A 72,089-nucleotide genomic window follows, 5' to 3' on the forward strand; every position below is an offset into this window, starting at 1 on the left:
CTGAAATCTCAACAGCTTAATCACTGAAAATCTTTATTGGAAAGATAGTTTTGTCTTTTCTCTTCAGTTTCTATTATGCAATAGATATAATTGCTATTACTTTGTAGTATGTAGAATGAACAGATTTGGAAATTAATAGGCAAATTGAATTTAAGACATTAAATCAGTCTTAGAACCTATAAAACAACATAAATTGTCCCATAAATACAGAAAGTGCTGTAGTTAGTGAAAGTAGATTACAAAGGTCAGAGTGAACAAAAAAAAAAACCTTCCTGTCCTGTTCATAACACACTAGCTGTAGAATATATATTAGCAGAAATTGTTGCACCCACATTGACATACAGGAAAAATAGGAAAAAAACACATTAAACTCCAAAAGGAAAATAGGTTGGAAAGGTGTTTATTTTTAATTAGTTGCGGAACTTGACGGTGGACAAATGCTGGTGCATGACATTGTATACAGAGAATTCAGAGATATATATGAGTAGGAAACATAACTTTATTATTTTTTTAAGATATTTTATATACTGCAGCTCATTAGGCTTCCATGGGAATGTACATGGACAGGAAGAAATTTTCACCAAATATTTGTTGAAATAATGTAACCTTTTATTCAGACCTAATAATGGCATGCAACACCCTCTAATTTGAAGCTCTGAAAATATTTCTGGAGGAATGTAAATTTTACTGTTATAGAAATTATTGCCCTTGTAATTACAAAGAGATTATCAGAGAAGTGTTGTGGTTTGTAATGTTTTCTTCTTTTGCATTTATTTTGGGTTTTTTTTAATTTTTTTTTTAAATTCCCGTTATTGATACAATACCACCAGTTCTGAGTTCAAAATTCATGTGGCAGATACCAAAACATGTCAAGGCTCTTCCAAATAAATATTACAGAAATTGTATATGATCTATAGCAATACACCACCTTCATTTGCCTTTTGGCTTTTTGAGCCGTTCGGATTAAAAAATTTAAGCCATTCAGGTGACATTTCCAAGTTTCTCCCTATATGTATGAGGGCCAGGAATAACGAACCATGAGAAGCCGCTGAGGATCACTGAATCTAAACCATCCCTTTCCTAAAATTATGACACTGCATCTTCCAAGAAGTAGTTTTATGCCCTTGCCCTCCCACAGGAATGCTGTTTTAAAATGCAATGATTGTCCAATTATTACCCCTGACAATTACCTGACTCTAGGAACTTGGCCTTCAAGCAAGAAATAAAGTATTATGAGCCTCTTACTAGCACTGCTTAGCATTCAGTGAGAGTGTTGTAGCATTCATAAACCATGCAGCATGCAAGTTTAGATCACAGCCGCTTAGCAAAGAACTATGATAAATCACTGCAACAGTTAAGTTAATAAAATTTAAATATATGTAAGTGCATCTATATGCATGAACTGATATATAACATTAAGAAATTTTCAAAGGATATGTATGGGAACTTTCAGGCTTCTGTGACTGGTATGAAGCTAAATTCAGAATTCTGGAAGATAGCAACTGACCTGAGGACCACAAGAGGGATGTTAAGGCAGGCAAACTAAATCTTTGGGCTAATATTGTTCTCTGAGTGTGAATAAAAGACCCAGTGTCAAGAGTTTCAGGAATGTAAGCATCTGCTTCTCTCAGCTTCAAACAAGGTCATGGATACTTGTTGTCTCTCCGCATCAATGACTGATAAACAGAAGTTTATTGTCTGCTGTACCTTTAAAAATAAATATTTCCCTACTAGGGTTTCTCATAAGGTAGTGGCTAAACAGTAACATGTCCAGGAGCAGGCCATATGCTTATTAATTTTATTTATCAATGTCACAGACAGAAGGATAAAGGATTAATGTAAACCTAAGAAATAATCTTACTTTTATTATTGCTGCTTTTTTTCTCTCTTTTTTTCTTTTTTAATATAGTGCTGCTTAGCACAAAGGCATGAATCTGTGAATTATTTTTGTTGCTGGTCTAAATCAGCAAAAAAGGTCAGCTTAGATGTGTTAATAAAATCTTCATCTCAATCTGCTTTATTATAATGCTATCTATAAGATAGATTTGTGAAGTACTCAACTACTTTCCTGGTTCAAGGTCTTAGGCAGCAGAAGACACCGGCATATCCATTCTAAAAACTACTCAGAAAAGAATTTTCTTGTGGAATTCACCTCTTTCTTTTGGCTAGCATCAAATCCTTGCGCCTGACAAAAAGCTAATTCTTTTTCCTTTGGGAATTGCAAAGATCAATATTTGTTGTATGAGTTTCTTGGCATCAAGGTAGCAGCAAGTGTTCTAGTTAACTGTACCCATGCACAATTAGATTTCAGACACACTCTAATATTTTTTTTTTTTCAGGTCAGTGATCAGATGTGGTAGAACAAATTGAAAGGCAGCACATCCAAGTCTTCAAACAATTCTCTCATTCTACAACTAGAGATTGACATCTCTGTCCTTGCCCTACTGCGAACTTCCGTACAACAATTTTTCTTGGTGGCCTTTTATACAGCTACAATTGCTAATTCAATAGTCACAGTAATGGCCTTTCTCTCATGCTACCATTGAGCTAAAAACCTGCTTTTCTGCAAGGAGGGATTCTTCACTTCTGTACATGTGACAGTCACGGCTCCTGTTGCTCTTTCCATTCTAATCACAGTAAGGACCAGTATAATGCCTGTACTCATCTCCCATCATGACAAACATACTTGTTTCCTTCGTAAGAGGTATATATGTGATTAGTTAGGACCTTGCCCAAGGCTTTCATGTTTTGTATCAGTGAAAGGGGAAATGTGTGTGTGAGTGCATATATGTATCCAAGAGGAGAGGTGTCCCCTGCTTTTTTAACCTCAAATACCACAGAATCAACTAATTTGAAACTAAATTCTGAGCTTTGGTGCATCTATATACATGAACCCCTACTGCTATTTTGTGTTGACAGATCCTCATTTTCCCTTAAATATTTATGCACTGTAAATTTAGAACAGCATCTGTAATCATTAGACTTGATGCTAATTTAAATCTCAGTTTCTGTAAAAATCCAAGGTGCTGTAGAAGAAGCAGATAAATGGGCAAAGTCATAAAAACCATGCAAAACCAGAAAATGTGAAATAAAGTACAATACTGAAAATTAATATACATGCTATCAGCTTTTAAGCTGTAAGATGAATGAGGAAACGACTGCAAACCACAATGTACAAGTATAATAAGGGTGGTATTGTTCATGCCTTCAGATATGCAATTAATTTTCTCCACATCTCAGATCTATAAGATATGCCAGTTTTGCCTAGTAGGCTCTCAGCTATGTTTCAGTCGTTTATAAACACAACATGGATTTTTAAAAAAAGGGCATAGTTTTTAAAAATTTGCAAAACTCAACCATTCAAAATAATTCATTTTGGAAAAGGGACTATGCATGAAGAGATATTACAAAAGAAAAATTTCAAGGTAGACATTTCAGAGTGGAAAATACATTATAATCCCAGTTATTATACTAACTGATACATCACTATACTTCTGAAAGTCTAGTCAGTTCTGAGTTTCTGTTGAATTCTTAAGAGTTAGCACTTGAACTATTCTGATTCTGCTTAGGAAGATGCAAACAAACCCACTACAAATAAAGCCTAATTATTTTTCATTAAAACTGTTTTAGAAAAAATAAACCCATTCAAAATTAGAGGTGGATGTATGTAAATCCACCACTTAAATCTGCTGCATTTATTTAAAGAGAAACTCAACCAATTAAATCTCCTTATACACACTAAGGAAAAGACCAGTTAACCAGAAAAGACCCAAACCAAACATAAAGACAGCAACACTTAGCATAAGAAATGAAACTTTCTGAACAGGACCGTACTATCTGGATTACAGATTCCCAGAACAACACTATGGAGTGCGCAAGTGGTGCATAGCCTAGCACAGACACAAGTTCCAACCACCAGGAGTGAAAGTATACAAAAAACCCATGGTTGAGGAACTGAGATCTAAAGTTTAATCACAAGTATATTTACTTAATTCCCTTTCAGCAAAATCAAAGTCTCTCAATTTCTGTGACACATGAAAGGTTTTGCCTTAACTCTGTTATGTTGAAATATCAAAATGCTTTTAGGTTTTTCTTCATTAATTTATCATTAGAGATATCTAATACCTTTCAAGTTAAGGTTCCATCATCTGTAAAGAAAAAAGTATCTTAATACTAATCAAGTAATAGAAATGGTTTAAAACTGTGCTTTTGCATTAATTGAATTCCAATCTTCATACAAATTTAGTTTGACACAGACCATGAATAAAAAGGTAATTATCTAATAAATATGAAATCAATTATTCTCTATTTCTTAACATAATGGGGAAATGTAAAAATTAAGAATCTGAATAAATGTATCTTAAAGCAATACAAAATGCTAGAATAAATATGTTTGAACTGCATATCCCCCTGATTAGGAAGAAGCAATGCCAAAACTACCATAAACACTACATTTAGTGACAAATAATAATCAAGCCATACAGTGGCCATAATAGTTTATGAGAACAGTTATTTTTACAATGGATTCCTCACAGAATGCACAAATGAAAAATAATTAAAAGAATTAATAAAAGATTTTACATCTAGCGCTGTGGCTGACACTGTTACAAAAATACCTGTCTAAAGATGGGAGGCATCAAAGAGTAGCTTAGCATTAAACAAAGGTGGATAAACTACTATTAAGTTTTTTTAATAGAAGCAACTTCAATACTGCCAAACACTTGTTCCAGCAGATGAAGAGCCTGTCTTGTAAGTAGCAACCCTGGGCTGAATTACAGTGCTGCCTTTCTTCAACTACTAATTAAAAAAAAGCAACACGTAAGATGTGCAACAGTACAGCTACTTTACGTAAATAGATGCCCAAATGCTTTACACATTACTTCTCCCCACTGCAGTGCACCCTGTATATCAGGTATGTTGCTAGATTTTTAACTCAATAGACTGACTTATGCCCAAGAAAGTGATGTGTATTCATGCAAAACTTTATTTTACACCAAAACATAGTAGCAAGAAAGCACCAGACTTTAGATAGTTCACACAGCATAGTATTATTCATGGGCAAAGACCATTTTCAAAGACTCCTAGTGGTACAGACACTCCTGCCTATTATTTTTGGAAAAGTGTCTTCTAAATCTTACATAGTCAAAAATGATCACTGAAAGTTCTTCTCAATTCAATACACTTAACAGAGCATGTTGGCAGTTGGGTCTTGGACAGAATTGCTGAGTTTGCAGTCCTTCTCAATCTCTCTCCTAGCTCATCTGCAAAATGCTTTTCTGATTTCAATTGTTCAAGTCTGTTATTATGCCACTCAATGAACAATAAATATTGCTTTTCCTCATACTGAAAAGGATCCATTTTCGGTCTGCATTCTCTTTCAGCATGTTACTCTCCAAAATTCACATCTGGATGGGAATGTCAATGCTCTTAAAACTTTTCTTTACTGTTTCCACGGGGTTATAGACATAGTTAAGAAAGATTAAAGGACATACGACCCAACAGCAGCTGCTACAACAGTGAATAACGTTATCATCCTGAGTTACACAACCACATCACAATGTTTTATGGTAGCCAGTTCCATCATTTCTAAAGGGTATCACTGCATACAATAAGGTCTCCATAAATAGTTGACTGATATAATAGATATAAAAGCATCAGCTGAACTCACTCCAGGTAGCTGAAGACATCTCATGGGTTACAAGCACTTTATTGGCCACTTATTACCAGCACCCACCCACCCACCTCACATGTAATAAAACAGTCAGGTTTTGATTAATGAACAGGACTACGGTTTGTGTAGTCATTGTTTTATGGGAAATCTAGCAAAGCTCCTGCTGCTGCTTTCAAAGAGATCTTACAATAAGAAGCTTAAGGAAGGGAGCAACTTTGCTCCATTAACTGGAACTAACTCCTCCATTTGCTCCGTTTCATGCCAATACTAGCAAGTTTTTTCGAAAAGTAGAAAGTAAAAAAGTTCCAGTTTCCTTTTTCTTTTCAGTCTGAAGTAAGCAAGACTGAAAGACTTGGTTTCTCAGTTGCTAGTTCCCAAAACCCAAATCCTCCTAGTACCAAAGTCAAGAAAATTTGCCACAGACTTATTAGCAATATTACCCTGATGATGACTGAAATGATGATGGTTTATCTAGGAGGTTAGAACTGATGCCGTGAAAAGCCAAAATCAGGACTCAATAGTCTGAACAACTATTAAGCAGGTATTTTTTACTGCAGAGCTGGACGCACAGGGGATCACTTTTCCTAATGTGTGTGCCCACACAAGGTTCATTGAATAACTTAAACAAGCTTTACATACATATTCATTGGTTGTCCGAGAAAAGGTATACATATTAATTAATTTTCTGAGAAGTCATTATCATATGCAAATGTCCTTTGCACATGCCTGTTGGTGTCACCAGGTGGTCGTCAGGGGTCTCTGGATGAAGGATCAACTCTTCCGCACTCTGTCCTCTAGTTAACTTTTGCTTTTGCGCAAACTCAGTTCTGAGATTACGTATATACTGTCCTTGAGGGATGGTCTGTTCTGGTTTAGTGTTTGCTCTGCAGTTCCTTATCTTTATGGTTATGTACATCTGCTTTTCTAAGGTCAAATGTTGTCACTGTGTCGTGGTTTAGCCAGGAAATCAGCCCCACGCAGCCACTTGCTCACTCCCCCACCGGTGGGATGGGGGAGAGAATCCGAAGCATAACATTCGTGGGTTGAGATAAGAACAGTTTAATAATTAAAATAATGTTAATAATTTTTAATAATTAACAGTTTAATAATTAAAATTAAAAAAAAACACAACAACAATGGGCCACAAACTGCCCCCTTTAATATACTGGTCATGGTGTCACATGGTATGGAATGAACATGCCATTGGGCAGTCGGGGTCAGCTGCCCCGGCCATGGCCCTGCCCCTCCCAGCCTTCTGCCAATGTGGATGAAGCTGGAAAGGTCCCTGACCACCACAGGCACCACAGTGAAGAGAATTAACCCCTGCTCAGCCAAAACCAGCACACACTCTAAATTTGTTTAGGAGCGTCTTGTCTTGAAGCCTTTCTGACTCATCTGAAGCAACAAGTTCCAGTCAAAACAGTTCTAACTCTATCAATCTTTCCCTTCCTTTTGAGGACTTGTAGCTTACCTGCTACAGTCATCAATATAATAATTTACTAAGTCTTAAACGGAGACTATTATAGAAGTGTTCTATGTTTGTTTACAAATTTCATAATAATTCATCCTTTAAGGGCCCGAGTGATGTATTTCCCTGTTTCCACTTGGTGTCTAATCTTATTTCTTTTCCAATTACCGTATGTCTCAGCTGAATTTCAACAATGTCCTGGTTTCAGCTAGGACAGAGTTAAATTTCTTCGTCGTAGCTAATATGAGCCTATGTTTTGGATTTTTGCTGGAAGCAGCGGTGATAATGTGGAGATGTTTAGTTGTTGCTAAGTAGCGCTTATACTGGTCAAGGACTTTTTCAGCTCCCCGTGCTCAGCCGGGTGCACAAGAAGCTGGGAGGGGACACAGCCAGGACAGCTGACCCAAACTGACCAAAGGGATATTCCATACCGCATGGCGTCATGCTCAGCATACACAGCTGGGGGAAGAAGAAGGAAGGGGGGGACGTTTGGAGTGGTGGCGTTTGTCTTCCCAAGTAACCGTAACGCGTGATGGAGCCCTGCTTTCCTGGAGACGGCTGAACACCTGCCTGCCCATGGGAAGGAGTGAATGAATTCCTTGCTTTGCTTTGCTTCTGCGCGCAGCTTTTCCTTTACCTATTAAACTGTCTTTATCTCAAACCATGAGTTGCCTCACTTTTACTCTTCCGATTCTCTCCCCCGTCCCACCAGGGGGGAGTGAGCGAGTGGCTGCGTGGTGCTTGGTTGCTGACTGGGGCTAAACCATGACAGACAGCACCCAAAAAAACATCTAAAAGACACATAAACAAACATTCCTAAAATCATTAGAGTAACCAATCCAACTAATAATTGTTTTAACCATCTTAGATGAGGAAGCCAAGAAGTCAATTTATTCCACAAATCTCAAAACCCTAAATAAGTGTAATCTAGAGATACATCATGGAATATTTGTGTTTTATCCCAAAGTGCATTCAGATCTGCCTCTATCTGCTTGTCTTTATTGGTATATGCACAACAGCTCGTACCAATAATCATGCATATGCCCCCTTCTTTGGTAGTAAATAAATCTAATGCCATTCGATTTTGCAACACAGCTTTACTAAGGGATGACACCTCCATCTGCAAATTCTTTATAGTCTTGAATCTTGATTGCAGTGAAGGTGGTCAGCAACGCCTGGTAAGGTCCATTCCACTTCTCTCCCAGTGGATTACCTGAAAAATTCTTAACATAAACCCAATCTCCAGGGCTAAATGGGTGGATTGGATGATCTAACCCTTTGGCCCTGGTTCTCAAAACACTTCTATTAATCTTTTCCAATTGTTTTCCTAAGGATATAACATAATTCCTTAAGTAATGATCTCCCCACTGGTTCAAATCCTCCCCTAGGTACTTAGCCTGATATGATCAACCATATGGTATCTCAAAAGGGCTCAAATTTTCTTTAGCCCAAGGTTTTACACATATGCAAAGTAGTGTCATAGGTAGCGCTTGTTACCATTAGAGGCTTGCTTCCTGGCATATCTTGCTATTTGTTGTTTTATCATGTGATTCATTTTTTTCTACTTGTCCACTGGCTTGTGGTCTGTAAGGTGTATGTAATTGCCAATTGATTGCCAATAGCTTGCTGACTTGCTTCTGTGCAAAAATATGTACCCCTGTCTGATGAAATTATCATAGGTACCCCAAATTGGGGTATTATTTCATTTAATAGTACCTTAGTAACATCCCTTGCTTTATTTGTTCTACAAGAAAGAGCTTCTGGCCATCCGGAAAAGGCGTCTGTGAGTACCAATAGGTATCTATACCCTCCTTTTCTTGGAAGTCCCAATAAATCAGTTTGCTAATGGTCCCCTTGTATATTTCCTTTCCCATTATCGCCCAGTTTTACCCGCTCACCTGTTTTAGGATTATTTTTCAAGCATATTTCACATCACTGAGTCACCTGCCAGAGTGTACTATATAAATTTCTCCCTATTAATTTCTGATATAAAAGGTTATACAGGGAGTCTGCCCCACAATGTGTTCTATTGTGTTGCTCTTTAACAATTCTCTATATCTCTTGGTCAGGAATTATAATTCGGCCATCACTCAAATAGGCCCATCCTCTGGAGGGAACCCGCCCTCCCATTTCTTCTACTAATCCTTTGTCGGCCTTAGAATATTCAATATTGTCTTGGCCACCTAGGCTCTTACTTCTATTATCTGGAATTAAGGCTAAAATCTCTTGCATTCTCTCCGCTGTCTGTTTAGCCTCATAATCAGCCAATCTATTACCTTTTTCCTGTTCAGTGTTACCCTTCAGATGTTCTCAACAGTGCATGATAGTGACTTTAGAAGCAGTCTGATTGCCAACCAATAAGCGCAGAATTTCTTCAGCATGCTTAATCTTTCTTCCTTGTTTAGTTAGTAGCCCTTGTTCTTTCCAAATTGCTCCACGAGCACGGACAACCTCAAAGGCGTATTTGGAATCTGTCCATACATTTATCTTTTTTTCCCTTTTGCCAGCTCCAGGGCCCTCATCAGGGCAATGATTTCAGCCTTTTGAGCTGATGTCCCAGCAGGTAAGGGTTGGGATTCAATCACCTTGTTTGCTGTTGTTACTGCATATCCAGCCTTTCAAGTACCTTGTCAGACAGAGCTGCTTCTGTCTGCGAACCAGGAATCTTGTGCATCTTCTGTCTAATCTGGTTTACTGGAGTACATGGTCTCAATAGTTTCAGTGCAATCATGTGTTAACGGTTCAGAAGTCACTCCACTGATGAAAGAAGCTGGGTTCCTAACATTGGTTACTTCAATAGTAACATTATCTGGTTCAATTAATATGGCCTGGTATTGTAGAAATCGAGATGGGAAAAGCCAGTGATTCCCCTTCTGTCCCAACACAGCTGATACTGTGTGTGAAACCAGTACTGTGATCTTTTGGCCTAAGGTGAATTTCCAGGCCTCCTGAATATTCAAGACCACAGCCGCCACAGCTTGCAGGCACTCTGGCCACCCCTTGCTTACTTTGTCAAGCTGTTTAGAAAAATAGGCCACAGCTCTTTTGTAGGGTCCTAGCTGTTGAGCTAGGACTCCCAGAGATATACCTTCTCTTTTATGGGAAAACAGCTAGAAAGTTTTCATCACATCAGTTAGACCCAGGGCCAGGGCCTTCATTAGTTCATTTTTAAGTGTCTTGAATGCATTTTGAGCTTCTTTGGACCAGACCAATCTAGTAGGGTTGTTTTTCAAAAGTTCATCTAAAAGTTTTACTATTATTCCTTAATTATAAATCCATAACTGGCACCAACCTGTCATTCCCCAAAAGATCCTGAGTTCTTCTACTGCCTGAGGGAGGGGGGTTCTGCAGATGGCTTCTTTTCATTCTGGTCCTAATTCCCATTGTCCGCCAGATAATTCATACCCAATGTAGGTTACTTGTTGCCACATCATCTGAGCTTTCTGTTGAGAGACTCGATACCCATTTTGTCCCCAAAAGTTCAACAAACTGATAGTCCATTGTATACAATCAAGTTTTGTTTCAGTTGCTATTAATAAGTCATCCACATACTGTAAAAGGACTCCTTCCCTGGAGGGAGGATCCCATGTTTCAAGTTCTCATGCTAATTGATTTCCAAAGATTGTTGGACTATTTTTAAAACCTTGGGGTAACACTGTCCAGGTAAGCTGGGTTTTCCTACCAGTGGTAGGGCTTTCCCATTCAAATGCAAATAAATTTTGACTTATTTGGCTAAAGGCAAACAGAGAATGCATCTTTTAAATCTAATACTGTAAATAATACTTGATTATTTTGCAATTTAGTAAGTAAACTATAAGGATTGGCCACCACAGGGTGTAAATCTTTAACAATCTTATTTATTCCTCTTAAATCTCATACTACTCGAATTCTACCTTTTTCTCTTGTCTCCCTAGCTTTATTTTAACCAGTGGATCTCTAGGGTAAATGCCCCAGGTCCCCATCAGTCAACCTCTGTTTCAGCTATCAAGGTCTGCAGGGTCTCCTTGTGCTTTGGGCATTCATTTCTTCAATGTCCTTCCTCCTGACAATGCACACACTGATTCTGTCCCAGTCCCCCTCTATTTCCAAAGGGTCTTGCCCTTCCTTATCCTCTAAATCCTCCTCTGTTTACAATTCCTCTCTGTTGCAAGGCTGCCAACATACCTGTCGCCATCACTTTTGTCAATTTTCCTCTGTCCACAATCTCCTGATTCCTCCAAACTCTCCATGCCTCCTCAAGCAATTTCTCTAAGTTTTTTATTTCCATTTCTTTTAACTTCTGTAGCTTCTTTCTTAAATCTGTAGATGACTGCCCCCAAAATAGAGAAGTTGTTGTTGTCCCACATCTGATGAGGGATCTAGGGTAGTGTATTTTTGCATGGCATTTCTCAATTGATCAAAAAATTCAGTAGGGGTCTCTTTCTGCCCTTTTTGATAGCATATAATGCTAACCAATTTACAGTTTTTGCAATTGCATTTTTTAATCCCAATTTTATCCAATCTAGGTATCTTTTTAATAATCTATAATCATGCCCATCATTGGGGCCCCAATGTGTGTCCATCAGGGGAATGTAATCGTCCCCATTCCCTAGTGTAAGGTTCCTCCAGTAATTTGGGCCTGCACATGAGTTCATGTAATTTTTAATATTAATGGATTCTCTGTTTCCATCATTTCACCCAAAATGAAATCTACATCTGTCCAATCAGGGTCCTGTTTTTTTATTATTAATTCAAACTGTTTTGCCACTCAAGAGATTTCATCCTGGTATCCCCTAGTTAACTCTTTCCAAGCATCTAAATCAGTAATGGAGAAGGGTACTTTTACTCTAGCTGCTCCTCGTGCCCCATTACCTCTCGTAATGGAGCCAGGAGTTGTGGAGCTTGCTTTGTTCTACTTCTGGTCCGCGCTGTAATAGGAGTAAAAGAACTTATTGTTCCTTCCTCCTCACTGTTATGATCTGTTTCAGATAACAATGATGAATGTGGGGGAGACAAATTAAGGGGTGGAGGGTGCAATCACAAATTCTCAGGTTGATCCTCTATTTCCTCTCAGTTCTTTCTGGGGTTTACCGTTTTCAAACACCTCTGCCCAATACTACATGCTGAGCAACAACTCTTCCTTCCCTCCTGACCCTTTTCCTCATTTCTTTGATCTACCTTTAGAGATAAAACTAGAGGGTCTTGCAGTGGTATATTAATACCACACTGCTTCTTCCAGACCAGATGATTTTGCAGAGTGAAAAACATATCTGCATACATAACCTCGTCCCATTTTCCTTCTTTCCTTAAAAACAACATCAGCTGCAATCCAGTGTTATAATCCAATTGCAGGAATGAATGTCACGGACTCCTGACAGATGTTTTGCAGAAGACCTTTATTCTCAGCTTTTCACTGCTTATATATCTTTTCGACATATTCATCACGTGATCACATGCACAAACAATTTCTGTTCCTCATCAGCTAGTTCTAAACACGTGCCTCATGCTACATTCTAATAGGCTGTTCTATTTGCGCTACCTCATTTGTTCTGGCTTACTTAAATTCTTCTTGACATTTCCCACGTTCCTGTCTCTGTCTTTTACTGCTGCATTGTTTCAGTTCAAGGATGTGTCAAACAGTGCTAAGTTACTTGCAAATTCATCCCCCACATCCAATGATCCGTTAAAGGGCCATTTTCACCATCCTCCAGTTTGTACAAGGGCCACCACTGGTTATAATATTTAATTAGTGTTTTTTTATGGTGGTTCCACTATAACTTTCCATTGTGCTAGGATACATCCTAGGGGGCTTTTCTTTGGAATTTTGCTGCTCTGATTCCGCCCCCCCCCCCCCGCCCATTCTGTTTTCTTATTTACGAGTCACGCAGGATGTCAATGTGTACGTAGATAGCACAATATTGGTCCATAATAAATTTAACAATCGCTTTGTTCCGGTCGTACCCCTCGTGGGATAGCGGAACCACGGGTCAGAACTCCGCACCCGCTTTGCAGCTATGATGCATCTCAGTCATTCATTCACCAGTCACACCAGAGTTAACTCAGCTCACTCATACTTAATTATCAGTTTTACAATGCTTGACGGGTATATCCAAATTCCATGTCAACAAGCCAGTATCCAAGTTCAGTACCAATCTGTACCACCAGAAGTACAAAACTTATGTGGCTTACATAAGTGTACCAATACCAGAAAGCACGTTATTGCAGAAGTACAAGGTTTAACCCGTGCCTGTACGAACACGCTAAATACCAGAGTACAACACTGACAAAGAGTGCGCACAATACCAGAAGTACAAATGCTTATAAAAGTTTTGTACCAATACAGAACAACCAAAGTACGCTACCCACGATGAGCATGCACCACCAAATGTATCCTTCAGGCACTAGTAGTCTGGATACGGTGCTCTGCATAGGACATCTCCTACAGCTTACGAGAACCCTCGAAATGACCAGTCCCAGAGATCCCGGGGGTACCCTAGGGAATCCTGTTCTTAGCGGGTCATGCAGCCCGAGCAGAGCGGGTCCAATCTGGGGTGCCAAACTGATGCTGTGAAAAGTCAAAATCAGGACTCAATAGCCTGAATGACTATTAAGCAGGTATTTATTGCGACGCTGGACACACATTAGGAGGAGTGATCCCCTGTGCGTCCAGCGCTGCAATAAAGAATACCTGCTTACTCACAGACGTGTATCCATGTTAGCTGTAAACTGCGTGCATAAAAATAAGGAAACAGAAGGTGGTGTGGCTCACATAAAAGGTTGAGGACTGTTTTTTAGAAGAGGGACATGTGTGGGGGGGGAACATGTGTGTAGGGCCCAGAGGAGGTAGTTCAATCTTATCTTCTACATGCAGTGCAAACACCCTTTTGCACTCTATCAGGTGTTACCACTTAAGTAAAAAATAGTTAACACGGTGTTTTTTTCTACTTTCTGAAATAACCCATTATGCATGTCTGGCAGTAGTCTTAGTTTTGACACAACCTTTTTACTCCAGTGCAATAAAATGAAAAATACATGTTCAGGGCTTCCCAATGTTTAAGTGATGATAAAGACTGTTAAAAATTCATCACATCTCTCACTCACTATGATTGTCAGCGGTTGTAAGTGAATAAATTAATTATTCCATTTCATTCATAATTTAATCTAGCCCTTTCTCTCTTCTTTTTGATTCTACTTGAGGTAGGATTTGGTTTTGCTGTGGGATACTTCAGTTTGTTTGACAATGAGGATGAAGCCACAAGACTCCACATACAGTAGGCTTGCTGATTGCTGATTTCTTTTTTGCTACAACATGATTTATGTTAAAATACCGTTTGGGCATTACTGTCTCAAATGAAATGAAAATACTTCAAAAACCAAGTGTTCTGCAAGGTAATCTAATATTTTGCATATAAATCACTTTCTCTTTTCTTGAGGATTTTTCTATAAATCTCAAAGAAAACATTCTGCTTCTCCCAAAGCAGTTAAAACCTATCAAGATTCCCTTTAAGTTATTTATCTAGCACACTCCCATCTTAATAACTTCCTTTGTCTGAAAGGTTCTGTGAGGTTTTAGGGGGTGATCTATAAATTTTCCAAGAGCGGGTAACTCAAAAACTCCAATTTAAAAGCTGGGGAGAACATGGCTTTTGTTCTATGCAGTCTCTATGTAATAAAATAGAAAATTATTAAATAAAACGGAAGCAGGAGATCCTTCAAAAAGGTTCTAGAGAAATAAGTGGTGCATCTGGATTTAAATTTTAGAGCTGGTTCCTACCAAAAAAAATATACTTATCTGCAACCTTTTTTTATCCATTGACTATGGTGTCTTGTGATAAGAAGACTTGTGAATTGTCTTGTGATAAGGCTATGGTGTCTGTGTAAGAAATACATATGTGCGGATGAGAGTGGAGCTTTGAGGTGTTGGCACAATGACTTAAATTGTAAACTTATCAGTAAAAACATGTACAAAGTGATGTCTGCAGGCTTCTTGGACCTAATAAATCAAGCTTTTTTTCTCCTGTGTTTGTACAGCAACTAACACAGAATGGTGCCTAGCCAAAATAGGACTTTCCCACCTGCTATTGTTATCCTGAAAAGAAGGTTTGTTCATCTAGTGCACAAAACACCAAACTACACGCAGAGCGGAGGTATTTCATTCAAGTCATTTTTGCACAAAGATTGGTGCTAGGTGGTAGCCCACACAGCTAGCACCCCGCTCCGAGAAACTACAAGGCATTTATAGAGTTAAATGTGTCAGTCACAGCTAATATTCACACACCTCAACTAATAATTGGTTAATTTCTTTCTCCCTTCGATGTAAAGGTACAGCTCACTTTTAATTTACCACACATGCTCAGGGAGTAAGGGACTTCCTAGAGGGGAGGAGGTTCCTGGCCTATGGGCCTGATGTTTTAGGATTACAATGAGGATAGCTCCCCTACCGGGCACTTTGTTTTAGTTCTTGTCTACATCCCAGTTAGTTGTTCTCCTTGACTACACACTTTATCACCCCATTGTCAGTGTCTTCTGAGGGGGGATGTTTGCTTTGATCAGTCTCTCAGCTCTCCTCAAGGATATAGTCCTAAAAGAAGTGCTTCCCTACCTCTCAGTTCCCTTCTCTGGCCGCCAAATTCTGTTTTGCCAAGCTCACATGGTTCATTGTTATGGCTTAGTGGAAAATTCCAAAAATTCCATTTTCTTCAGGATATCACTATGACAGTGCTTACAATTAATAACACAAGTTCCAACAGTTGTTCAGATAAGTATCTCTTTCATATGAGTGTGCACTGGGTATGCACAAATTTAACACATAAAACAATAAGTTATCAGGTTTGAGAGGAGGACAGGGGTTGTTTCATAAGTAAGAGTGATATTTTTATAGTAACATGGGTCAAAACAGATAACTGAGAAGAAGACAGGAAATTTTCTAAGAATGGCAATATATTTTATACACTTTAAATTTGTCATTATCTTCTAGTTTCTTATTGCCCTGTCAGAGCAGTTTCAGATGTAATTGAATATGTTTTGGGCAAAGCAACTGCTAAAAATTTATTTCTGGCATATGATGCTCCTTCTTCCAGAACTCCCTGTACCAGTGATTACTCACAGTAAGCTATTCCCTCCATCACCCTACCTTGCCCTTTTGGTATGAAAGGAAATAGTCCGTTGAATTTATGTCAAGATGGAGACATGTCCTTTTCCCCAGCCTGCCAGCCCCACCATACTTGGCTGGGCATGATAAGGAGAAAGAAGCAGACAAGTGCATCCATGCTCCTCTGCCACACTCATGGTAGCTTTTCTCTGACAGCACACTTTGCAGCCCTGCCACATCCACATCTCCTCTGGGATTGCTCATTGCTGCAATATGGGCATTAGCAAAACACTTGTCTGTGCCACATGTTCCATGTGTACATGGTAATGAAGACAAACAGGAGTAATGGAAAAACATGCACTCATTTAAGGCCAGACAGATTCTAATACAGAATCTAATTTCCAAATGTAGACATGAACATTTGAAAACTTCGGTCCAAGAGCATACCACTGAAACATGATATGTAGTTTCCTAAAAACAATAAAGCAAGATCTACGCTATTACCTTGCACTTAAATCTTAAGCTGCAAAAGAAAACCTGCAGTCAACTAAACCCTTTAACAATACTACAGGAATACATACCTGATGAAATCTAATTTTTTGCTTTGCAAAAATTGTATGTGTGTTTTAAAAATAATTTTCATTCTTAACAAGACAGCGGAACTTCTAAAACTGCTTGTTCTTCAATTTCCAGTGATCATAACCATGATTGTTTTATGTTTGTCAGCAACAACTAAGTATTTAAAGCTGTAAGTGCACACAAATTCAAGTCTTTCCTTTTAAATATATGCATTTGTTATAAACTTAAACTCATCTCTACTCTTTGAAATTATGAGCTAAATGTCTTCAGTTCACTTCAACTAAAAATAATTGTCAAAAGCATCAGATATAATCTTTTCCTAAACTTCAACTAGATACTGTCACTGTCTTTCAAAAATGAAAAGGATTAAATCAAGAGAGAACACATGTCCAGGATCAGACATAATTAGTTTTAAAAAATCTGGATTATTTTTACAATAAAATTCTGGCATACCCCAAGTTCCCTAGAAATTCAATTTATAATTAGAGAAGGGCCAATCATGCCTCTAGTGAAGATTGCAACAGACTGTTCTGCACACTACATGAGAGAATGAAATAACAGGCTTAATGAAATATTCCTCATAGGGGGAATGATAGAGTGCCTACGTCACTCACACAATCACGTCAATACAATTTCATGCATTTGACTCCTTGACCTAACAGTAAACAGCTGGAAGATTTCACATAGAAGGCTGAAACTAAAATTACTAATTAGTGAGGTTAATCCAGTGAGGCTCCAGGTGAAAAACCCCCACAACTTCAGATAAAGTCTTTTTTTCTGTAGGTATTTTTCTCATATTATAATAAGGATTTGCAGGCTATCTGGTTCAGTGCCATAAACAAACAAACAAACAAACAAATTTAAAATATTAGAAGATATCTTTGAAAAATATAATCTAATATGCAAAAATATAGCTTTATATTTTAATATTTAAGCATGTTCTATAACAGGCCACTTCAATTTGAGAAAATTTTGTTGCCTAGACAACTGATCAGAAGTTACTGAAAATACTTCTTATCATGCTATAGGTTTTAAATAGTGGAGGCAAAATTCAAAGGTAATCATACTGTGTTAGGCCAGCTGATACAGTGCCAAACCAGATAAAGTTTTGCAATCAGTGTTCTGTTGTAAATTCACATAAAAAGCAGAACAATCCAGCCTAAGTACAGGTTAAGGATTATAGCTCTTAGTGTAACCTAATTATGTAAGTCAATCAGACCACTAGAGAGAGGGTGGTAGTTAACCTCTGTCAATAGAGGAGGAGGAGCTGTTAGCACCTGTGTGAAAGAAGGGAGACAGCACAAAAATTACTATGAGCAATAAAACCATTATCTCTGACTAGTTCACAATTTTAAGTATTTTAGTTATGAATTCAAGTTCTGAGATTGGCTTCTCCAAGTATTTTCTGTGAACTCTCCCCACAAGATTTTCCTGATTTATATCCTTAGATTATCAGACAGAGCGAGACGATAGCACTGCTACTTTAAAAGGGTAGTTCTGCAATAAGAAACTTAACACTTACCTTTAGTACAGACAGATTAATAAAAGACCAAAAACCCTGATGGGCACAAGAATAGATGCTATCAGATGCTGTGAGGCAAACTCGTTTGGTTAGCCAAAAATTGAAACCAGTCTAAATGATAAGAACATCTCGTCAGCTCACAAAATATAAAGGTCCTTACATGAAAAGATCCTATGAACTTCATCACAGAAGGGCAGAAAATCAGAAGTATTGATGTAGTAGAATATCTGCAACAGGGTAAGATTTCATTAGTTATGCCTGCTTGAAGACAAATCAAGCAACTCAATGTAATCACTTTATCGTATTGTATAACAAAAAGACAGAAGAGCCTAGAGGTAGCTAAACTCAAAACACAGCTAAAGCAAAAGCCATAACCTGTAAAATTCATAGCCAAGAAAGCATAAGGCATTTTCCAAGAACAGAAAAATTCTCCAGACCAAATTTTTAAAAAGCCAGAAATGGCATGCTATTTTACAATAAAAGCACAGTTCAAGCCAGTCAGATTAGAAAATTCTTTCACCAGAAGGAGAAGACACTCTCCAGTTAGCCACATTACCTTGGGCAAGAGACAAAGTACTTTGTTCAACAGAAAGTAGAGCTTAATAATATGGTCAATACATTACTACATATAAGAATACAGAAGGCCAGATGTTGCTATTTGGCTTAGTCCTCCTCCCCTCTTTTCCTGTCTTTCATTGATTGTTAAATAACGACATCTTGCCACTAGTGTACTTTTAACTATTTTTTAAGCCCCATCTTCAAATTGCTACAAGATCTGGAAAGAAAATAAATGCCAGAGCTAACACCCTGATTGAATTAATGATCTATTTTGGGAATCTAGCCAAAGCTAGGAGGAACAGATAATCAGAAAAAAATACTTTTTTTCTTATATGTATTGTTTAGTTCAGTAAAGAGTCAATTATGATATTTATTCTTAGATTTTGCACACCTTAATAAAGATCTGCTGAACTACTTATGTGTATATTACTACCAAGTTACTAGTTGCGTAAAGCTTCATTTGAATTAAATTACACTTTAAAATAATTTCATTAATGTTGACATCATTTCTAAAGAAATGAAATCAAAAGATTAATCTGTTTCTTTACAGCAAGTTTGCAGCAGGAGAACAACTAAGGTTTTTCTAGAGAAACTACTTCAGAGTTTGTAATGAAGAGAATTAACAACATCTTTCTAGTGAAAGAAAGCAGCCTTGTAACTTAATATAATCAGGACACTATCTTAACAGATTTTGCTAGTACAGCATCAGATATGTTCTCTCTGATAAAAAAAAAATCCAGAAAACCAGAAACCCATGGAAAGCATCATCTTATTTTTTCTTCTGAATCGAAGACTCTCAGTTTGAGAGGTATTGGGCCAGCTTTGGAAGATCTGAATCTTTCTGTTTTTAAATGGCTTAAACAATCATTAGATATGCTTACATTTCATCTGAATGCGTCTGTCTGCAGGGAGGGTAGGGCAGAGTTGTTGCTGAAAGCAGAATTCAACTTCACACCTGTGCTTCTTGAGAGAGTATGTGTCATTAGTACATAAAGTTTGTGGAAAACTGCTTGTTAACACAAGAATCAACCCTGGGGTATATTATTTAAAGTGAAAGTGTGCAGCTCAGTGTAGATGCCAAACAAACTCCTAAACACAACATAAAAAACATCTTAAATGAGAACACAAACAGAATGAAACAAAAGTTTCTTCATAGCAGCAATGTTTCTATGAAATTGGAACAGAAGTTCAGATTTACAAATAAGGCCCATGTCTCAGGTTGGATGGAGAAGCTAATTGAACAGCTCACAGAACAACATGGTCCAGGGGGTGACTGCTGCAGATGCATTTATTTTACATTGAGAGGGCACAAACATTTAGTTTACCAGAGAAAGAAACATAGTGATATAGACTTGCAGCAAGAATACAAGGAAGAGTGGGGGGAAACAAGGTATTTACTTCAGAAGAGCCATGCCCCAACCTTTGAACCTACCCATAGCTTAAAAAAAACCCAAAACATACCAGTGAGGTGGTATTAATTTATAGCTAATGTGGCTTGGCAACTAAATGCTAGGAAAAACTAAACTGTAAAACCAGAGCAATGGTTCCCAACAAGTTGTCCCAAAACTTGGGTCCGTTACCTGGTGTGTGTCACCCAGTTTACACACAGAGTCAAGCTATTTTCCTTTACTGCGTAAATATGCAGATCCAGGTGCAAGGCACAAACCACCGCACAGTTGATGTAAACCAAGTTATTTGTACACAAGATATTAACATATTTAATAATCTACTTTATTCATTATTAAATGATTGGTTAAAAATCTTCACCTACCATGTGTATAAACACACATACCCACTATGATTTTTGAGACTATTACTTCCTTAACCTTTCGGGTCAGTGGGTTTCTTGAGTAGGTGATATTTGAGTCAGTGGTCATAATCTCCCCCTGTCGGAATTAACTTCCCTCTAGTTTCACTTAAATTTGGCAGTACTAAGCAGTACTTCACTGGCCATTAACAAAGAAGACTATCATTCACTTTGGGGTTTTTCTTCTGAGACAGATACCCTGTTTCACTATGCCACAGTATTGTTAGGTTAAAGTGAGATAAGTTAATCTTTATTGATATCAATCATAACTTGCTTGAAGTTTCAAATTTCTGTTTCAGATCTAAAAGTGTTTGTCTGCTCAAAAGCTTGTCTGCTTTCACTCCATTTATGTCAGATACTGCTCTTCCAATAGAGTTTCATTGATTTTTTCTGACCCATCCACATTATATGACAGATTAGTGTAGATCCTTTCAAAAATATTTAGCAAATATGTAGTAATATAACTGCAAATAACAGTGTCTATGAATAGTACCACTTCACTCATAAAAACTTTTTCTCTGCTATGTCTCCTTGTGTGCCAATTACTAGCACTAAAACCCTAGAACTTTAAACATGCTCCAGGCTCAGCAATTATGACAGATATGATGCTTAAGCAGGTTTTCCAAGGAACCTGACTGTAAACTTCAGACCAGCTTTTCAAAACAACTTGCTATGCTAAGATCATGCAAGAACGGTATAAAAAAGTACACAGAGGTCCTAATAGTCATAAAACGTTTTGGGCTTATACGTCACAGAGAAATGGATAGACACACAGAGAAGTCAAAATACTCTATTGGTTTTCAGAGCAGCCATAAAGAGGGCTAAGCACAGGACATGAGAGCTTTCCTTACATTAAGCAAGATCACCTTATTCCCCTTAATAATAACTGAACTTGTAGTGCATTTATAACCTGGTTTGAGATACTTGCAAATTAATTAATGAATATTTAGGCATTAGATGTCCTTACGTGACACTACTGACCTCACATTGGATTTTTCAAGGTATCCATAAGGAAGTTTATACTTTATCACATTAGTGATAGAAACATGTTACCCAGCAAAACACAGTACACCTAGCAGACAGATACATAATGAGTACATACAGTTTACATATACCTATAAGCATTACATAAATTAAGGATCAAGAGAAAGTGTATTCCTGAGATGGCACCATCAGTATCTCCTCACTACTTTTTGTCTACTTCATTATAATTCTAAAAAGTTTTAACATAAGTTACTGCTAGAAAATTTACTTCATAATTAATATATCTTAGATTATGGCATGGATTATAAGAGGAATTATAAACTCATCTACTAAAACAACAAGTTACTACCTGAAACATCATTTATGAAGACTCGAGGAAGCATACTAATGTTAGTAACAAATACTTTGAAAGCAATGTGCCCAACATACCTGTGAAGATCATATCCTACAATCAAGGTTCACTGGCTTACATATCTTCAAAACTCTGCAGTTAAGTCCAACTTATATATAACAGAAAAATATAAGAGAAATTCAGAAATTATGCTTTAAGAATCTGCAGGTAGAGCATCAGAGAGAAAGAATGAATTCCCATTCTTGATATGAATTCTCCAGAGAAATAATTATTCCACTTGAAAACAAAAACTGAATACTTTTTACTGACTAGAAAGTCAGTTTTGTGTGTAAAGCAGAATTTGAATTTGTCAAATTATCTTGTTTAGGAAAAAAAAATTATTTTTTTACTTTTACTTTTTAATCTTTTCATAAAGAATTTTTTAAAATACATCAAAACAGATGAAACGCAATGGATACATGTTGTATTGAAAAAAAAACAATATTTCACCCTCTGAAAAGCAGCCATTTTTAGTATCCTTAGTACATCTGCATACACATCCAACTGAGCACACAAATAAAGGTAATACAGAAATTAAATTAATGTTTCACAGTGTCATACTCACTGCTACCTGGGTCACCCAGGAAAGTAAAATTCTAGCACCAGGCTAGCTTGCCCTCCTCTGTTGTGCTGGCTACATCCAGTCAGACATGCTTTCAGTTTAACCCAGACAGATGTAACACACAACTTTTTAATCACATTGAGTCAATTTTTTCCAGCAGAGCTTTTCTGACCAGCTCCAGTTTGGAAGTCAACCTGTACTTGTGTTGAAGAAAACCATGTGCTCCTAAATTTCATACTTTTCCCTTTACACATCTGTCCCCAGTACTTAAATTGGAACAAACATCCTTCCTTCCTCTGTCTTGTCAACTAAGATTTTAGTTTCCTGAGTGCAGTGACGCATGTGTGTTTCCAAGCCTCCCTGCAGAGAGCTCTGTATTCAGCTGGGGCCTCTGGATGCTGCTGGGGTTATGTGGTCAGTGGCAGGCACACAAAAAGCACAGTGCAGGATCCAAAGCAGAAGTCATTCATGCTGAATTAGAGCTCTTATGACCTCCTTATTAAAAAATTCCACAATGGCTTTGCTTACCAAGCATGGCATTCCCTAAAGTACTTGCATAGCATCTGCCACCCAAAAATAATTAACTGTCTAAGAGTGAGGAAAGGTGCATGCAGTAAGTCAGACTGGTTGTTCCCCCCGTTCGGTTCTGTTCATGTTCTGTGGTTAAAGGGATATGACAAAGGTAAAAATGCCAAGACAGGTCAGCAATTACTTCACCACACAAAAGCACAAGATGGCAAAGAATGTTTACTTTTCAGCAATGACGGAGCAGGTGAACACAGCTATCACACAGCAACACTGCAAGCTCTGAAATTATTTACATGTGAAAGCATGTCCTAAACTCCCTCAGAGCTTTCCTGGCAACAGAAATTGGACTGGCTTAGCTACAGTGGTATTGTCAGAACTCTGTAGTCTAGTCCAAAGCATGTGTGTGGTTACAGGAGCACAAAGATGCTGATATAAAGCCACACAAGGATAAGGAATTGTTACAGCAATGTAAATGCATCCGGTCTAGCAAGACTGTGCTGCTTTAACAGAAAAATCACAACCATAACTAGGAGCATCATGTTTTCACACAAGCAACCTGCCTTTCAAGTAACAGATATGCTCAGACGACCAACACAAGGCAAAGGTTCAGAGAAACAAGAAGCTAGGGATTCTGAAGTAGGAGGAGCAACTCACAGAGGATGAAGAAAAAGGGAGGCACTAAGTGCAACCATTATGCAAGCTTCACCTCATTACTGACCACATATTATTGCATTAAAGTGATGGGGTATCACAGAGTTGTGGTTTTCAGCTGACTAGCTGCCAAAAAATATAGAAAAAAAATTATAAAAACTTATGTAGACATCAGATCCTTATGAAAAAAAAGAAACACAAAACATTTCCCTTACTGTGGCAAATACCTTGTTTATATTTGGAAGAAACAGAACCAGGAAACCAAGATACAGTGTATGCCCAGTGTGAAAGAAAAGTGCTTGTGCTTAATATGTTGGTAGCACTATCCCCTAGCACTTCACTAAACACAATAAAAGAAGCACAGCTGGAATTTGTAGCCAACTGAGTTATCAGTTTATGAAGAGCTGCTTAATAGAGACAGTGCCATCTGGGACAATTCAAATCATGTATCTTAGGCACGATGGAATATTATTCCAAGTTACTATGTCAAAATTCAACATAATCTTCCCTTTGCTTGCTTTCCCTTTGTTTTTCATCCTTTTTGCCTCATGACCCATATATTTGCACTTTTCATCCTGCTTATCTATTGCCTAAAAAACAAGAAACCATAGCAATGATTTCAGCTCAGCCTAAACGTACAATAATTTTGGATGCAAATGTCTATAAGGGAAGAAGTTAGCATCACTTTCTGAAAGTTTCAGCATATTAAAAAAAAAAAAAATATCTCAATTTTGGGCTTGTATACACCTTCCCTAGTTATATACAAAGTACTCATTTGAGAATAAACAGACCAGAACGCACAAAAACGTTTTCACTTCTGTAGTGTATTCTGATCACGTGGAAGAAATAAAAGGAAACATGCTGTAATGCCAATAGCATATCATTACAATAAAGCCTATGCAATAAACCAGAATAAAATAGAACTATAGGACATGAATATTCTTACACTCTTAATGCCCAATTTGCCAACATTTTGTGTCAGCACAACTGATGTACAGTTTATGACTTTTTGTTTGGTTTTCCTCTAACAAATTCTGCTTAAGCAAAACTAAATCATATGTGACACATACAATCATAAAATCATAGAATCATTAAGGTTGGAAAATACCTATAGGACCATCAAGTCCAATCACCAGCTCAACACTACCATGTGTCCTAAACCTGTGCCACGTCTACACATCTTTTAAATACCTCCAGGGATGGCGACTCCACCACCTCTCTGGGCAGCCTGTTCCAATGTCTGTACCACTCTTTCAGTACAGAAATCTTTCCTAATATCCAATCGAAACCTCCCCTGATGCAACCTGAAACCATTTCCTCTTGTCCAGTCACGAGTAACTTGGGAAAAGAGACCAAAACCCACCTCACTACACCCTCCTTTCAGGTAGGTGTAGAGAGCGATAAGGTCTCCCCTCAGCCTCCTCTTCTCCAGACTAAACAACCCCAGTTCCCTCAGCCTCTCGTCACAAGACTTGTGCTCCAGACCCTTCGCCAACTTTGCTGCCCTTCTCTTCAATCTCCTTCTTGTAGTGAGGGGAGGATGCTGTCGGATACAGTATCAAAGGCTTTGCTGAAGTCCAGGTAGATGACATCCACAGCCTTTCTCTCATCAACTCAGCAGGTCACCTGGTCATAGGAGGAGACCAGGTTGGTCAGGGAGGACGTGCCTTTCATGAACCCATGTTGGCTGGGCCTGATCCCCTGGTTGTCCTGCATTGGCCTGGTGAGCTCACTCAAGATGAACTGCTCCATAACCTTCCCTGGTGCCGTTGTCAGGCTGACTAGCCTGTAGTTCCCTGGATCCTCCTTCCAGCCCTACTTGTAGATGGTGTCACATCGGCAAGACTCCAGTCATCTGGGACCTCCCCTGTTAACCAGGACTGCTGATAAATGATGGAGAGTGTCTTAGCGAGCTCCTCGCAGCTCCCTCAGTACTCTTGGGTGGATCCCATCTGGCCCCATAGTCTTGTGAGTGTCCAGGTGACTCAGCAGGTCATAAACTGCTTCCTCATGCATTATGGGGGTTTATTCCACTCCCCGTCCCTGCCTTCCAGGTCAGGGTGCTGAATACCGTGTGGATAACTGGCCTGACTATTAAAGACTGAGGCAAAGAAGGCATTAAGTACCTCAGCGTTTTCATCCTTGGTGGCAATGTTCCCCTCCATGTCCAGTAAAGGATGGAGTTTCTCCTTGACTCTCTTCTTGTTGTTACTGTATTCATAAAATCTTTTTTTTGTTATCTTGTACACCAATGGCCAGATTGAGTTCTAGCTGGGCTTTTGCCTTTCTGTTTTCTCTCTGCATGTCCTAACGAGATCCCTGTACTCTTCCTGAGTTGCCTGGCCCTTCTTCCAAAAGTGGTCAACTCTCCTTTTCTTCCAAGTCCCGACAAAAGCTCTGTGTTCAGCAAGGCTGGTCATCTTCCCCTGTGGTTTGTCTTATGGCACATGCCCATGCTGTGTGCACTGGTGTAGATGCACTTGAACTGGGCTATCAATTTTACCCCCAATCTCGGCACGCCACCCCTAGTCTCATTTCTTGTGACCCTGGCTATACCCTCTTCCTGCTTCGAACCTAGTTTACAGTCCTCTCGATGAGCCCTGCCAACTCACGTACAAGAATCCTTTTCCCCTTTGAGACAGCTGAACTCCATCTGCCGCCAGCTGTCCCGGTGTCATGTAAACCTCCCCATGATGACCCTGCACTGCCAGTAGGACTGTAATATGCAGCTTGTCCTTTAAAAGCAATCTTTATTTAAGAAAATGCTAATGCTTATAGCCACCATGTGACTGCAAAGGAATTTGTTCTCGAACAATCCTACATTCAGGATTGCTCATTGGTTGTACATAGCTTTCTGAATATTCAGCAGTAAGAATTTCAGTGGGCTACATAATGCCACTTTTTACCTTAACATCCTAAGGGTGAGTTATCCTGTCTGCAGAGAATACTGGGATCTTGTTTTCATTCATTTGAGGAACACTGCAAAAGAACAATTAATCCACTGAAGTTAGCCCTTTAGCCCCACTGTGTTCTGCTGTTGAGGGCTGCTCCTTTTTCACCCCTAGCAGAAGACACAACAATGACATCTGTGATAGATATGTTCAGTACATGTTCAAATAGGTACTGAAGTAGTATCACAATGAGTAAGTAACTGAGCCTTCCAGTTATAAAATTGCTCAGAAAAGTGCTGCATTCCAGAGCTTCAGTTTAAATTTGCAAGAACTCACCTGGCAAGTGTAAAAACAGCAGTGCTCAGTAGGGAGCTGCTACCATCTACCTTCAGTGACTGGCTTTGTAAAATAATTGCTTCTTTCATTACTCTCCACAGGAAAAAAGCTAACAAAAATATTAACACCCCTGTTTTGTAGTAACTTGTATGTTAACAAATAAAATTTATTTTCATTATACTGAGTAAGGATTGTACTGTGAAAATCTGTGAGCAAATAGGCACATGCATTTCAAGGAGGGCTACTGTTAAGAAGAAAAAAAAAATTTAAAGTAACCTAGTGAAGTCTTAAAACATGTTGATCATTCACTGGGCAACAGAACAAAAGGAAAATAAAATCTGCAAACAGAGTGCTATAAACAAACATTTCTGGAAGAAAACATATATAAAAAAAGAGATTGTTTCATGGTACAAGATATTTTCATCATCAGCACCATTAGATTTAGTTTTGCATCTTGAAATTAATATTCTAGTTGGATGTTGGCATAAAACTGAACTAAATGAAGCATTAAATTACAGGCAGGTATTCTTATGTTATTTGTTACTTAAGTGCATCTGCATTTTTTTCACTACAAGTTCTCAAATTACTGTATAAATACCAATCATCTGTTTTACAGATGGGGAGACCAAGACACTGAACGATGAAGTTTGCTGTGTAGGAATAACAAGCAGTTTCGTAATAGAGGTTTCACACCTAGTGGGGCTTAATTCAAACAGTACTACCTCACCTTTCATGTGAGCCATGCTCACATGGCATGACTATGCAAATAACTTCACCAGCGGCACGGGAGGAATTGCCAACTCTTACATGTTTTTATTCCTCAGAAAAATCCACTCTCTAGCTGTAGGTTGTCAAACGAAGAGTGTTAAATTCCCTTTGTCATAATAAGCAAAACTCTAGGGAAACTTGCAGCACTCAAGCTAATCAAAAGGAGATGGGTTTGGGGATTTTTTTCTTCATTTTTTTTTAAAGGGAGATCATTTTCTTCTCCATTCTATTCTGTGTCTGATATCCTCCTTCACCCACTTTTATGGCAAGGGCATTAAAACAACTTCATCATGGAAGGGAAATAAAAAAGGATTTAAGAAGTTAGCTTCTTGGAGACCACACTGCAACAGTATCCTAAACCCCAAACTTGGTAGCTAGACACCTAGACAGCTGGGGAAGACGGCGAGAGTCATATTCAGACTCCTCACCCAGGGACTGCTTTCACTGATTAACATTTTACTATAAAATACAGAAATAGCCCCTGGTACAGAAAGCAGAAGAAAACATTGATTCTAACTTTCGTTTTTAATACAGAAACATTTTTACGCTTTTGAGCTTTTTTATGATTTTTGAGGTCTGTAAAAATATGCATATAACAGTAAAGGAAGTAAACAAGTAATTCTCTACATCATAAGGTAGGGAAAAAAGCTAATCCTAGAAGATTCCCAGGATTAATCAGTAATTTCAGAGATGCATCTTTGCAGATTATGTTACAGTAAACTTAAAAGATGAAGCATTCAATGGCATAGCATACTGAAGGAGATATCTTGTAATAAATAATGATCATTAATTTTGTGGAATAACTCCTGATGATAGAAGAAACTATGCTTCCTAAGAAAAACTATGTCACAAACAAGTTAAATAGGATAAACACTTGGAGAGCTGGAACTGCAGTGTCTGCATAGTGAGAAGTAAGACTTTGGGATGAGTGAAAAACTAGTTGCTTCCACCAGCATGCATTCTCAGAGATTACAACAATTCACCAGCTGCTATGAAGTGCCAACAGGAGCCAAGAACAACAACAAAAACAAACCCCGACAAAAAAAAGCACCACAGATGTTTGCATCAAAAGGAAGTCTGAAAGCTCAAAGTTTGAGAGGGAATAGACTTTCAAATAATAGGGCTTTTACATAATTAAATCTATTGAATATCAAATCATTTTTGACCAAAAAATGAAATAATTATACAAAAAAAGATTAAAAGAAAATCACTAATGTTTGCCATTGTCATTTTTGTGGAAAAGTTAATGCCAAAGACATGAGTTCAGGGTAGTAATTTCTCTTTACTAGCAATAGTATTGGTGCTTCAGACTATGAAAAAAAATGGTTTGGACTGCCACATAGTTTTTGTTTAATCTAAATTTCCACCAACTAAAAAAATGAATCTCCAATGCCAATGAAAATTGTCAGTCATTCTATTTACATCTACAGGTATTCTGATTTCTGCACATTTCCCTCATTTCTTTATATGAAGCTTCTCCAACAGCAATGTCACATACTATTTCTAGCTGATGCCATCACCTTTGGCAGAGAATAAGCAAAAAGCTAGAACCAGCAAAGGTCTGAGGTCACATAAAATCTGGCAAGATGCATTTTTTCAGTATGCTTTGCAATGATATTCAGTATTTTACTTAAACACTGAGACAGCCTCTAGTCCTGAAAGCTTCAGGCACAGTCCCCATCAGAAGAGTTACACAGAAATCTGAAAGTCAAGACTATTAAGGACCAGACTGTTCAGACTGTGTGAAGAGCTGAAATCAGAGGCAATACAGAATAACATTAGCCAGGGCTATCATGAGAGAAATCTGTCCAAATTCTTCAAGAACAGTTTGGGGTTTCTGATACTTCCGAAATTGGGATGTCCAACTAGAAACATGATCTACAGCTTCAAGAAATGTACGGGTCCTGTATGAAAAAAAGAGTTAAAAATCTTCCCTGAGTAAATTCTTATATTATCCTGAGTTTGTATAATCAGGAGTTTTTGGATCAGGGAAATGAGTGACAACTGAACTTTAAGAGCCATGAGTCCGGCCCTCCAGCTCGGCATCCTTTCAACTACTCTTCTGTGCACTGTCAGTGACAGAATACCATATTTATTAATCCTTCCTCATAAACAACATACATAAAACCAGAGTCAAGATCAACTAGAAAAAAATTAATTACCTTTTTTTAAAATTCAAACAGGAATATTTCTTAATACTCAGAATGTTCAATTCTCAAAAAATAGAAATACATTAAAAGTTGGGTTAAAAGTGTTATTTTTTTTTTTTTAAAGCAACAGGAAAGAGCAAATTAAGAAATATAGATTTGTTTACACTCTTTGAGACAGATATACAACAGAGGAGGGAGAACTGCAGCCATGTTTACCTAAAACATAAGACAAAAGAATACATTTTGTATACAAATGGCAGCCAGGCAATAAGATATATTCTGTGTAAAAGAAAGACAGAACAAGAAATCAATAGGCAAGTATTATAGCTGCGGGGCACAGTGGTCAACTTACGAATTTCTGAGAACAGACTGAGGGATAAAACAGCTTCAAATAAAGTCAGGCATTGTTTTCTCATCTAGTCTCTTTACAGAAGGTCTTTCAGTACAAGGCTACCCATGAAATGCAAGTTTCATCTGGGAGGTGTACTCAATGATCCTTACAGGTCCCTTCCAACTTGATGATTCTATGATTTATAAAACTGCTGCTTTTTTCCAGTATTAGCTTTAGGAAGCTACCCTGGAGATTTTTGACACAAATTTCTCTCAGGCTTCTACCAATAGACTATGGCAAGCTCATATGCATGCAAACAAAGAAAATCCCAGGTTTCACCTCCCAGGAAAGACCTTATATCAAACCAACCTGAGCAGACTCATCTATCCAGGGTGCAATGAAAGAAAAAAATAAATAGTAGTTCTTTAATTAAGCAAGGCAACTGGTTCATATGCCGTGATCATTTCATCACGGAGTACTACTCAAGACTTTCATCAGCCTGCCTCGTCACTTATCATCACTCCATTTCGTAGAATCACAGAATGGGTTGGAAGAGACCTTCAAAAATCGTCTAGTCCAACACCCCTGACAAGGGCAGGGACATATCTGACTAGATCAGGTTGCTCAAAGCTGCATCCAGCCTGACTTGGAACACTTCCAATGTTGGCGCATCCACAACTTCTCTGGGCTCCAGTGTCTCACCACCCCCATCGTAAGGGATTTCTGCCTTATATCCAATCTAAACCTCCCTTCTTTCAGTTTAAAACTGTTGCCCCTTGTCCCGTCACTACGGGCCCTGGTAAAAAAGTCTTTCTCCATCTTTCTTATAAGTGTCCTTTTATATATTGAAAGGCTACAGTAAGGTCTCCTCAGAGCTTCCTCTTGTCCAGGCTGAACAGCCTCAACTCTCTCAGCCTTTCTTCATAGGAGAGGTGTTCCAGCCCTCGGATCATTTTTGTTGCCCTCCTCTGGACCTGCTTTAATTGGTCGATGCCTTTCTTGTGCTGGGAACCCCAAAGCTGGGTGCAGTACTCCAGGTGCAGCCTCACCAGAGCCAAGTAGAGGGGGAGAATCCCCTCCCTCGATGCGCTGGTCATGCTTCTTTTGATGCAGCCCAGGTTACGCTTGGCTTTCGGGACTGCAAATGCACATTGCTGGCTTATGTCCAGCTTTTCATCCACCAGTATCGCCCAGTCCTTCTTTGCGGGGCTGCTTTCAGTGAATTAATCTCCCAGTCTGTACTGAGACTGGAGGTTGTCCTGCCCAGGTGCAGGAACTTGCACTTGGCCTTGCTGAACTTCATGAGTTTTTCATGGGCCCACTCCCTCCTCCACCCCACGAGGGTCCATCTGCATGGCATCCCTTCCCTCAAGTGTATCAACTGCACCACTCAGCTTGGTGTCATCCACAGACTTGCTGAAGGTGCACTCAGTCCCACTGCCTATGTCATTAATGAAGACTTTAAATAGTACCTGCCCCACTAGAGACCTGCGAGGCACTCTGCTCATTACTGGGTTCCACTTGGACGGTAACCGCAAACCTTTTCATGCGGCCATTCAGCCAATTCCCTAGCCATCTAGTAGTCCATCCACCAATTCCATCTCTCCCCATCTCTGCAATGTAAAGTTGATTCTTACCTGTCAGAGGATCTGTGGCTATATCTCAGGGATGTCTACATAAAAGCAGGTTGAATTAGATATGCTGCTTGTGGAACAGATCAGTAAAAACAATGTTTTGCCTTGAATTTTGGCTTCAGGAGGAACATTTGGCTCTTGTCACTGTGGATATCTGAGCATTGAGCACTCTGTCACTCTGACACGAGCCTCTCCTTGAGTAGCAAGGAGCTGTTACCTCACTGGTGACAGGAGGCCAAACCCAGGTTTATATACTCCCTCTCTCAGAATATAGTTATGCTTGTGTTTGAAAGTCTTGTTAAGCTCTCTCTTTGTGTGTGAAAGAGGTAGAGGCAAAACATAGTTCTAAATTTCAGCCTGTGCCAATTCCTCTGCTGTTGTCGTTTGTCCCATGTATCGCAAATCGTCTCTAAAGATACCACTGGTGTGTACATAGAGCAGATACAGGAGAGCATGCGTCGGAGCTAACCATGGAAGCTAAGGCAGATTCTAGAGGTCTGTGGCTTGCATCAGTTCCTGCATTTTTGCAGTCGGAACCACTGGCTGTCCTTTGCAAGTGACTTTCAGAACACACATCCCCTCCCTGTCTTTTTTGCCACCTTCGATTCCACCTCTCAGCTTTCCTACAAGTCCCGTGATCAGAAGCGTTTTCCCCAGGTTTCATGACGCTCAAATTCCAAACCCTTGTTTGTTTGTGGGCTTTTGCTCATGCTCGTTTTCCCAGAGGTACCATCTTTTAATGCTTGGCTATGGAGCATTGTGAGGTGGGCTTTCCTCAGTCTAATTAGGAATAGCATTCCTAGTTAATGTGACTAATGAAGTCACATTAGAGTGACAGTCAGACGCTCTAATTTGAGTTCTTTTTCCAAAATTAATTAGTGACTTCAGTAGGGATCAAACTGCAGATCAGGGTGCACATCTCCCTGGTGAGCATCTTGTGTACTAGATTTTGGGAGTCGATGAGTGCCTCCTCCACAGTCTTGAAAGTGATAGCAGCAAAGCCATTCACTGGGGATTTGAGAGCTCTGAATTCAAATCCCACTGGACAGAAAATTTATTTGAATCATGGGCTGCCAGCTTTCCATATGGATGGTCTGTGTGCTAGGAAATGGGCAGCAGCTACCTTCACTTTTGCTGTCTTTTGTGTGCGCTGTATGGTAAATCTGTTTTAAACTGCATATCAGATGAGATTTTGCCCTACAGCTGGGAGAAGCCTTGGCCTATGACTTGTGGTGGCACAGCGGTCAATTGCTTGATCAGAGGCTTAACATAAGCCGTGGCTTAAGCAGTTTGGTTTGTCTTGGCAGGAGGCACTGGGAGTGCCTCAGGAGTGTCATTGGCACAAACTGTAGAGTTACTTGCCTGTGAAACTGAGCGTGACTGACTTGCTCAGGGCTGTAGAGAAACTTGGTGGCAGAGGAGGGAAGTGAACTGAATAGACTTCTGCACTTTTACAGTCTCCATCTGCCTTGTTTATTGTGAGCTCTTTCCTTCTACCTTCATGCGTTTATTTTCTTCTGCACCTACGGCTTTAATTTTTAATTGGAAAGAAGCAGCTTCCCTGCCAGCTGAATGCCGGAATGCCTGTGTCTTCTTAAAAAGTCGGGGAAAATCAAGATTAGAAGTCAAGGGGTCCACAGGCACCCAAGTGATTGATTTTAGCGCTAGTTTGCATCAGTGATAATTTGTAATCCAAACCCCAATGTTTAGTTACCAAAACAAACAGAAGTCCTAATTTATTGCTTAGCTGCTCTGGAAGGAGGAAGGAGAAGTTGGGTTTTGCTGTTTTCAGCACTCACTGACAGCATTTGAGAAACAATCTTTCTTCCTTTCCAGAACTGCTGAGATTCTTCTCAGTTGTACAGCAAGAGAAACAATGATCCAGGACGAGTTAGCTGTTGGGATAGTTCAGCCACTCTGGCACTGATATTATTGGCTGAAACTACCCCCATAGCACAGCTTAAATTTCACTGCAAAGACAGACTCTTCTGAGGCAGAGATGCTTAACAAGTGAATGGTGAAGGAAAAGGTTGGGTATAACACAGGAGAGGAAAAATCAAGGTGTTCTGTAGGAAGTCAATCTGGTTCATAAAAAATGATTCCGGTTGCACCTCTGGCCTTCTCGTATCCACTCTTATGGTGAAGGCCATTCACTTACAGAGGTATTTATAGGGTTTAGCAGTCTTAATGGTGGCTTAAAAAGAATCTTCAGTGTTAGGCAGGCAACCTCTTTTGGGCTTTTGGTTTAGAGAGGTACTGGTGGAAGCTCTTAGCTGATGCTCAGTGACGTTTGGGTGTGCTAGTCTTGTAGAATAATAGAACGTCCTGAGCTGGAAGGGACCCGCAAGGATCATTGATCTAGATCAGTGCCTGTCCCTTCACAGAACAACCCCAAAATTCACACCATGTCTCTGAGGGCGTTGTCCAAGTGCTTCTTGAACAGCGTCAGGCTTGGTGATGTGACTACCTCCTTGGGGAGCCTGTTCCAGTGCTCCACCACCCTCTGGGAGAAGAACCTTTTCCTAATATCCATCCTTAACCTCCCCGGGCACATCTTCCTGCGGTAACCTCAGGTCCTATCTTTGGTCAACAGAGAGAAGAGATCAATGCCGGCTTCTCCTCCTCCCCTTGTGAGGAAGCTGTAGACTGTGATGAGGTCACCCCTCAGTCTCCTCTTCTCCTGGCTGAATAAACCAAGTGACCTCAGCCACTCCTCATGTTGTTTCCCCTCTAAAGCCTTCACCTCTGGACACTCTCTAGCATCTTTGTAACCTTAATATACTGTGGTGTCCAAAACTGCACACAGCACTCAAGGTGAGGCCGCACCAGCGCAGAGCAGAGCAGGACAATCCCCTCCCTCGACTGGCTGCAATGCAGGGCTTGATGCACGCCAGGGCACGGTTGGCCCTCTTGGCTGCCAGGGCACACTGTTGGCTCATGTGCAACTTGCTTTTAACCAGGACCCCCAGGTCCCTCCCTGCAGAGCTGCTCTCCTGCCTCTCGTTCCTCAGTCTGTATGTACATCCAGGGTTGCCGTGCCCCAGGTTCAAAATCCAGCACTTGCCCTTGTTAAACTTCATATGGTTGGTTTTCGCCCAGCTCTCAGTCTCCTGAGCTGTTCCTTTAAGTGAAGACAGTGCAGCATATGACAGCTATATGCCTCTGATTACTTTGCCCTTGCCTATTTTGCAACAGTTTAGATGCTGGAGACATATGCTGAAATAATAGACCTGAATATTCATCTGCTGACACTGGCAGGTTTTTGAAGTCTAGATATGATGTATTTGGTAAAAGTAGCACATCATTTGACACCACAGATGCCCACTTGGGACAGGCCAAAATTCCTATCTGCAAATGACACATAAGCACCTGAGAAAGAAGGGAAGCCCATGCTTACCTGCACTAGCCAAAACGTAGATGATTTAATTCTTAAGATGAAGGACCCATTCATATAGCTCAGCAAGCAATCCCCTATTTTGTTATGGAGAAAATGCAAGGCAGCCAACTGTCCCTACTAAATCAAACTATCATGAATTGCTTTCTGAAGCCGCAACTCTCAGTTGAAGCTGGGATCTGCTAATTTAAAACCTTAAAATATGACTAAAATATTTTAACAGTAACCACCATTTTATAAATAGGATAACAGTTTCCCTGTAACCAAATCTCCATATGTGAGACAACAAGAAAGTGTTTCAGTATTTTAAATGTTAACTATTATAGAGGCATACTTCATTAAAGATGGTATCGTGTTAACGTGCCAAGTATCAAATAGCTGTACTATACAAAAGATTACCGGGTCATATCCTCAGCTTCTGTAAATCATTGACTTTTCTTTCTTCTGATGAAATACTAAGTACTTTTCACAGGTTATACAGCACATCAACCAATTCACTCTTCACTGCTGAATTTTTAAAGGCAGGTTTTGAAGGGCTTTTCAATACTAAAAAAACAAACAAACAAACAAACCAAGAAACAAAGGGTCTGTCTGCATACCACATGATTTGGACCAGATTTCAGAATATAGTCTAATGCAAGTTTCCGAACCTGAGTATCCTTGGAACATCATCTGAAAATACCTGGAGGTAATTATCACAGTCAAAAAAACCCTGAAATTGCCTTCGCAAGGCTCAGCTCAGAACCCTTCCCATGCCATCTTTTCTTCATATTCCACAAGTACATCTGTTTTAAAAGCAGAAGTAGGCATGCTGTCAGGCAGATGACATTCAAACTGACTGTGCATCTGAAAAATGTAATCCTGTGAAGGACTTCTGCTTTAACACCAGCTCCTTTGCTGAGGATCTGCTGGAGGCAGATGGAAGCTTCCATCTGAGCTTTGGGAAACCCCATCTCCACCTCCATTACTACTACACTTAAATAGTACCCTGAAGGGTTCTTCCCTAAGAACTCTTCTCTGGCACAATTCTGCCTGTGAAGGGAGAGAAAACTTGTTTTACCTTTTTATGTCACCTGCTTTCCATTCTCCTTTTATCTCCTTTTATCTCCTACCCCTTCCTGGATGAATTCTTGAGTATCTGACAAGGTATATGACTTGTCTTTCCTCCTCTTTGTACAGGGCACAGAATCACTTGATCTGTTTAGAACCGGAAAATCCTTTCCTCATGCAGCAATAAGTAGTTCCACTTGGAAGGAATACTGTAGTTTCAGACGGAAGAGACCTACAATGACTATCTAGTCCAACTGCTTGACCAATATCAGGCTGACCAAAAGTTAAAGCATATTATTATAGGCATTGCCCTAATGCCTCTCAAACTCTGACAGGCTGAGGGCATCGGCCACCTCTCTAGGAAGCCTCTTACAGTGTTTGACCACCCTCTCAGTAAAGAAATGCTTCCTAATATCAAGTCTAAAACTTCCCTAGCACAGCTTTGAACCATTCCCACATGTGCTACCACTGGATCCGAGGGAGAAGAGATCAGCACCTCCCTCACCACCTCTGCTCCTCAGAAAACTGTAGAGAGCATAGAGGACACCTCTTAACCTCTTTTTTACCAAACTAGACAAACCCAAAGCCTTCAGCTCCTCCTCATAGCCCATGCCTTCCAGCCTTTTCACTAGTTTTCTTGCCCTCCTCTGGACACATTCAAGCACTTTAACATCCTTTTAATTGTGGGGCCCAGAACTGCACACAGTGTTCAATGAGAGGCCACACACATGCTAAATACAGTGGGATAATCACCTCTTCTGACTGGCTGGTTACGCTGTGTTTGATGCACCCCAGGATGCGGTTTGCCCTCTTGGCTGCCAGGGCACGCTGCTGACTCATATTGAGCCTGCTGTCAAGCAGCACCCCCAGATCTTGTTCCGCAGGGCTGCTTTCCAGCCACTCGTCTCCCTGTTTATACCTGTGCCCAGTGTTACTCCACCCCAGGTGCAGAATCCTGTTAAATTGTATGTGATTGAAATTGCCCAGTGCTACAATCTATCTATGCTCCCTCTGCAAGGCCTCTCATCCCTTGGGAAAGTCAATACCAACTCCCGTTTTAGTATTATCAGCGACTGGCTAATGGTGCATTCCACTCCTGCATCTAGATCATTGGTAAAAATATTGAATGGAAATGGCCCTAAAATGGAGCCATGGGGTACACCATTGGCGACCAGTTGCTAGCCAGAGGTAGGCCCATTCGCTACAAGCCTTTGAGCCCTGCCATTCAGCCAGTTCTTCACCCAGCTCACTGTGTTCCTGTTCACCTCACAGTTGGACAACTTGTCCAGAAGGATGCTGTGAGGGACAACATTTTAACAAAAGCCCTACTAAAATCCAGAAAAAAAATCCTTACATCCACCGCCTTCCCTACATCCACTCGCCATCTGACCTTGTCATAGAAGGGTATCGATTAGTTAAACAGGACTTTCGCTTTGTGAACCCATGTTGACTGTGCCTGATGATTACATTGTTCCTTTTCCAGGAACTGAGGTCAGACTGATAGGTCTGGTTTGCTGAGTCCTCCCTCGCACCCTTCCTGTGAGTTGGAACAATGTTGGCTAGCTTCCAGTCAGCGGGGAGCTCCCCAGACTCCCAAGACCTTTGGTAGAGGATTGAGGGGGTCCTGCCATAATACCCACTAGCTCCTTCCGTACTCCGGGCTGAATCCCACCAGGCCCCATGGGCTTGCGAACATCCAGCTGATACGGCTGGTTCCTTACAATTTCAGTGTCCACAGTGGAAGGTCACTGTTCCCACACTTGTGCTCCTCCAACTCAGGGCACCAGGCAGTCTAAGGCTTATAAGTATTATTAAAGACTGAGGCAAAAAGACCACTGAATGCCTCTGCTTTTTCTTCATCCTTATTTATCAGGCAACCGTCTTCAACAAGAATTGGTCCAATGTTTTCCTTGGACCTCCTCTTGCTGTTAACATACTTTAAAAAGCCTTTTTTGCTGTCTGACATAACACTGGCCAGATTCAGCTGTAGATGAGCTTTGGCCTTTTGCGTCATGTCCCTGCATATGCAAACCACGGCTCTGTAACCTTCCTGTGAAACCTGATGTTGCTTCCAGAGATTGTACAATTTCATTTTCCTCCTGAGCTCTGTGAGGCGTTCCCTGCTCAGCCAAGCTGGTCTTCTGCCTGGCTTGCTTGACTTTTGACACAATGGGATTGCGTGATCCTGTGCTTCCCAAAGGTGGTTCTTAAAGACTGAGCAGCACTCGTTCACTCCTAAGCCCTCAAAAGCAGATTCCCAGGGAACACTGCTAAGTAGCTCCCCCAGTAGCTGAAGTTTGCTCTCTTGAAATCCAGGGTAGCAACTCTGCTGATGTTTTTTTCTCATTGCACCAAACATTTTAAACTCAGCCGTTTCATTATCGTTGTGGCCAAGACAGACAACTACCATCACATCTCCCACGAGTCCTTCTCTATTCACAAATGAGTAGTCTAGGATGATACCTTTCCTAGCTGGTTGCCTGAGTACTTGTGACAAGAAGATACAACAACAAGCTTTAGGACTCTCCCAGACTTGCTTGTCTCAGCAGTATAATATTCCCAGTTATGTCTGGGAGGTTGAAACCTCCTCTAAGGACAAGGGCTACTGATCCAAAGCTATCCCCTAATTGCCTCTAGAATAACGCATCAGTGCTATCATCCTGGCTGGTTGACCAGTAGTAGATACCCACTACAACATCTCCTTTGTTTTCCATCCCCCTAATCCTCACCCAGGGGCTATCTACCACGTCATCCCTAACAGTATGGGTTGTACAGTCAAACCTCTCCCTTACCTACAGTGCAACTCCTCCATCTCACCTGCCCTGCCTGTCCTTCCTGAACAACCACTAGCCCTCCATCCCAGCACTCCAGCTCTGGGATTCATTCCACCAAGTCTCACTAGTACCAACAAGGTCATAGTTCTGCAAATTGACCAATGCTTCCAGTTCATCCTGTTTATTTCTCCTACTGCGTACATTGGTGTACAAGCACTCCAGATGTGCTCCTAAATGCGCAGTGCTCCCTGGAGTAGGGTAAACGCTCCTGGTAGCATTGCCAGCCTCAGGTGGTACCACGCCATCCCTAGGCTTACCCTCAGCTCTCGTAATGGTATCCTCTTCCCCCAACAATTCTGGTTTAAAGGCTGCTCAATCAGTCTTGACAGTTTTCCAGAAAAGAAGCATTTCCCCCATTGGGACAGGTGGGGCCATCAGGCCCCAGCATACCTTGTGTCTCAAAGACTCCTCCATGGTTATAAAAACCAAAGTTCTGGTGGAGGCAACAGTCCTGGAGCCAGGCATTGCCATCATGGGCACACCAACATTTCTTCTGGTGTCTCTCCCCATTACTGGGAGGATCGAGGAAAACACTACCTGTGCTCCTGAAGCCTTTAGCATTCTTCCTAGGGACATGCAATCTCTTTTGCCTAACCTTGGACTTCTTGTTGCAACGTCATTAGTACCATGTGAAAGAACAGGAGAACAGGAGAGGGTAATAATCCAAAGCATGTACCAAGGTCATCAGTTTTCTGGTGAGTTCCCTGATCTGGACCCCAGGGAGGCAGCAAAGTTCCCTTAAAAAAGGGTCCCATCTGCAGATGTGTGCCTTCCTTCTGCACAGGAGGGAGTCACCTATGACCATAACTTGCCACTGTTTCTTCTCAGTGCTGGTCCTAATGCAGCTCTTGATGCAAGGTGTTGGTTGATCTGACCTTGGTAAGAGAACTTGTGCACACTTTCCTCTTTCTCCACCTCATCATGTCCCTTGCCCACCATATTCAGAGCCTCATACCTATTCTATAAAGGTAGCTCAGAGGGCAAGGAGGGGCTCTTCTTATAGCTCTGTGCAGTAACTCGTTTCTACTCCTCCTCTCTCTCATATCACTGCCTTCATCCTGGCAGAAACCAGAAACTAGACTTACCTCAGTAGTGGCCATGCTGAGCTGGCATGTGTGTACCAGAGATGGCAGGGTACAGCTCCATCAGTCTCTCTTTCTCAGACTCCCAGATGCTCCTCAGTCTGCCTGCCTCCTCCTGAAGCTCAGCCACCAGGCAGAGCAGTTCATCTACCTGGATCAACATCCCATAGGTGTGCTGGATACCATACTCCATCTCTGGGAGTAGTACCAGGCTCACCCTGCAGCCTGAAACTTGTGTGGTCACATGCTCTGACTGGAGCTCTGTTTGTGTGGCTGCATTGGTCCTACTGAGTACTGAAAGCTGATGAGAAGCAGAGGACTACACTGCCACACACCTACCTGTGTGGAAATATATATTGTTCCATTGCAATTAGTGGGGCTGGTTGTCCAGCCTGTTTAAATGAATGGAATTGGAGAAAGCTTCAGGAGGACTCTAGGGACTCCATCCAGACACTTATACAGGAGGGCTCCTTAAACATTCTTCTGTTTTCTTCCAGTGACCCCACCAACATTTAGCATGTCCTTTTCCTCTCAAACATCAGCCAAATTTTCATGCGGCAAAGTTCAAACTTCAGTAGAAGTACAGTGATTTAGAGCAATGGAAAGCCTATGTGGACCTAACACTTCTGATTTCAAAGAGGTTAATGTAACATCTGTCAGGAAGCAAGCCTGTTGCTCATTCCATTCATTGAAATCTACTTTAGGCAAAAACAGTAATGGTATCTCCCTCTCTCTTCTTTCTCTCAGTTCTTTCTGGTGTCACTCTGAAATCCTAAACTAGAGTTAGGGAAGACTTAGCACAGCAGTAGGGTAGAACTCAATAGGCAGCACTGTTGCATGTTTTCTCATTTAGTCACAACAGCCATTGAAGGCAGTCACGACCCCACTGCAGAATATAATTAGTGTCAACAGTATGGCCATCTTTCCCAGCTAAAGCATCCTTTTAATAAAAAGACAGTCTGTCCCACTGCAAACCTTAATCCTCTTCACCAGTCTGGGCAAGGAATTACCTTCTGTTAGTTTTATTCCTGTACTGTAGTCATCATTTAGTCATAATAATGCTATGGCATGCAAACAGGTCAACAGGACAAGAGATGCTATGTGAACGCATTTCAGCTTCTGTCTTGGTACTTTGTGTTTAACCATTACAGATTTGTGTTGTTTTATATGAAAGCATGTTTAATAAGGCTTAATAATAGCTGATAAAATGTCCACAGAAAGTCACATAAACAAGATCCAAGCTCTTTGGACAACCTTCTAATAGAACTAGCACCTTCAGTAGGCCTTGTCAGAAATATAGTCAACTATAAACCACTTCCCATAGTACTTTTGTTTGTTTCATCCTCTGTTTTCTAACTAAGCTGATAAGGACTTTCCAAGTGAAATAACACGTTCAAAATAATAAACAGCACTCAAGACCTCTCGGTAAATCTAACCCAATCAAGTGAGAACACTAGCTCTGCAGGACCTCTTATGTCACGTGCCATTTCAAGTGATCCAAAAGTCTCATTGCTTAATACTAAAAAACACCTATTTCTTAGTATATTTTCAATTAGCTTCATGTCATGAGTGGGGGAGCCAACAGGAAAAATAACTGTTATTTTCACATAAACTTTTATAAACCTATAAGGCATACTAACAACAAGTTTTTTCTGATTTATTCCCAGTCTAAGCAAACAGTATTTCTGACAAAGACAGAAATAGTGTTCTTAAGACACTGTTTGAAAAGCGACCATGCTTCTGTTTTCTGACAAACAGCATGCCAGAAACAGTGTTCTGTTTTTTGTGCAAACAGTTTGTTAGAAAATAATTTGTATCACCCTTATAGCTTTTTGAACTAAACTGTAATATTTTATGTAGATGAGGGAATAAAGTATTGTAAGAATTAGAAAAAAAACCCAACAAAATTTTCTACTAAACTGTCTGAAGTCTTCAGAGCAAGGTATCCCATTAATTTAAGCTGTGCCTCCTGATGAGCAGTAAAATTAAAGGAATGTTGTCTTTTCATTTAATCTTAAAGTATTTGCTCCACCTCCTTTAAAGGACTTGATTGATACATCAATTAAAAGACAAAGTACTTTAACCTCCTGTAGAAATATAGGAACATTTACCTTTTTCAATGGTTCTTGGCTTATTGTGGAAGGATGGACTTTCCATCAGATAAATAATTGAAATAATTTTATTTGGTACAACTTTTCTGGGACATGCCCAAGATCTTTTGGGGATTTTCTAGGTCTTGCCCAATTGTCCTACTGTTGTAAGGAGACTCAGGCAAAAATGTGCTCAAGGACGAAATCTTTGCAAGCCTGATGGGGAACATCCTGGAGGGATGCAAACAACCTAGCAGCAGGTGCCGGTCAAAACCAAGACGAAAGGAACTAAGGACATCTCCATCTAGATAACACTTAGAACACCAGTTGAAACCAACACACCTTATAATACACCGTGACAAGATTACTCGATAGGCCAACTCATGACCATATGTGGAAAAGGGACTCAGAGTTCATGGAAAGGACACAAAAACCACCCCTTCAACAAACCACTAGGGACCACCGGAGACCACCTGATACCTCTTCAGGGGCTCCTAAGGGTCTTAAAATGTATGGGTAGTTAATATGTAAGTATTATAATTAGTTCCAGGAAATCTAATGCATATGTATATAACTGAGTAATATAAGCTTTGTCTGTCGCAACTTGCTGTGTGCACGCTAGGAGGAATTATTTCCCGTGCATCCAGTGCTGTAATAAAGAATGCCTGCTTCTTAATACTGCACTGGTGTTAAGGAGTTTTATTCCTGATTTCAGTGACAGTTTTTGGTGACCCAGGTGGGACTCTGCTCTTGAACCTCGACGGATCCGCGGGATCACAGGACCTCCAGCCGGCAATGAGGGATTCTTGGGGAGGACCTCTGATCCCCAGACTGAAGAGCTCTGAGCAAGGCCCTTGGGAAGGTAAAGGCATTCTTTTCTTAAAGGATTTAAAGGAATATTAAAGGTAAATGTTGCCTGTCTGTAAGATGTGGCAAAAGCTACGCAGGGCTGGGCTATAAAGGTCCCTCAGGGTAGGCTTGTTTGCACGTTACTACAGGGATGTCCGGAATGCCAGCCAAGGGTCTGGGTTAGAGTCCCGCTGCTAGGTTCAAGTCCCAGTGAGGTAAAGGAATTAAGCCCTTGCTGGCACGAGTGCCTCACGTACCAGCCAAGGGTCTGCATGTGCAGGAGGGGAAAATTTATTTAATTGGAAACTGTAATTATAATTTGGTTTTAAGTACTGGTGCTTGTAATATTGGTTTTGGTCAATTATTAAGAGAAAAAGAATTTTGCAAAGTGTGTTTCCTGGTTGGGGGTTCGAGTCCCCTATTTGGTTTGGAAAGGGGTTTGAGTCCCAGAAGTTTAACGAGTGGGTTAGAGTCTTACTGAAAGGGGTTCGAGTCCCCAGTTTCGTTAATTGTCTTGACTGGTCTCTGAATTTTGGCTTGGTTATTGGAACTATGGATTTGTTTTTGCATGCTCGGATCAGATAGTTGCTTTGGAACTCACGTTTAATATGTGTGGGGAATCATCTAAAGGAGTAATCTTAAATAAATCATCTTTAGGGTGTTTATTGAAGCATTAGAAGAAGTGGGGTGATCGTCTCACAAGGAAGCAGTTAACTGAGTATTGTAATCATTGGTGGCCTATGTATACTTTGAAATATAATACTATAATAATACTATATTACAGTTAATGTTGTTTTGTAAAAGAGGAGGAAAATGGGATGAGATACGTACTTGGATTTGGTTTTTACATTGTGGAATGGTTGGAAAATTAGGAAACAATGTGGATTGATTACTACAGATGCAAATGTTTTGTCTTTAGAACAAATTCAGGACAAACACCTAAACAATGTTCTGCATGTAGTAGTGGTAAGAGGTGTAAAAATACAAGGAGCCAGTGGAAGAGGAAGATGATGTAGGATTATTATTGGTTCTGGGACAGGGAAATCTATGGGGAGGTAATGATCAGGGTGGAAACTGGGAAGTTGGAGAAGTGGATACAGGAATGTGAACAGTGATGCTGAAAGTGAAAGAAAGAATTTCAGTGCAACAGCAGGAAGAACTAGGAGAAGGGGGCAGTGCTACAAGCACCCTTAAGGCAGGATGTGGGTCTGACAGGAGAACCAGTGTGGGTTGAAGTACCCTTCTTAGTAGCAGACTTAAGGGCTTGGAAAGAGATGACTGGAACATATAAGAAGGACCTGGAAAAGGTGATGAAGGTACAGGAAACTATTGTGGAGAATCATGATTCAGACTGGAAGGATATACAGGTGGTGTTGAATATATTGTTGACATATGAGGAGCAGAGGGCTGTTGTGGTTAAGGCTAGGGAAGAAGCAGAGAGCGTTCATGCTCAGGATGCACAGGCAGGAAGACTGGAGGATCATTCTTCCCACCACCAACCCGAATTGGGGCCCTAACAGAAAGGTTATTGCTAACTGAATATCAGATGTTGATATTGTCCTGTGTAAGGAACGCGATTCTAAAACTGAAAGACTTCTCAAAATTATATCAGGTGGTACAAGGGAAAGATGAAACTCTGTCAGCTTTCTTTGAATGACTATGTTATGTGGCTAGATTTGGTGGCTTTGTTTATGGGGCAGTTGAAACCTGATATTAGGAGAAAACTGCAAAAGCGTAAGTTCTTAGAGGTGGTGTGGAAGGTGTATATTAATAGGGAGGAGGAGGAGAAGAAGTGACAGGAAAAGGAGCAAGTTAAGAAAGAGAATTGCAAGGCTCTGCTGCTGGCTACAGCAGTAGTGGAAGGCAATGGAAATAGTAAAAGGAAAAATTATGGGTATAGGTTAGATCACACTCCTATGGGAAGAATAATGAGGACCTCCCTTTAGACCTGGGGAGAGTAAACCTTTGAACAAGGATCAGTGCATTTTTGTAAACAAAAGGGGCATTGGGAGAGGGAATGCCCTCAGAAGTGTTTTCCAAGAAAACAGGAAAATCCCAAGGTAGAAGAGCTGCTTACTTTGGGTCAAGATTCAGATTTGACAGGGACTAGGGCATGAATCAAAAGCCTCCCCAGTAGAAGCCCTGGTTACCTTGAAATTGGGGAATGACAAGATACAGGAGCGGCACATCCAATATTAAATACCTGTACAGGTAAACTGAGTAAACAGAACATATCTCTTACTGGGGCCGCAGGAAAAAGGAGGTAAGGCCTTTCTTCCAACCAATTAAGTGTAGAATTAGAAATGGAGATTTTACTCACAAATTTTTATACATTCTTGAATGCCTGGTGCCCTTGATGGGGAGAGATTTATTAAGCAAATTAGGTGGCAGATAACTGTTAAGAATGGAGAAGTGCAATTATTAATCAAAACCTGTGGAAGCAAGAATTTTTATGTTACAGAATGCACAAAGACCAGAAGAAGAAATTCCTGCAGGAGTAGAGGATGCAGTAACACCTTTGGTATGGCCTGATGGAATCCCAAATTGGTCTAAATTGGTGGAACCAGTAAAAGTCTTAAAATCTGGAACTAATCTGGTAAGGCAAAAACAGGACCCTATCAAGTGGGAGGATACAAAGTGGTTGGAAGAATTAATAATGAATTTTTTTGGATTATGGATTATTGATAGAGTGTGAATCAGAATATAACACTCCAATATTGCCAATAAAAAAAACCCGAAATGTCAAGGAATATAGATTAGTCAAACACTTAACAAAATCAAATTGTTAAAGATATTCATCCAGTAGTGGTTAATCCATACGCCTTTCTGACAACCTTGAAGGAAAAGCATAAGTGGTTTGCTGTGCTTGATCTCAAGGATGCCTTCTTCTGCATACCTCTAGACAAAGATAGCCAGGCGATATTCGCCTTTAAATGGGAAAGCCCCACTGCCAGGCATAAAGCACCACTTACATGGATGGTGCTGCCTCAGGGGTTTAAGAATAGTTCTACAATATTTGGCAACCAGATGGCAAAGGAGCTGGAATTATGGAAGAAGGAAAACCCAGAGAGAACAATACTGCAATATGCTTTCCTGGTTTCAGCTGAGACAGAGTTAAATTTCTTCATAGTAGCTAGTATGAGCCTATGTTTTGGATTTTTGCTGGAAACAGCGGTGATAATGTGGAGATGTTTTAGTTGTTGCTAAGTAGCACTTACACTGGTCAAGGACTTTTTCAGCTCCCCGTGCTCTGCCGGGTGCACAAGGAGCTGGGAGGGGACACAGCCAGGACAGCTGACCCCAACTGACCCATGGGATATTTCATACCATATGACGTCATGCTCAGCATATAAAGCTGGGGGAAGAAGAAGGAAGGGGGGGACGTTTGGAGTGATGGCGTTTGTCTTCCCAAGTAACCATTAGGTGTGATGGAGCCCTGCTTTCCTGGAGATGGCTGACACCTGCCTGCCCATGGGAAGTAGCGAATGAATTCCTTGCTTTGCTTTGCTTCCACGTGCAGCTTTTCCTTTACCTATTAAACTGTCTTTATCTCAAACCATGAGTTGCCTCACTTTTACTCTTCCGATTCTCTCCCCCGTCCCACCAGGGGGGAGTGAGTGAGCGGCTGCGTGGTGCTTGGTTGCTGACTGGGGCTAAACCATGACATATGAGATGACATTTTGTTGGCTGCAGAGACTCGGGGAGAATGTCTGCAAATGACTATAAGCCTGTTGAATTTCTTAGGACAAGGAGGGTATCGTGTATCAAAGTGCAACACTCAGGTGGGAAAAGAGACTGTGATTTATTTAAGTTTTGAGATTTCACAAGAACAACGAAGACTGGGAGCCAATAGAAAAGATGCGATCTGCCAAACTCCAGAACCAAGAACCGTTCAAGAGCTGACAGTGTTTCTGGGTATGGCCAGGTGCTGCAGGCTGTGGATCCTCCATTATGGACTATTGGTAAAACCCATTTATGAAACCTTGAGGGCATCAACAAAGAACCATCTCTATGGACCTCTGAATGTCAAGCAGCTTTTAAGGACTTAAAAAAGACTTTGACGTCAGCACCTGCATTGGGACTGCCCAACTTGTCCAAACCTTTTGAGTTATTCGTACATGAAAGACAACATCTTGCCTTGGGCGTGCTGACTCAAATACAGGGAACCTGGAAAAGAGTTGTGGGGTATTTCTCTAAACAGATTGGTTAATATGAGGAAGGATGATGAGGATGTTTGCATGCTGTAGCTGCAACTGTTCTTCTAACCCAAGAAGCTAGAAAATCAACAATAGGACAAAGAATCGCAGCGTACGCTTTGCATATAGTGGTTTCTCTTTTAGAGCAAAAAGGGTTACATCAGTTAATATCCAACTTTATAGAGTTTAACCAGCTCCAAACTGGCCATGTGACCACCCCTGGTTGGAAATGTTTCTGAACTCACCTTTTGTTTTTTGGGAACACCAGTGAGCAGTTCTCCACCCCTTGCCTACAAGTTCTCCAGCCTGCGGGGTATTCAGTCTCAGTTCCTCTCTCCATTTCAGTCCTGAAATGAGTCACAGAATCAGACTCTACCCATTTCGGTTCTTTTCTAGGCTTTGAGAACAACTTCCCTGGGGAAGAGGAAAGGAGAAAGCCGAATGTAAATCCCCAATATCATGATATACATGAATCACTAATCTAGCACTTCCCAAACGGAGTTGCAACCACTCCAGGGATCACTAAGTGTTAAGGGGCAGCAGCAGCTCAGTTCTGCAGGGGTAGAAGATTGTCAAGAGACTGCAGATTACAAGCTGGCAATGCTAACTGCAGTCTGGACCTGCTAACTACCTTCAACTGGGGCAGCGGCTATTTCCTAGGGGATAGAAGTTTTCAGCTTGTAATCATTTCACACTTCCTTCCCAAATTCAGGGCATCGTTTAGGAAGCATGGTAGCACTGGGTTAATGGTTGGAGTTGATGATCCTAGAGGTCTTTTCCAACATTAATTATTCTATGATTCTATAAAACATTAACCATGGGGGGTGGGAGGAGGGCACATGGAGACAGTGAAAGAAAAGAGAGAACAAAAGAGCACAAGAAAACCAGCACTTTGTGGAGGTATTGGAATTGGCAGCACTTCCCTGTCCAGGCACATTTTCTGGCAATCACAGCTTTTGTTATGGAAAAAGGTGTGGTCACTTATTATCAGGGGAGGATTTCACATCCGCAGGGGGCAGCAGCAAGACACCCCAGACCAGAATATGGTGCAATTTAAAGTACGCAACTTTTCTTATTAAAAGATGTGTACTTACCAATCTCCCTTACCATATAAGGGATTTCTATACAGTGTACTCCAGTACTATTTGTTCTTTAAAAGCACCCTAATCTTTTCTGTTTCTATAGTTCCTAGAAGGACAATGCAACCAGAGGCAAAAGCCCCACCCCACCCCCTGCCTCCACCAAATCTGATCTTCCTGAAATCAGAAGTAAAGTTCACAACTGCCATACATGATCTCAGAAAGAAGTTTAGAAACTGAAGTTAGAACATTTCCAACGGATAAGCAAAGGCTGGTAAAGACAGCCTTACAGCCTTACAGTGGGTATGACAATGACTCATAATAAAAAAAAAAAAGAACAAGATAGAATCATAGAATAGTTTGGGTCGGAAGGGACCTTTAAAGGTCATCTAGTCCAATCCCCCATGCAATGAGCAGGGACATCTTCAACTAGATCAGGTTGCTCAGAGCCCTGTCCAACCTGACCTTGAATCTTTCCAGGGATGGGGCATTTACCACCTCTCTGGAAAATGTGTTCCAGTGTTTCACCACCCTTATTGTAGAACATTTCTTCCTTATAACTAGTCTGAATGTATACCCTCTTAATTTAAATGCATTACCCCTTTTCCAGTTGCAACAGGCCCTACTAAAAACCCTGTCCCTATCTTTCTTAAAAGTCCCTTTAAGTACTGAAAAGCTGCAATAAGGTCTCTCCAGAGCCTTCTGTTCTCCAGGCTGAACAACCCCAATTCTGTCAGCCTTTCAGGGAAGCATCACCAACTTACCACCAAGCATCAGGGTTGGGAAAACCAAAAGGAACTCTTAAAGATACTTAGTGTAGTGATTAGAATTGGGGAGCTTGTCATAACCCTCTGCTTTACGCATTTTCGGTGCCCTACATTTCTTCCTCCTGAGGTGTTGTCCTGCCTATTCTTCTTTATGTCCATTCAATAAAGTCTTGTGGAAGTTCTTCCAAGGTAGTCAGATTATTGACAGCTCCTCAGCTTTTAAACTGCTTTTCATGGCTGACCTCTTATTCTTTTTGGAAATACCATCTTTTAGTACTGTTTCTTGCTTCACTGACTGCCTTTCTCTGGCAAATTTTAATCTAACCCTGTCAACTTGAGAGAACACACATCTCTTGTAGTACTGCAGTTCACTGTTACTCTGGTTGTACTCTTGTGTCTATCTGCTATCATTTCTTGGAAAGGAAAAGGAAGCATCAATTCCAGACACAATTTTGTGTTTGTCTACCAAGTATAAAGCAAAGGAGTCACACCGAAGACCTGGGTGTGAGATTTCAATTAGAATATCTAAATTCAGCAGATAACCTCCTGAGCAATTAATTTGCCAGAACTTTTTTGCCCATACAGAAGGATTCCTTAAAGTATATCTTTCAAGTAGCTTCAATGAAAATGTCCTCATGTTGGATGGCTAAATGCAGAATAAATGTAAAAACCAGAAAAGAGACACTGAATAGAACTTTCACCTAAAAAGTATGAATAAACACACTTAGTTTTGACATTTAGCTTGATATCTTTTCTTTAAGCTCTCATGGGGATCTTTCAACTGGAGTAGATGTTCAGGCTGCAATGGCAGACCAAGAGTTTTGACAGTACTTGGTCAGGACAAATAAATGTTGAATTTGACTTGGGCTGACTCAGGGATGTCAGAAGCTGTGCCTGAGAAAGGTGATCTGGAAAATTTATGTCAAGAAAATGCCTTTTCAGGTATTTCTAAATAGTGTTTCATTCCCAGCAGTCTGCTACTTTCTGGTACAACTAGCAAGTCTTGAGTACCTGATGTGAGAGAATCAGCCTGAGAACAAGAAGAAAATAAGTAATCAACATTTCTGATATAAGGCTGCATAAACTGCAAGTTTATTAGAAACACTGGATTCCTTTCAGAACATATTTGAGTGAATTCACAAATTGTATGTGAGAGTAAGAACCCATCAACAGACCAGAACAGCCAGAAGGTCTATAGCACAGGTAGGGAAATCTAGCATTGCTTAATGTATGGTGTCCCTAAGTCATTTCTTCCTCTGAAAAAGCAAGAAAATGCAAAAAAATTGATTCTAGAAATGAGTGTGTTTAGCACAGACAAGATTTTCTGGGTTTCTTTGCTTTTCCTAAAGAAACCAGTATAGCTCAAGTTAGTGAGGGATCAGAGAGTCTGTCATAGATAGCATAAGCTAAGTAATGCAGTAATGCAGACTTTTTGGCTGCCGTATTACAGATTTCAGTTCTTACCATGGGACTGAACCAAACGTCTGCAACAAAATTCCTTCAGAGTGGTACATTTGTTCTTTTCCCAAGTGTGGGAAAGTAAGGAAGATTAATTCCTATTTATGGTTAAAAAGATTCACAGTAGTGTCTCATTATAAGGTAAGGCCTGTCTCATGTCCTTTTGCAATAACACAGGCATCATCTGGCAGCCTGAGAACATAGGTCTAGTAAAACATTTATAATCTCGGTAAGTGCTTTTGGGTATGGTCCTCCTCACCAGCTTCCATATCACCTATTTTCTGGCACAAGCAGCTCTCTATACAAGTTGCACTCCATTTATTGAACAGGTGTTTACCTTGTCATTGTGGTTCAGCAATAAGATCAACTTTCCCTTATAAACTTTAGCACACGTTAGCATAGTCATGTCCTGCAAAAGGCATATGCCTCACAAATATTTTCTGGCTTTTGCAGGGGCAGAGGGGTTGCAAGAATGTAAGACAGATGCCACTCTGAACAGAAACCTCATGGCCATTTCAGGGAGACAAGGATTAAAAGAAGAGTTCAAATAGTGTGAAATGTTCAGAAATTAACTTATTCAACTAACTCCCAGATTAACCTGATACTGAAGTATTTTTATGGCACACAATTCTGAGCCAATCATGCCTATTCAATGGACATATGTGTCAAAAAATGGGACAAAACCAAAGCAGTTAAACCTACTTCCTGACTCACCTAAACCCTTGGGTAGCTTATAAACATCCTCAGGGCTGAACTAACCTCCACCGTTGAACAACGAACGCATGGTTCACTCTTCTGGACTAGGAAATACGCGCATGTTAAACAGGAAAGTCCACATCAATCCCATTTAACCTGAAGGGTTATTAACCACAGCAACAGTCCTAAGTCTCTCAGAGTTTTTGCAGAACTGAACTATGTCAATCAGATTAAATATTGTTTGAGACCAAAAAAATCAGCAAAAATGTTTACCAAATTCAACCCAGCTTAAACAGCACTATGTACACAAGCTGTACTGAGAAGTGAAGAAAACGTGACACACTACTATCTGGGCAGCCTGTAAGATCTTCTACATGTACTTATGCTATTATATGTTTCAGAAACAATCTGTACATACTAAATATCTGAATAGCAGTCCAAAACAGAATATACAAGGTCACACTTCACTTGTTCCTTCACATTTTTAAGAATAATACTGCTGAGACAGACAAGTCAAATACAATTAACATAAAAATAATATGAAAACAGATGGGCAGTCCTGCTTCAAAGGCTTATGTAAAAAATGAACAGTCGGAGTACAGCAGAAAGTTGTGTGTCTTTTCTCTGGGGTTTTTTAAAATGTAAATTAATCTAGGGACAGGAAACAAAATGAACATTAAGCAATACAGTTCAACACAAAAGGATTATTCTGAATACAAGGGCAAGGCTCCCAGTACCCAACCTTTTATGATTTAGACTGTGTCAAATTACAACTAACAGTGATTTTCATCCAAGAAGCTGTGAAAGAGAATAAATCAATGTAACCTTTTAAGGCAAGCATTGTTACCCTTATTCTGATGGAGGACAAAGCACTGCACAGCATGATAAAGGGTCTATTCATAAGAATCCAGTATTTACATAATATCTGACAATGGTGAGTTTTATCAGACTTAAATGGGTGCCCTGTTTACATACTCATAAACATATCTGAAAATACAGCCTTAGTTTTTTGACTCCTCCCATTCTTAGTACTTTGGCTCACACTGACCCTATTGAAAATAGCTTGGACTGAAATTTTCAGAGGCAAGAGTTACAGAGAACTGAAATCCAGACATCTCAATCTAGGCTCCCAAGGCTGTGGAAATCAAGATGCTATACCCTTTTAAGCCCTACTACCTTGTTCCACTGAAGAGTTCAGTGATTGGATCAGGAAAAGGATCTCAAATATTTGTTATCCGTAAACACCATGCATGCCATTTTAGTACCAAAGAGCCGAATATTTAGACTCTGCAAACTCAGGGTCAGTGAAAAAGAAAAACAAACAACAAAAGCATAGCTACCTAAGGGTAGATATGCATTAAAGAGATACACAAAAATACTTGTTCCCATCTTGGAAATGTCCACAGTTGTAAACACAGCACACAGAAAGCATAACACTGAACATAAGGGGGTGGTTACCTGCTCTGGTCAAAGACCAGGCAGATAGCAGGACCATAACCTCATATGGATCAAGTACAACAAAGTACAGCTTGTTTCCCTGTTACACTCAAACAAGGCCTCAGTTGAGCAGATGCAACATTCAGCAAAGGTAGTTAGAGAAACAAGCCACTCTTGATATTTAGGCTTTTAGGTATGCAAGTGATAATACCTTTTTGTTCATAGGAAAACACTCCCAGCGTGCAGATGTGAGAGCTAAGGAAAGAGTCAGACTCAGTGGAGAAGTTTACTGATAACTTGTCAGCTAAATAAAAAGAGGTGAAACACAACAGAACAGACTCCTGTGAGTTACAGACACTTTTGTACTTGCCAAAAGCACTGAAATATTTCAGTTTGTAAGAAGATTTGGCAAGAGTTCAGGTACTACAGGTAAGGAAAAGACAATAATATTCACCACCAAGTTCAAACAGTTAAAAACTTAGAAGGCAATGAACACAGAAGGAATTAGAACCTCAGGAAATTTTGAAAAATATTTTTATACATATAATATGTATGGATTTCCTCAAATAATAGCTCTGAAGTTTTAAAAAAAATAATTTACTGAAGCATTGCAGCTGTTAGTAGCCCTACAGAGCTTGTCAAGCAAAAGTCCAGTGAAGTTAAATTGTGTATTCAGTACTACTGGCAGAAAATGCTTAGAAACAAAGCAGGAATGGTAGAGTATTTTGACAGGGAAAAAAAAGATAAAAGAACAACCACCATTCAAGTCTCTGAAGATCATTTATTCATTGATGGTACCACTTACCTAACTTTCCTCAGCTGGTGAATTTAATTCCTACTGAGATCAATCTAACTTGCCATAGCCTGACTGCAGAACTACCTTAAGGTGATGGGAATGACAAATTCCTGATTACATGATGTCACCTCTTAGACATTTATAAACAATGAGATTATGACATTGGCAGTGCCACCTGCTAAGAAACCACCTGAGCTCTCTTTGGTCTGGCCAGTCAGCTCTGGAATATAAAGGGAAGCAAAACTCCCCTTTTGACTTATCTGGACTTGGAATACACATGATCAGTATCAAATCCTTACAAAGGAAATGCGCTGTCTGTTGTAGCAGCAGTATTCTGACAGGACTTAAAACTTCAGTCCTCACATGCTTGGCTCTCGAAGCTCTTTGCTTTGCTTCGCTTCTTGTGGTGATGCAGAAACAGCTCTGTCTCTCATAATCCTGTGCCATTCCGAACCACAATCAGATAGTTGCCCATCCCACAGAAAGCAGCGTGCCTGAAAAGAGTAGCTGCTGACTTATCAGAAATATGTTACAAGGTACCAGTAGGGACGAACTTGAATAACCTGTCCTCTTCATAAAAACCTGCTGGTGATATTTCAAGCCCAGCAATTGTTTTACTTTATCAAGGCTGTCTTCAGAAAAAAAAGAGGGTTTGAAACTTAGGCCAAAGTGTTCCAACTTGTACGCCTTACGTTGTCACTGACATAAATGTGTTTTTTCACCTAGGTCCAATGACCTTGCTTCATCACTCACAGCTACTAAAGGCTTGGACACAAGATAGGTACAAGATTCAACACCTCTATAAATGACAATTTTTTTTAATTAACACACCTATTTTTAATATAAAACCTTAAGGAAAAAAAAGCTTCTGAAACAGGAAAGTGTAATTGTCCTCAGCCAAGTTTGTCCCCAAATGTATGATGCGGTTAAAAGAGAAAAATATCTCATGAATACAGTAAAAGCATGTTAAAGGTATTTTGTAGTTCTGTAATCGATTCAGAGAAAAATACCGAAGTCAAGTCAGATCTCTAGGTGAAAAATCACACTGAACTAATTTTCAAATGTTAATATAAACATGTAATATAAATATGCTGTGAAAGACTACTATAGTTGTCCTGGTTTTGGCTGGGATAGAATTAATTTTCCTCATACTAGCTAGTACAGGGCTGTGTTTTGGGTTTGTGCTGAAAACAGTGTGGATAATGCAGAGATGTTTTAGTTATTTTAAGTAGTGCTTAAAATAGTCATGGACTTTTTCAGCTCCTCATGTTCTGTGAGGTGCACAAGGAGCTGGGAGGGGACACAGCCAGGGCAGCTGACCCAAATTGACCAAAGGGATATTCCATGCCATATGGCGTCATGCTCAGTATATAAAGCTGGGGGAAGAAGAAGGAAGGGGGGGACATATGGAGTGATGGCGTTTGTTTTCCCAAGTAACCGTTAGGTGTGATGGAGCCCTGCTTTCCTGGAGATGGCTGAGCCCCTGCCTGCCCATCGGAAGGAGTGAATGAATTCCTTGTTTTGTGTTGCTTGTGTGTGCAGCTTTTGCTTTTCCTTTAAATTATATTATTATTGTTATTACTATTACTGTTACTGGTACTGTTTTGCTTTACCTATTAAACTGTCTTTATCTCAGTCCATGAGTTTCCTCACTTTTATTCTCTTCCCCGTCCCATTGGGGGAAGCATGGAGTGAGTAAGCGGCTGCATGGTACTTAGTTGCTGATTGGTGCTAAACTACAACAAATACTTCAAGACAGATTAGAATGCATGGGTGATAAAATAATCTTTTAGTAATCCACTACACAGGTAGACTATTGTTGCTAGAAGAACTGAAAATCTAGCAAGAATCAACAAAAGTATATACCACTAGATTAAAATTTACAAAAACTATTTTTTAAAAATAAGAAGAGCATTTATCTAAATAGGGATTAATCAAGTTATACACTGATCTTTCCTTAATATCTAATAAAATGTTAGATATCTACATATAAGAAAGACTGATACACATTTAATTTCAAAGTGATCCAAGTACAGACCCACAATAAAGTTTGCTGGATTTCAGTGTCAGCCGCAGTAGACAAGTTTGAACAAGTTGGAAAAGGAGAACTGAGCCTCCTTGCATCCTTCAGCTAAAAATCAAAACAAGATTTTCCCTGAAATTGACAGAAACACTGGCTCCCCCATAGCGCATCTATGGAGCACAAATGCAGACAGCTCACCACTTCACTGGAAGAAGAAAGCATGCCTAGTAAGTGTGCCCCTATGTTGCTTTTGATAAACCTCTGTGGACAAAACCAAAGAACAAGAATCTCCACTGAGGGGTACAGAAAAATTAGAAAAGCCACTGAAATCTGTGGGAGCCACAGAAGTTGAAAAGAGGTTGAAGGGGTCCCTATAGCTTCTTAACTACAAAATCATGAACTACTAAATTCATCAGTTTAATAGTTGAGGAAACTGTTACACACTATTAAATTCCTCAGTTGTTCTCATGACACTACTCCACAGTTGATCATTGCAGGTATTCCACCTAGGGATTTTCATCATCTCTACTCCCTCATTTTATCAGAGTTGATATTTTGGTAAACTATGGGGTGATAACTGTTCCACTTGTTTTTTGCTGCTGCGAGCTATGCTGCCTACATGAAACCATGCAGTTGCCTTATCATGCCCCAACTCTGAACTCTACCCAGAGCACTATGGTTTTGTCCTCATACAGATAAGTGAGAACTGGTTTCTGCCCTCTAAAGCTGCTGTCATAGCTGCTACCTGAAGTTTTCTGACTTAGCTGTGTTCCTGATAGCTTTCATAGAGACCACATGCTCTACTGACCTTGATCCATACCCCAATTTGATTAAACACAAGCAGGTCATGGCCCAAGTCCTTTACAAATATTCTTTGAACATCTTTCTTGTAATACATTTCTTGTTAGCTCCACCTACTTCAGCATTTCTTGGAGCTCCTCACAGCTCTTAGGATAGGTTTCCCAGCCTAGGTGAACCTGCTTTAGGCAGGAGAGTAGGCTAGAGAACGCTCTAAGGTCTTTGTAGCCCTATATTTTACAATGTGTCATTTTTCCTAAATTCAGCCCTAACATTTTCCTAGTATACTAACAAATTAAAAACATGGGACTGAATGCAGTGAAAATGCTTCTTTAGAATGCTTTTTCTGGCAACAAAGTCACCTTCAAAAGTAACTAGGATTACCAGAGTAATTTAAGAATCATCCTGAACATAATTAGAGCGCCTAAGCAGAAATTTAAATCTAAACTCTTTTTAGGACCCTAAAGGAGAATTAAGCATATGCTAGTAAGTGTGTTAGTGAATGGAGACAGATTTCAGGATGCAGTCAAATCCATTTTTGGGCCCATATTTTGGGCTACTGAATATCTGTACTTTGAGCCATGGTGATGTTTCTCAAAACAAATGCTAACACAAACAACATGCACTGACAAGAGTAACATCTTCACAAAAGCTTTATCACACAAGTCTTACATTATATTGTTTTAAATTCTTACCAAACATGGTAGCCCTCAGTCTCCCCTCTGCAGTTGATGGTATATTCTCTGCTCTTACATCTTCCCTTTCCACCTCATTCCACTACGGTCTGTTCAGCTTCTATAAAAATTAAGAGAGTAATCTTTGGGTTTTATATCTCTTACATTGTCTTCACTTGGGTTAGATACTTGCAAAAATTTAAATCAAAGCTACATAGTTTGTGAAGGCAGCTCAGTATAAGCATCTTTCTTTCCATACCAATATTTTCTAAAACCTGTCTAAATGCAGCCTTGAAAGTGGTTTTCATTCACATGTACAAAAAGTCTAATCTTAACATAATTCAGATAAGGACAAAGCACATGAAGGCCTATAAGCTGCATACACAGTATACAATTTTCATCTATTTATTATTTGTTTCTGTGCATAAACAACTGATAGTATTATTAACGGTCCAGTTCATCCGATGTGGAAGTTGCTAATTTTGCCTTTTCATGGACTTTCTCCCACCGCCTCTGTTCTTCTATGCAGTTTGAAGACTCATAACTATATACAACAATATTTAACTAGTACTATTTAGCACTAGAATAGCAACTTCTGGGCTATCCATACAAGAACTGGATTTAAACTGAAACTACATAAAGACCAAGGTTTCATTCAGGAAAAGAGATCATTGAAGATAAACATCTACAGATCCAGGCTACACAAGAAAATGTCTGCTGGAATGACTGCAGGGAAAAAAACCCAAAACCCACCCAAAACCAGATAAACATCAAAATAGCAGATGATTTTATTGTTATGATTTAAGCACCAATTTGTCTGCTCTGTATAGGAAAAACTGCACTTCAGTGACCAGAACAGGCCATTGGTTTATGAGCAGAAAACAGTATCTCTCCAGTAGCGTGTTTTAATTGTTTCAAGTACTGCCACAATATTAGTAAAAAGAGATTACTACCTAAAAGCCAAAATTAAATATCAGGCACTGGTTATGCTTCATCAGTTGAAAGTACTTTTCGGAAGTACCAAAGCTTTCTGTTGAACAAACTTCATTTTCATCCTCCAGCAACTTCCAGTGAGGAGTTCATACAAAAGCCTTTCCCTTCCCATCAGTGAGATTGGTCACAGACACGAAGTTACTCACAGATACAAGACAGAGAATAGAGTAGTAATCATTTGCTATATTTGGTGCGTGCATGTTGCTGCACAGGCCCTCCAAAAAAGACAACAGACATTTATGTAAGTGCAGAACTGCAAGACTAGAACTGAAGTTCATGATCTGCCATTGGATTATTGCAACAAGGAGCATTACATTACGCAGACTCACACTGGGTCTGAATCTGGCTCAATGTATTGTATAGTTCACAGTATTTTGTGTCTGTAAGCCTCCAAATAGAATTATTTTCCTTCTGCATTTGTACATATATGTAAATCAGGCTATGGGAAACAAGATTAATTCTATCTTATGAAAAGTAGTTTGGACTGAGAGTTATGCTGCAGATATTTTTCATATGAAAATACTTAACAAAGAAAAACTTATGTTTTATTAAGTATACCTTAAATTAAACCCTAACTACAGTATAAGAAATTGATTTGATAACTTCAGTTGAAGAATATCCTCTTAAAGGATTTTTCCTATGTAGCATCATGAAGTATTACAAAAATACATTTTTATGTCCATTTTACTCTCTTGCCACACTTTTTATGAAGTTGCTGATTAAAAAAGAAAAAACTTCTAATTTACTAAGTCTTAGGTAAGAATACACTAGTACTCCAAGTTTAAAACACACATTTAAGAGAATTAATTCTGTTTAATAAATAGCTTTCTTTCAAATGATTAATATCTTGATTATTTTAATTAGAATTTGCCAAATGTACATTATTTCTACTACAGAGTAGGCAATAAATTATTTATGCACTTAGTTTTATATGGCTTGCAGGCTTGACAAATCGCTTATTCAGAATGACTAACTAATCTATCACTTTTTTAGTATAAAGAGGGCAAAGTGTAAAAGAATCCTAATAAATATACTAAGTACAGTCTATGTACAGAATGCAATTAAACAAATTAAATTAATATTTCAGTTGCACACATGACTAAGCAGGAGAATGTTCTCAGGGTACCAGAGGTTAATAATAAATTGCAGTGAATCTAATAACTAATTGTTTCTTGCTTCTAGAAATTTTAAAGTAATTTCCTGTTCAAGCTCAGGGCAAAATGCGTTCTTTTTGCTTTTTCTGGGACACTTGTTCAATCAAAGCAGCACAAATAACAAAAGTTACTCTACCCTGCTCCATACATGCCCTCTACATATTAGTGCCTGCCAGGTGTCAAACAGATTAGTTGGTCAATGTAAAGGTTACCATGGAAGGTGTACTTCAGTAGCCTGTCTCTGAGGTGACCAATCAATGCCTTCAGGAAGAAGTAAAAGGAGGACCACTGTTGTGATGTCTCCCCAGTATGTGCTCCCGAACATCAACAGCTGTTGTTCCAGATGTATAAGGAACAACATCTAATAGATTTTTATTTTCAGATTGTCACTGCACCGCTGGGTCCCACCTACTCTTATTTCCAAAGGACCATTAGATATAATTTAAAAAGCCAAAGGCACTTCAAGGTCATGCTCTCGTATTCCCTATAGAGAAAAAAAAAAAGCCAATATCCTATTTTACATGTAAGACTGAAATCTTCTCAGAAAAAAAGGACAGAAAGAACTTGAAGATATAAAAGAAGGATATCATGACATCCAAGGATGGTAATAAACCCTTCCAAGAACAGTTTCATCTAAGAGACGCATACTATAATAACAAGTTGTAGACTGTCACACAGGAAGGGTTGTGTCCTTGAAAGGTGAGCAGCAGAACACCAAAGGTGGCCCTGGATCTCATTAAGCCCTTTCTGTCAAATTGCAGAGCCCTTTACTATGAGAAATCTCCATCATATTAGTTCTTTGGTCAATAATCAAGTTACCTCTTATCTTCCTCCTGGATAGACAAGCAACCCAATTTATATAGTTTTTATACAAGGCATGTTCTCCAAACGCCACCTCAGTTTTGCAATTCTTTGGAGTAAGACAGTACATCTTTCTGAAAGGTCACAGCTAGGTTGTGCCCAAGTGTCAGTAGTTTGCCATGCGTATTTAGTTGATATTCCTTTGCTCAGTCCACTCAACCTGGGGTAACATGCCCAATAATATTCACAGGTTCAGAAAGAAACAGAAGCAGGTCTAAGTTGTACCTACTACTAATAATACTATTTCTCATATCAGCCTCTTTAAGTAGTCCCTCATGGAGTGGTGGCGAAGACATGAGGACTAAATAGAGTATTAGAAATAAAGTATGCTTGGTTTTATTTTTCTTGACAGAAGCTTAGCAACTAAAGGAGAAGCAGAAAATGCAAAACATTTTTTTTAATCCAAACCAAATTTTTTCAAAAAGGTTCTCAAAAGAAAAAAAAGATAAATCCCTTGTTTTGCGTTTGCATGACAAGGTTTTGGTTGCGGAGGGGCTGCAGGGATGGCTTCTGTGAGAAGCTGCTAGAAGTTTCCCCCATGTCTGATAGAGCCAATGTCAGCCAGCTCCAAAACAGACCCACTGCTGGTCAATGCTAGACTGATCAGTGACAGTGGTAACACATCTGTGATAACATATTTACGAAGGGGGAAAAGTTGCTTTGCAACAGCAACTGCAGCCAGAGAACAAAGTTATGTGAGAGAAACAGCTCTGCAGACACCAAGGTCAGTGAAGAAGGAGGGGGAGGAGGTGCTTCAGTTGCCAGAGCAGAGATTCCGCTGCAGCCTGTGATGAAGGCCATGGTGAGGCAGGCTGTCCCCCTGCAGCCCATTGAGGTTAACGGTGGACCAGATATCCACCTGCAGGTCATGGAGGATGCCATGTCAGAGCAGGTGGATGCCCAAAGGAGGCTGTGACCCCATGCAAAGCCTGCACTGGAGCAGGCTCCTGTCAGGACCTTTGGACCCATGGAGGCAGAGGAGCCCATGTTGGAGCATGTTTTCTGGCAGGAGTTGTGAGTCCATGGGGCACCCACACTGGAGCAGTCTGTTCCTGAAGGACTTCACCCTGTGGAAGGGACACAGGCTGGAGCAGTTCATGAAGAGCTATAGCCCGTGGGAAGGACTCACACTGGAGAAATTTGTGAAGGACTGGGTCTTATGGGAGGGACATATCACTGGAGCAGGGGAAGAGTGATAGGAGTGCTCCCCCCGAGGAGGAAGGATTGGCAGAAACAATGTGTGATGAACTGACCACAACCCTTATTCCCCATCCCCTGCCTCTGCTTGGGGTGGGAGGAGGTAGAGAAAACTGGGAGTGAAGTTGAGCCCAGGAAGAAGGGAGTGGTGGGCAGAAGGTGGTTTAAGATTTGGTTTTATCTCTTAATACCCTGCACTGATTTGATTGGTAATAAATTAAATTAATTTCCCCAAGTTGAGTAAGTTTTGCTCATGACAGTAATTGGTGAGTGATCTCTCCCTGTCCTTATCTCGACCCATGAGCCTTTCACGTTATTTTTTCTCCCCCCATCTGCCTGAGGAGGGATAGTGATAGAGCAGCTTGATGGATGTCCCAATTCAATGTCAGGGGTGGTTCAAGATGATCCCAAGAACAAGATTAAGACACAAACGAGGTCAAATGCCATATGCCTGAAACAGCTTTTATTACCAAATAGTAAAGCCTCTTGGTGCTTCAGCAATGAGCAATGGCACAAGGGCCTGTCTCAACAGTCTTTTTATCTCTGCTCAGGGGCTGCATTTTCTGATAATGGTGGTTGCTTCCAGGGCAAAGGCACGTCTCCACATTCCTGATTGGATTTTTTGGCTTAGACAAGCAATCCACAGGTCCGTTTCTCACACAGGCAGTCTTTTGGACAAAATTTCCACAGTCCAGTCTCTCACAATGGGCACCTGGCATCCATCCAGGATCAACCCACCACATCCCTTTAATTTCAAAACACCTTTGTTAAAGAGTGTTGAATACTAGAATCAGGCCCACCAACTGTAAAGGTGAAGCATGAGAGAGAAAATACCACATGGATTCTCTGTACTGCCAATAGCAACCAACTTCACATATGCCTTCTTTCAGCATCTATGTTGTTGGAGACTTGTGTTTTGCAGGACACTGATCATCTGTATGTATGAGTAGAAACAAGTTCTGAAGATGGCTTCCACAGCTCATGCTGCACTGTATCTCCCATGGCACTTGCTCTGAAGCCATCCTATGCCTTCTGTTAGCACTGCAAGGAACATAAAAAGAAACATTCATTCAAGTCAAAGACTGCAGTTCTGCCTTCATAGGGTACTCCCCTTGAAGCTTGATGTACTTGCAGGCCCTGCAGTACACTACACCATTTGACCCTGCTGTTGAACAAATAAAAGCATCAGGAGAGAGTGCAATAGTGTTTTCTTCACCTGTTCACTCTCTGTCTCTCTCTACATTTTTCCTTTTTCATCTTCAGATTTGGTCTGGCATAGCACCAATACCCACTAGTCATTCCTGTGCTAAGATCTATTCATAATGGTACAAGGAATGGAAACTTCTGAAGGGCACCTTCTTCAACATTTCATCCCCTCTAGATATTTAAAGAAAATGCAAAGCTCGTTTAGAAGCAGCAGTTTACCTTGCCCATCCTTTCAATTATTCTGAAAGAAAGGCCACAAAGGCAAACAGGTACCAAGCCACCTGAAGATTACTCAAAGTGTCCGATTTGTTTCAAGTGTTAGAAACAATTTAAAGTTACAGCTCTCTAACACATTTTGGAAAGAAACCCAAGGTACCCACAAATAAAATGCTGCAAACTGCTTGCTGCAATGTTGGCAGCTGGAGAATGTAAGCAGCAACTGTCACTGAAAGGCAGCAGTTCCTCCTTTGACCACTCTCCAGCAAAATTTTTGTTGCCAGGTCTGCATTTTCTGCAGCAGTACAGTGTTTGACACCCCAGCTTTCCACAGCATACTCTCCTACTCCTTTTCACAAGTGTTAAAAGCTCACTCTTAGGGACAAACAACAGAGGCACAGACCAGAACTGTAAATTTCAAGAGCACTTGGGTAGGAGTCTGTAGACCACCAAGATCTATTTGAAAACATGGCCAGTGCTCCTAAGTGTGTTGCTCTTCAGAGTATTTGGCTGACCATAAACTGTCCTTGTCTCTTAATTCCTCAAATGACTATTGGATTATTCTTCCTTTAAGCAAAGTTCTCGGCTGAGGCTGACTCAGGTAAACAGCATCTAACTAAAAAGCAGAGTTTCCCATACCCAGATTTTTTCATTTGATAAAACAGTTGCCAATAACACTAAAGCCTGGATTTCAAGAGTGCCATGTAGGTTCAGCAAATGCTTGATTTACAAAGCTTGGCACAGTTAAGCACTGGGAGAGAGGTTCAGTGCATCTTCCATGTTTTCGGGAAGCCTGATGAGCAACCAGATCAAGCTCCTGTAGCACAGCAGAGAAGTTGCTACAGCCTGTGGACTGCCCTTTTACAACAGGGAAATCATCGCCATCCTTAACCTGCTGCTTCAGGAGCTGCTACGCATCATCATCCAAAACATTTCCTGAAGTGTGCCTTGGCTTCTCCTCTAGAGGTGCCAGCCATCCTCCTGCTACCCTTAGCTAATGAACATGAGTTGCTAGGCCCCTGCAGAAGAAGATTCTTCTAGAAATAAGGAGAAAAAAGAAAGTATATGGCCAGTGGAAGCAAAGTCAGGTGACATGGGAGAGATATAGGGATGCTGTTGACCACTGCAGGGAGGAAATCCATGTGGCCAAAGATCAATTAGAGTTGAAGCTGGCCAGTACTGCAAAAGATAATAGGAAGGGCTTTTTAAAATATGTTAATGGCAAAAGTCAAGCCAGAAAGAACATTGGCCAATTGCTAGATGAGGATGGTCACCTCACAAACAAGGACATAGACAAGGCAGAGAGGTTTAATGCTTTCTTCGTCTCAATCTTCCACACCAACGATGGGCTCCGGGACCCCCAGAGCCCTGGGGTAGAGAACCACGACTGTGGGAATGATAAAGTCCCAATCAACCCCAAAGTAGCGTGGGACTTGCTGCTCCAGCTGGATCCGTATAAATTGATGGGGCCTCATGTGGTTCATCCAAGGGTTCTTAAAGAGCTGGCTGATGTCATAGCGAGACCTCTCCCAATGATTTTTCAATGCTCTTGAGAATCTGGAGAGGTGCCAGTTGACTGGAAGCTGGCAAATGTTGTCCCAGTCTTCAAGAAGAGCAACAGGGATGACCCTGGTAACTATAGGCCCATCAGTCTCACTTCTGTGCCTGGCAAAATTATGGAGAAGATTATTCTGCGAGTTATTGCAAAACACCTGAGAGACAATGTAGTCATTGGTCCCAGCCAGCATGGGTTCACGAGGGGAAAGTCCTGCCTAACAAACTTAATTTATTTCTATGACAAAGTTACCCTCCTAGTTGACAAGGAAAGCCAGTTCGTGTGATATTCTTGGATTTCAGTAAAGCTTCACTACTGTCTCTCACAGCCTCCTCCTGGATAAAATGTCCAGCGTACAGCTGGATAAACATGTAATGCAATGGGTGAGCAATTGGCTGATGGGTCGGGATCAGAGGGTTACAGTAAATGGGTTACATTGGTGTGGCGGTCAGTCACTAGTGGGGTTCTGCAGGGATCCATCCAAATGTCAGTACTCTCTAATGTCTTGGATGCAGGAATGGAAGAAATACTAATCAAGGTTGCTGATGACACAAAGTTGGGAGGAGGTGTTGACACTCTTGAAGACAGAGAGGCCCTGCAGAGGGATCTAGACAGAATGGAGAGGTGGCCAGTCACCAACCATATGAAGTTTAACAAGGGTAAGTGCCGGATTTTGCACATGGGGCACGGCCACCCTGGATGTACATACAGACTGAGGAACGAGAGGCAGGAGAGCAGCTCTGCAGGGAGGGACCTGGGGGTCCTGGTTAAAAGCAAGTTGCACATGAGCCAACAGAGTGCCCTGGCAGCCAAGAGGGCCAACCGTGCCCTGGGGTGCATCAAGCCCTGCATTGCAGCCAGTCGAGGGAGGGGATTGTCCTGCTCTGCTCTGAGCTGGTGTGGCCTCACCTCGAGTGCTGTGTGCAGTTTTGGACACCACAGTACATTAAGGTTACAAAGATGCTAGAGAGTGTCCAGAGGTGAAGGCTTTAGAGGGGGAACAACATGAGGAGTGGCTGAGGTCACTTGGTTTATTCAGCCAGGAGAAGAGGAGACTGAGGGGTGACCTCATTGCAGCCTACAGCTTCCTCACAAGGGGAGGAGGAGGGGCAGGCGCTGATCTCTTCTCTGTGGTGACCAAAGATAAGACCCAAGGATATGGCAGGAAGATGTGCCAGGGGAGGTTTACTTTGGATATTAGGAAAAGGTTCTTCTCCCAGAGGGTGGTGGAGCACTGGAACAGGCTCCCCAGGGAGGCAGTCACATCACCAAGCCTGACGCTGTTCAAGAAGCACTTGGACAACGCCCTCAGAGACATGGTGTGAATTTTGGGGTTGTTCTGTGAAGGGACAGGCACTGATCTAGATCAATGATCCTTGCGGGTCCCTTCCAGCTCAGGACGTTCTATTATTCTACAAGACTAGCACACCCAAACGTCACTGAGCATCAGCTAAGAGCTTCCACCAGTACCTCTCTAAACCAAAAGCCCAAAAGAGGTTGCCTGCCTAACACTGAAGATTCTTTTTAAGCCACCATTAAGACTGCTAAACCCTATAAATACCTCTGTAAGTGAATGGCCTTCACCATAAGAGTGGATACGAGAAGGCCAGAGGTGCAACCGGAATCATTTTTTATGAACCAGATTGACTTCCTACAGAACACCTTGATTTTTCCTCTCCTGTGTTATACCCAACCTTTTCCTTCACCATTCACTTGTTAAGCATCTCTGCCTCAAAAGAGTCTGTCTTTGCAGTGAAATTTAAGCTGTGCTATGGGGGTAGTTTCAGCCAATAATATCAGTGCCAGAGTGGCTGAACTATCCCAATAGCTAACTCGTCCTGGATCATTGTTTCTCTTGCTGTACAACTGAGAAGAATCTCAGCAGTTCTGGAAAGGAAGAAAGATTGTTTCTCAAATGCTGTCAGTGAGTGCTGAAAACAGCAAAACCCAACTTCTCCTTCCTCCTTCCAGAGCAGCTAAGCAATAAATTAGGACTTCTGTTTGTTTTGGTAACTAAACATTGGGGTTTGGATTACAAATTATCACTGATGCAAACTAGCGCTAAAATCAATCACTTGGGTGCCTGTGGACCCCTTGACTTCTAATCTTGATTTTCCCCGACTTTTTAAGAAGACACAGGCATTCCGGCATTCAGCTGGCAGGGAAGCTGCTTCTTTCCAATTAAAAATTAAAGCCGTAGGTGCAGAAGAAAATAAACGCATGAAGGTAGAAGGAAAGAGCTCACAATAAACAAGGCAGATGGAGACTGTAAAAGTGCAGAAGTCTATTCAGTTCACTTCCCTCCTCTGCCACCAAGTTTCTCTACAGCCCTGAGCAAGTCAGTCACGCTCAGTTTCACAGGCAAGTAACTCTACAGTTTGTGCCAATGACACTCCTGAGGCACTCCCAGTGCCTCCTGCCAAGACAAACCAAACTGCTTAAGCCACGGCTTATGTTAAGCCTCTGATCAAGCAATCGACCGCTGTGTCACCACAAGTCATAGGCCAAGGCTTCTCCCAGCTGTAGGGCAAAATCTCATCTGATACGCAGTTTAAAACAGACTTACCATACAGCGCACACAAAAGACAGCAAAAGTGAAGGTAGCTGCTGCCCATTTCCTAGCACACAGACCATCCATATGGAAAGCTGGCAGCCCATGATTCAAATAAATTTTCTGTCCAGTGGGATTTGAATTCAGAGCTCTCAAATCCCCAGTGAATGGCTTTGCTGCTATCACTTTCAAGACTGTGGAGGAGGCACTCATCGACTCCCAAAATCTAGTACACAAGGTGCTCACCAGGGAGATGTGCACCCTGATCTGCAGTTTGATCCCTACTGAAGTCACTAATTAATTTTGGAAAAAGAACTCAAATTAGAGCGTCTGACTGTCACTCTAATGTGACTTCATTAGTCACATTAACTAGGAATGCTATTCCTAATTAGACTGAGGAAAGCCCACCTCACAATGCTCCATAGCCAAGCATTAAAAGATGGTACCTCTGGGAAAACGAGCACGAGCAAAAGCCCACAAACAAACAAGGGTTTGGAATTTGAGCGTCATGAAAGCTGGGGGAAACGCTTCTGATCACGGGACTTGTAGGAAAGCTGAGAGGTGGAATCGAAGGTGGCAAAAAAGACAGGGAGGGGATGTGTGTTCTGAAAGTCACTTGCAAAGGACAGCCAGTGGTTCCGACTGCAAAAATGCAGGAACTGATGCAAGCCACAGACCTCTAGAATCTGCCTTAGCTTCCATGGTTAGCTCCGACGCATGCTCTCCTGTATCTGCTCTATGTACACACCAGTGGTATCTTTAGAGACGATTTGCGATACATGGGACAAACGACAACAGCAGAGGAATTGGCACAGGCTGAAATTTAGAACTATGTTTTGCCTCTACCTCTTTCACACACAAAGAGAGAGCTTAACAAGACTTTCAAACACAAGCATAACTATATTCTGAGAGAGGGAGTATATAAACCTGGGTTTGGCCTCCTGTCACCAGTGAGGTAACAGCTCCTTGCTACTCAAGGAGAGGCTCGTGTCAGAGTGACAGAGTGCTCAATGCTCAGATATCCACAGTGACAAGAGCCAAATGTTCCTCCTGAAGCCAAAATTCAAGGCAAAACATTGTTTTTACTGATCTGTTCCACAAGCAGCATATCTAATTCAACCTGCTTTTATGTAGACATCCCTGAGATATAGCCACAGATCCTCTGACAGGTAAGAATCAACTTTACATTGCAGAGATGGGGAGAGATGGAATTGGTGGATGGACTACTAGATGGCTAGGGAATTGGCTGAATGGCCGCATGAAAAGGTTTGCGGTTACCGTCCAAGTGGAACCCAGTAATGAGCAGAGTGCCTCGCAGGTCTCTAGTGGGGCAGGTACTATTTAAAGTCTTCATTAATGACATAGGCAGTGGGACTGAGTGCACCTTCAGCAAGTCTGTGGATGACACCAAGCTGAGTGGTGCAGTTGATACACTTGAGGGAAGGGATGCCATGCAGATGGACCCTCGCGGGGTGGAGGAGGGAGTGGGCCCATGAAAAACTCATGAAGTTCAGCAAGGCCAAGTGCAAGTTCCTGCACCTGGGCAGGACAACCTCCAGTCTCAGTACAGACTGGGAGATTAATTCACTGAAAGCAGCCCCGCAAAGAAGGACTGGGCGATACTGGTGGATGAAAAGCTGGACATAAGCCAGCAATGTGCATTTGCAGTCCCGAAAGCCAAGTGTAACCTGGGCTGCATCAAAAGAAGCATGACCAGCGCATCGAGGGAGGGGATTCTCTCCCTCTACTTGGCTCTGGTGAGGCTGCACCTGGAGTACTGCACCCAGCTTTGGGGTTCCCAGCACAAGAAAGGCATCGACCAATTAAAGCAGGTCCAGAGGAGGGCAACAAAAATGATCCGAGGGCTGGAACACCTCTCCTATGAAGAAAGGCTGAGAGAGTTGAGGCTGTTCAGCCTGGACAAGAGGAAGCTCTGAGGAGACCTTACTGCAGCCTTTCAATATATAAAAGGACACTTATAAGAAAGATGGAGAAAGACTTTTTTACCAGGGCCCGTAGTGACGGGACAAGGGGCAACTGTTTTAAACTGAAAGAAGGGAGGTTTAGATTGGATATAAGGCAGAAATCCCTTACGATGGGGGTGGTGAGACACTGGAGCCCAGAGAAGTTGTGGATGCGCCAACATTGGAAGTGTTCCAAGTCAGGCTGGATGCAGCTTTGAGCAACCTGATCTAGTCAGATATGTCCCTGCCCTTGTCAGGGGTGTTGGACTAGACGATTTTTGAAGGTCTCTTCCAACCCATTCTGTGATTCTACGAAATGGAGTGATGATAAGTGACGAGGCAGGCTGATGAAAGTCTTGAGTAGTACTCCGTGATGAAATGATTACGGCATATGAACCAGTTGCCTTGCTTAATTAAAGAACTACTATTTATTTTTTTCTTTCATTGCACCCTGGATAGATGAGTCTGCTCAGGTTGGTTTGATATAAGGTCTTTCCTGGGAGGTGAAACCTGGGATTTTCTTTGTTTGCATGCATATGAGCTTGCCATAGTCTAACTATTTGTAGAAACCTGAGAGAAATTATCACAGAATCACAGGTTGGAAAGAACCTCAGGGATCATCTAGTCCAACCTTTCTAGGAAGAGCACAGCCTAGACAAGACGGCCCAGCACCCTGTCTAGACAAAGGTGTCCAACATGGCCGAGTCAACAACTTCTCTGGGGAGATTATTCCAATGGGTGACTGTCCTCAATATGAAAAATTTTCCCCTGGTGTCCAGTCGGAATCTCCCCAAGAGCAACTTGTGGCCATTACCCCTTGTCCTCTCCATGTGATTCCTTGTAAAAAGGGAGTCTCCATCTTCTTTGTAGCTACCCCTTAAGTACTGGTACATAGTGATGAGATCCCCTCTAAGCCTCCTTTTCTCAAGGCTGAGCAAACCCAGCTCTCCCAGCCTAGCCTCATATGGCAGCCTTCCCAGTCCTTTGATCATCTTGGTGGCCCTTCTCTGGACCCCTTCCAGCCTGTCCACATCCTTTTTGTATAGAGGGGACCAGAACTGTACACAGTACTCCAGGTGTGGCCTGACAAGTGCTGAGTAGAGCGGGATGATGACTCTCTATCTCTGCTGGCGATGCCCTTTTTGATGCAACCCAGCATCCTGTTGGCCTTCTTGGCCACAGCAGCACACTGTTGGTTCATGTTGAGCTTCCTGTCCACCAGGATCCCCAGGTCCCTTTCCACAGAGCTGCTCTCCAGCCAGGTGGATCCCAGTCTGTGCTGCACTCCTGGATTATGTTTTCCCAGGTGCATGATCTTACACTTCTCCTTGTTGAACTTCCTAAGGTTCTTGCTGGCCCACTCTTCCAGCCTATCCAGATCTCCCTGCAGAGCAGCTTTCGCTTCTGGAGTGTCTACTTCCCCACTCAACTTGGTGTCATCAGCAAACTTCATCAACCTTTCTTGTAGATAGGGGTAACATTTGCCTTCCTCCAGTCCTCTGGGACATCCACTGTTCTCCACAACTTCTTGAAGATTATGGAGAGTGGCCTTGCAATGATGTCAGCAAGCTCTCTCAACACCCTTGGGTGGATAGCGTCAGGGCCCATTGATTTGTGGGGGTCAAGTTCCTGTAATAATTCAAATACTAACTCTTCCTTCACTGATGGTGGGTCGGTGTTTGGTTCAATCAGCAGTTTTGTTCCCAAAGCCTGGAACCCTACAGTGCTGGTAAAGACAGAGGTGAAGAAAGTGTTGAGGACCTCTGCCTTTCCAGTATCATTGGTGATTGACTCTCCTTTTCTGTTTAACAGTGGGCCTAAGTTTTCCTTCTTTTTCTCCTTATGGTTGACATGTCTGAAGAACCCTTTCTTGTTATTTTTTATGTCTACAGCCAGTTTCAATTTGAGTTGGGCTTTTGCTTTTCTGACTGCGTCTCTGCACTCCCTGGCTATGCCCTTATAGTTCTCGGCAGATAATCCTCCACTTCTTCATTTCTGGTGTGCTTTGGTGTCAAAAATCTCCGGGGTAGCTTGCTGAAGCTAATACTGGAAAAAAGCAGAAGTTTTACAAATCATAATATCATCAAGTTGGAAGGGACCCATAAGGATCATCAAGTCCACCTCCCAGGTAAAACTTGCATTACCCTGTGAGATTCGGTTAACAGTCATTAGGAGAGGATTGCTGCAGAAAAATACAGGCAATGGAATTGTTTAAGTTTTTTTGTTCTGAAGTGGGGTGGGGCAGGGAACAGCAAACAAGATAGAAGTCCAGTACAAATACAGAAAACAATACAATACACAACAAAGAGTATTTACATCTCTTCCAAATGAGTCCTAAGAAATATTTTCAGAATTTCAGAATACTGATAGAGAGAGAAGAGTTCTAGTGGTAAGGGGTCTGAGAAAACATTAATGCTTCTAACAACTGAAGTACCACATGGCTTTCCAAAATTCCTTCAGAACACCCATATATTTCCTGGCATGAATGACTTGCATAAAAAAGGATTATTTAACATACGTATTTCTATTTTCTAGTGTTCTGTCTGCTTGACAATCCTATTTTATTGCTTACAAGAAAAACAAAAATTAAACCCAAACCACTACACCTATTTCAATTAATATAAATAGCATGAAAACACAGTTTTCAAAAACTGTGTCTATGCAGAGCTGATAGATGTCAACTCTTTGTCACTGAATGCAGACTGGCAGTGCTGAGCTTACACAGCAGGAAGATCTATGATTTTGTTTCATCACCAATGTTGTTGTAGACGAAGGGGCAAACAGGCACACTAGGAAACATATTTGTGAACAACAGGGAACAAAAAGGAAATGCAAAGCATGTCCAGCAAGTTTCAAAGTAGTTTTTCAATAGTTTTTAGCACCCCAGAGATCTTTTTATACAAAAAAATTATTTTCTACAGAAAAAAGAAAGCTTCTCCTACCTTCATGTTTTCTTACAACCCTGCAAAGTAAAATACCTTTGCTGAAAATTCTGTAGATAAGTGCACACTTGAACAATTGATTTAAAATTCATTAGGATGAACCCAGAAAAAAATTATTTAGACCATTATAGAATGCTTCAGAAATCGTTTACCTTTGATTAGCACACACCCCTTTTTTTAAAAAAGATTTTCTTTTTTTTTTTTCTTCCACTGGGGCAATGCATATATACCTCTCCCCTGACCTGCATCCCGTCTGGCAGTTTAGCATAAACTGCTGCCAACAGCCTGGCCCTGAAGAATTTTTCATTGCATCAGGCAGCAAGTGC

The sequence above is a fragment of the Phalacrocorax aristotelis genome, chromosome 4 (genome assembly GCF_949628215.1).
Source record: "Phalacrocorax aristotelis chromosome 4, bGulAri2.1, whole genome shotgun sequence".
NCBI classification, from domain to species: Eukaryota; Metazoa; Chordata; class Aves; order Suliformes; family Phalacrocoracidae; genus Phalacrocorax; species Phalacrocorax aristotelis.